The sequence below is a fragment of the Garra rufa genome, chromosome 17 (genome assembly GCF_049309525.1).
Source record: "Garra rufa chromosome 17, GarRuf1.0, whole genome shotgun sequence".
NCBI lineage: Eukaryota > Metazoa > Chordata > Actinopteri > Cypriniformes > Cyprinidae > Garra > Garra rufa.
In genome coordinates, this window is record NC_133377.1 from 16,937,052 (window position 1) to 17,009,140 (window position 72,089).

At 36.0% G+C, this 72,089-nt stretch overlaps 1 protein-coding gene across 1 annotated transcript; it reads right to left on the reverse strand.

The window, feature by feature from the left end:
* Positions 1-23,652: 23,652 nt before the first annotated feature.
* serinc2 (serine incorporator 2) lies at positions 23,653-52,993 on the reverse strand. Its single transcript, XM_073822506.1, has 10 exons — positions 52,911-52,993; positions 52,281-52,442; positions 47,830-48,017; positions 47,550-47,629; positions 44,320-44,457; positions 39,182-39,351; positions 38,924-39,014; positions 28,349-28,499; positions 25,693-25,905; positions 23,653-24,319 (listed from the first exon to the last, which is right to left on the reverse strand). The coding sequence occupies exons 1-10, from the start codon at positions 52,947-52,949 to the stop codon at positions 24,181-24,183; spliced, it is 1,371 nt and encodes a 456-aa protein (XP_073678607.1). The 5' UTR covers positions 52,950-52,993; the 3' UTR covers positions 23,653-24,180.
* Positions 52,994-72,089: the final 19,096 nt, after the last annotated feature.

A 72,089-nucleotide genomic window follows, 5' to 3' on the forward strand; every position in this document is an offset into this window, starting at 1 on the left:
GTCCACTGTGTTTTTTGAAAACCAAAGTCACTGCACCCGTTTACCAAGAAATTTTAGAGCACTTCATGCTTCCTTCTGCTGACCCGTTTTTTTTAAAGATGCTGATTTCATTTTCCAGCAGGATTTGGCACCTGCCCACACTGCCAAAAGCACCAAAGGTTGGTTAAAAGACCATGGTGTTGGTGTGCTTGACTGCCCAGTAATCTTACCAGACCTGAACCCTATAGAGAATCTATGGGGTATTGTCAAGAGAAAAATGAGAAACAAGAGATCCAACAATGTAGATGAGCTGAAGGCCACTGTCAAAGAAACCTGGGCTTCCATACTACCTCAGCAGTGCCACAGACTGATCACCTCCATGCCACGCCGAACTGAGGCAGTAATTAAAACAAAAGGAGCCCCTATCAAGTATTGATTATATATACAGTAAATTAACATACTTTCCAGAAGGACAACAATTTTTATTGGTCTTGTGAAGTATTCTAATTTGTTGAGATTGAATTGGTGGGTTTTTGTAAAATGTGAGCCAAATCATCACAATTCAAAGAACCAAAGACTTAAACTACTTCAGTCTGTGTGCATTAAATTTATTTATTACACGAGTTTCACAATTTTAGTTAAATTACTGAAATAAATGAACTTTTCCACGACATTCTAATTTATTGAGATGCACCTGTATATTATTTTGACTTGCATTCCAAGTGTGCTATATTGCATATAGTTATAAATACATAGTTTAATAAATATTAAGTAGTGTATTTGTTTTCCTTTGAGATTAAAATTGGTACCAGGAATAGTGTATTCACTGGTATCAGTATTGACTGCTGACATTTTGGTATCACAGTAACCCTAAATTCAGCATATTTGGCCAACGGGGATTTACTGTAATCTCCTCAAGTTTAAAACAAAGCCAGAGCTTCATCATGGTGCACATCACCAAATATGAGTCATGTTGTCATCACTCTCATACACTTATCAAACAGCTCAAACACTAAAGCAGATTTGGCCCTTGCTTGGCACTTGTCTGGATAGAATGGGTTTAATTCCTTCTGAACTGTGCCTGTATCAGGTATCAAGAAATCAAACTCCGTATTGGCTCTGATGACACACCTTCAGAGTGCCATTTGGGCTCCGGGCCTATCAGTTTCACAATCGAGGCTTTATTCCTCTGGACTATAACGGCTGAGACTTAAAGTATGATTACAGAGGGATTGTCTTAAATAACCTCAGAGAGAAAAGACACTGTGAGCTAAATCTTACGCTGGCAGAACACATTTAGCAAAGAGGAGAGCTGAGTTACGCGAATTACGGGAAGGACAGTTAAGCATCAGGTTTGAGTTTAAGGGAATACTTGGGATTATTTGAGGTAGCCATTGAGCGATGTAAGAAGTATCTTTATATTTGGTTACATAAGCAGATACCATTCGCTTTAACACACAATTTAAGGCTGTCATTAGGAAACCAGTTTCGTTTCCACATCGTCCTCTATTACTTTAAAGTTGTAGTTTAAAGTTTACCAGTCATTTATACACTTCGGACACGACTCGCCTGGCATTTTACATGTTGATTCAAGCTGCAAACTGCAGGCCAACTGCATAGAAAGAAGCATCTCAGTGCTGTAGACAGAAAGTAGGCTGTTTGAGGTAAGATCCCGGTCGTTCTTAAAGAACATTGCGCTTATGTGCTCTTGGGACTGCTTTTAGAAAAAGAAGTGTGAGATAAATATGCACAGGCTTTCCAGAAAGCCACTGGGGAAATTCCTTGAGAAGGTATGGCCTGTCCGACGCAGAGCAACCTGAAAAATCTCTGGCTTATCAGTGTGTCAGCATGCCAGGCATCAGAAACATGAGGAAAGGTGCCTTTGTGGGCCCTGCAGAGAAGAACTGATTCCATCAAGCTCATGATAGTGGTTCAGTCAGGTGTACTGGGTTTAATTAATAATTGGAATTTACTGGATGATCCATGAATGATTAATTTATTATAATATGATATTAATTGCTCATATGATACATGAATTCCTTATTAATTGAGCAAAGAGGCATATGGCAGCAGCCAATGGTGCATCTCGCACACAAATTTACTTTAAAATGGATCGTCGGCCCAAAATTCTGTCATCATCTACTTTTGGAACACATGCATTTGAAACGTTTATTTATTTAGTCTGATCAATAAAAGGCAGTGAGGTCCAATGTTGTTTAGACCCTACTAACTTTTATTATATAGGAAAAATCAGTAAAAATGTCCTTCAAAAGCTCCACAGAATAAAACAAAATCTATAGTTGAAACTTGGATATATTTTAGAGTAGTCAATGTGCAGCTTGTATAGCAGTATAGATTTACTGTCCTCTGAAAATAACTCAACATACAGCCATTACTGTCAAAATAGCTGGAAACAAAAGTGAATACACCCTAAGTGATAACAGCAGTATGTTGTTTAGCCATGCAAAGCCACATGTCCTATTCATCATGTTTTAGTTTTTGTCTGCTTGACAGGACCATACAAAGTTGTGTATCTTGTATTAGAGCAGTTAAAATTAGATGCTTTAAGTACATTTATCTCATACTGACCACTGGATGTTCAACATGGCATCTCATGGCAAAGAACTCTCTGAGGATTTGAAAATTAGAATTGTTGCTCTCCACAAAGATGACCAAGGCTATTAGAGGTTCAGTAACACCCTGAAACCGAGTTACATTACAGTGGTCAGGGTCATACAGAGGTTTTTCCAAGATGGTTCCATTCGGAACATGCCTTGCAAGTATTGATCATCGAAGTTGAGCACTCATTCTGTGCATCAGGTGCAGATCCTGGCTTCAAACAACAGATGCATGAGTGCTGCCAGCATTGCTTTAAAGGTCGCAGAAGTAGAAGGTCAGCTTGTCAGTGCTCAGACCATACGCCTCACACTGCAACAAGTCGGTTTGCATAGGCGTCGTCCCAGAAGGAAGCCTCATCTGAAGCTGGCTCACAAGAAAGCCTGCAAACAGTTTGCTGAAGACAACCTGTCCAAGAGCATGAATTACAGGAACCATGTCCTGTGGTCTGATAAGACTAAGATAAACTTGTTTGGCTCAGATGGTGTCCAGTATGTGTGGCGATGCCCTGGTGAGGAGTACCAAGAAAAATATGCCTTGTCTACAGTCAAGCATGGTGGTGGTAGCATCATGGTCTGGGGCTGTATGAGTGCTGCTGGTACTGAGGAGCTGCAGTTCATTGAGGGAAACATGGATTACATTATGTACTGTACATTCTGAAGCAGAACATGATGCCTTTCCTCCAGAAACTAGGCTGAACGACAATTTTCCAACATGATAATGACCCCAAACACACCACCAAGATGACAACTGCCTTGCTGAGGAAGCTGAAGGTGAAGGTGATGGGGTGGCCAAGTATGTCTCTAGACATGAACCCTATTAAGCACCTGTGGGTCATCCTCAAGCATAAGGTGGAGAAGCACCATGTGTCTAACGTCCAGCAGCTCCGTGAGGAGTGGAAGAGGATCCCATCAACAACCTGCACATGTCATGACTCTGGGCTGCGGGTTTTCCCTCAGCCACCTGAGGTCGCTGTTTCCCTTCATCTTGCACTGCACTTCCCTGATTGTCTACACCTGTCTTGTTGTCTTGATTATGACACTCGTTTCCTCCACAGCTGTTCACTATCACCACAGACTTTATAATCTCCACTCTCCCACCACTCTTGTGAGTCTGCATTGTATCCTGTATCCTGTATCCTGTCTCTCGTGCCTGACGTGGCGGTGTCCGCTATCTCCGTTCCTGACGTGGCGGTGTCCGCTATCTCCGTGCCTGACGCGGCGGTGTCCGCTATCTCCGTGCCTGACGCGCCGGAGACCGCTATCTCTGTTCCTGACGCGGCGGTGTCCGCTATCTCCGTGCCTGACGCGCCGGAGACCGCGCTCTCTGTTCCGGACGCGGCGGTGACCGCGCTCTCTGTTCCTGACGCGGCGGTGACCACGCTCTCTGTGCCTGACGCGGCGGTGACTGCTGGCGTTCCTCTGGCGGCTATGCCAGCTCACATTCCTCTGGCGGCTATGCCGGCTCGTGTTCCTCTGGCAGCGGTGCCCGCTGACGTTCCTCTGGCGACTGACGTTCCTCTGGCGGCTAAGCCAACTCACGTTCCTCCACTGCACGGGCCTGGCCCGCCATCCCTCCCCCTGTTTCACCAGTCCCCTGTTCCACCTCCCTCCAGACTTGTTTCGGCCTCAGGGAACGTCTGGAAGCCGTTCCGTAGGGGAGGGGTACTGTCATGACTCTGGGCTGCGGGTTTTCCCTCAGCCACCTGAGGTCGCTGTTTCCCTTCATCTTGCACTGCACTTCCCTGATTGTCTACACCTGTCTTGTTGTCTTGATTATGACACTCGTTTCCTCCACAGCTGTTCACTATCACCACAGACTTTATAATCTCCACTCTCCCACCACTCTTGTGAGTCTGCATTGTATCCTGTATCCTGTCTCTAGTCCTGTTTGTATTCTGTGTTCCGAGTTTCTTGACCTTTGATTTTGTTCCTGATATTGTTTATTTTATATTTCAGTTTATGTCTAGTTGTGCCATGTTGGCCTTTTTGTTTGTTTAGTTTGTTTTCATTTCATTAAAAATACTCACCTGCATTTGGACCCAGATCTCCTCTTTCCCTTACTCACCCGTGACAGCACAGCCAGATAACAATGGTGCTAAAACAATATATGGACACTTTGGACAAGTTCACTTAGGGTGTACTCACATTTGTTGCCAGCTATTTTGACAATAATGGCTGTATGTTGAGTTATTTTCAGAGGACAGTAAATCTATACTGCTATACAAGCTGCACATTGACTATCAAAGTTTCATTTCTATATCATTGTCCCTTAAGAAGATATACTAAAATGGTTGCTGAAATGTGAGGAGTGAATTCACTTTTGACATACTGTATATACAGTATGTAACACTTTACAATAAGGTGTCATATGCAAGGTTATTATAGTTAACGAAAACTAACGAAAAAACTAAAACTAGAATTGAAAAAGCATTTTCGTTAACTGAAATAAAAATAAAAACGAGAGTTTTAAAAAAAACGAAAACTAACTGAAACTGTTTTGTGTGTATACAAAACGAACTTAAACTAACTAATATTATAGCAAAAACGTCCTTCGTTTTCGTCTTTGTAAATACATTGTGGCGATATGGATCCAAATCTATGGCCGGCTTTTTCACCTTGCCCACTAATTAAAACGGAAGTCTGGGAGTGAGCGGAAGGAAAAAAACGTGAAGGAAACGGAACCTGAAAGAAACTGTGACCAAAGGTGTTGGATTGTTTGCTTGCGCAGACCGAGTGTGAACGCCAAAACATCTGAGAAAATTGGTGGTGCATTAATACCGGTTGCAACTTAAGTCCAGCCTGGTTCGCCTGCCGCAGGTGCTATAGTTTCTCTTCTTCTGATAAACTCCGCTGAAGCTCCAAAGATTTGTGTCCCAGCCTGTAAATTGGTTGGCCGCCCAGACGCTGCCTGCTTCACGCATCAGATGCGCACACAAACAATCACACTGCACGAAAACTCACGCTCTCGCACTCAAACAACACACACTGCAAACTGATCGAACCTAAATTTATTTTCTCATTTTTGATTTTTGTGTTGTGATGTGTGAAAACGGTGAACTTTAAGACAGTTTCCAGTTGAGTTAAAAACGAAACAGACACTTTTTGTCTTTTTTAGTAGGAGGACACTTCTTTTTTATGGTTTCACTTTCTATTGGACTTTTTGAATTGAGCAAGTGAAAAGCCTTTTTCTCAATGAATTAATGTTTTTTTTTTTTTATTAATGCTGTGGAAATGAAAAAAAGTAAATATATTGTTTTCCACTTCATTCTTTCCTTCTGATGTTTGTGTTGTGTTTTATTTATTTTTTATTTGGCAAAATTTGGAATCTTTGCCTTGTCTGGTGCCCGAACAGCACTATTAAGTACAACAATTTGAAAACAAAAAGTCAAAACGAAATAAAAACTAAAACTAATGAAAAATCCAAAACTATTATAACCTTGGTCATATGTTAACATTAGTTCATTTGTTAACTAACATAACAAACAATAACCAGTTATTATAGTTTTTATTAATTACAGTAACATTTATTACAGTATTTATTACTTTATTATTTGTTTTAGTTAGCTCACAGTGCATTAACTAATGTTAACAACACAACTTTTGATTTTAATAATGCATTAGTAAATGTTGAAATTAATATTAACTAAGATTAATAAAAGCTGTATTTTTAAGTTAATAAACGTAAGTATTTTGCATTCTTAGTTCATGTTAACTAACTAATGTTAACTAACTAATGAAACCTTATTGTGAAGTGTTTTCAAAATATTTGTTCAAATTGTTACTGCCTTTAGTCATTATTCTGGAATTAATGTAAAAATGCAGAAAAACAATATGAAATGTATAATTAGTATTAAAAATATTAAATAAAAATAATAATAATTACAAAATATAAAATAGATTTATATTTGTTATCTCGTTTTTATGCAATGTGCAAACATAAAGTGTAACAGGTACATCAATGTTTATATCTTATAAATATAAAACTGCCTCCTCATTTTAAGACCGCACACCACTGATATCTATTTGAATTTTTATAATTACTTCTACTGTCTTCGAAATATGGTTAACATAATCTAAAATATACTTCAAAGCCATTTCTACTTAAATTTGTTCAGACAAGTAATAACTGTAATACTTAAATTTAATAAAGCCTGCCTCTCTCTTACAATGGAGTAATCCTTCAGTGGATATTGTACTACATATATTATAATAAATGTTACAAATGAAAAATAAACAATTCATGATACTGTGACACGGTACAGTTCTAAGACATTTCGCCTGTTACATGCCTTGGTCACTTTTTAAAGTGTAACATAATTAAATATCGTACAATGTGCTGTATAGATCTTTCAAGGCTCCTTAAAGTGTAAAACTCATCCATTTCCCTGTCAGATGTCTTTGGGACACTGTGTGATTTTGTGGTGCCATCAGCCAATCAGTGCTGTCATGACATCACTTTTCTGCGGCTCCAGAGTTATTACTCACATGACATTTTATTAAAACCCAATATGCATTTATCACAAGCCAAAAGCTCAGTGTTATGAATACAGCACAGAAATGCCAGCTAACAACTAGGTCAAATGCAGCAGGTACAATATCAGAAATACAGTGCATTTGTCCTGAAATGCTCTCTGCCTAACACTGACATCTAGGTTTATGAATGATGGGCAATACCAATTTTACAGTAACGATGGGTCTCTCATTTGCGCACATTGTCATCATTTTTAATAATGTGCCTTTGGGATATTCAGACAGAATGTGACTGGAAATGACAAAAAGGTAGGCTATAATTAGGCCACATTAGCATAAATCACATGAGCTACAGACTAGCGTCATCTTCAACCCTCATGCACAGTGCGAGCGACGCGACACGACGCGACAAAAACGCTCCCTTGTAACCAGCGAAGCGTAGACTGTTTAGGGGGCGTTCACATAGAACGCTGCGTTCGGAAACAACAGAGCCGTTTTAAAAGCGGAATGTTCACATTATACGCACAAAACGCATACAGAGAATTAAACTAGCGCGGCGTGAACGCTCTTTTAGCATCGACGCTTCAGTCGCGTACTGTCGTGTATTGTACTGTTAGGGTGCTCGAATTATCCCACAATAAAGATAAACACAATTACCGCTTTCTATAATGTGATACGCTTGCGCGTACTGCACTACAGCGCGGATGTCGATGTAACAAAGGCGATGAACAAACGACCCGATGGACTGATTGACTGATCGACATTATGAGGTGACATTTCGCATCTTTCTAGGATCGACAGGATCGCATTGACCCCCGTTTAACCCAATCCCGCATTCTGCGATTATGTAACGTTATTGATGATTTCATCGCGCTCTGGACAATGCCGGGAATTCTGCGCGCTTCACTCCGGTGACAAAACCGCACGCTATTCAGATCAACGCTTACTAGGCATTATATTAATTCTGGTATTTGTATATCAAACGCGGTAATGCTGTATTAGCGCTTCCCAAAATAGTGTGGCTTTCCTGGAGACGCTAATCTGCACAAACGGTAGGAAAAGAGCGATGATGTAATGTCACTTCAGTTCCACTATATTAAGGTTTACTCCGGCTAACAAAGACCTTGCATGTTAAAATGGCTATCAACAAGAGGCCAGCTGGGAAACACATGAGTGTAGTCTTGCAGAAGCCACTGAACATGTTTAGTGACCCCCTTTACACCACTGACAATGCAACATATACCCACCCTGTGCCTTGGCACCTAGAGTGATGTTCCCGAAGAGCGCATGTCACTTCGCTGTAGAAACACTGGCTTATAAAGCTCTGGCGCACTGAACGTTCCATTTAGAATTCTTTAAAGGATATTTACACACCGCTTGGGGCAGACTTGGTTTCTTCAGATGTACTGCTCTGTTACTGTACCCCGCAGGACAGATGTGTGTACACAATAAAGCATCTGAAAAGACGTTTACCTCACAGCGTGGCCGTTCCCTCTCCATCTATTAGTCCAGGACGACTCGGGCACCCGATTGCCTTGTAGCATTTAGGTCCAGAGAGGCAGGGCTGTCGGATGCTGGGACATGTCTTTCCTCTCGTCCAGCGGCTGGCACTGGCAGAGCTGCAATCTCGCAGCACAGCGGAACACGCTGCTTCGATGAGCGCAAGCGCCGCGCGCCACGCTATCCCGCACGAGACCATTGAGCTGCCCGCGCCACGCCCCCTTCAGTGAGCTGTCAATGGCAGTGCAGTCTGCCCCACTGCATGCTTTACAGTCGTTTACAGTATGGTCAGAGCCGGATTAACGCAAAGGCAAACTAGGCACGTGCCTAGGGCCCAATTGGCGGGATGGGGCCCAGACAGAGGGCAAAAATAAAAAAATAAATAAAATAAAATGTACAAATGTCCTATCTACAATTAATTTCGATATTTATTAATTACCAAAAAAAGCGACGATGTTTATCTTAACCATAGACTGTTACATTAGGCTATGTCACATTAACGCCAGCCCATGACTGTATATATACAAAGTATAGTCTTTGATATATAGCAGTGACCCACGGTTATGAATCAAAAAAATATTTTTAATGATATTCAGGTCGCGGACGGTCGGGTCGTTTGAAATAAAGATGCCAATTAAACGTTTGTAATTTATATAGTACTAGACACGATTTTCTATGAAATATATACTTATTGGCTGAATAATATTTACCTTTTGAATGTTAAGCGTTATTAACTGTATAAATGCTGAGGCGGGACAAAATGCCTGATTTCCCAGGTTGAACTGAGCAATGTCATTGTACTATTTTTATAGGCTACTATTTATATAGAATTATTAGACACATTTCACTATGTCTTTTCAAATGCCTATGTCTGTTTAATTTCCTTAACTATAAAATTTCTAGCACTATTTTTAAACGTTTATTCAAGCAATAATATATAAATTACCTCATATGCTTGTTTAAAACCAGGGATTAATAACGAAATCCATGTAAAAACGGTATGTTTTCTTTACATTTCCACAGAGCGAAACGAACGAAATTAAACATTACGTAATAAATTCAAAGCACTATAATTTCCTTTTTCATTTGAGAAAACTATTAATATAAAATAATATTATTTTGTCATATTCGTGATTCCTGAATTTATATATGAAAACTTCGTTTTGAAGTTCATTCGTTATGTTTGTATAAGAAAATTCGTTAACCAAGCCTATTAAGTTGATTTAAATATTCTTGATAATTTTTAGAAAAAAGGAATTAGCTTGTAGTCTATATATTTTAGGGCTACAGGCTAATATTTTTCTTAACTTTTATTACACTTTAGATCGAAATAAAATAATTCTTGATCATATTTACTGTAACATTGCAGAGTCACTGACATAATTTAGAGTATTTCGAAAACGAAACTAATCTGTATAGCCTAATGGAAAGACAAAATAAATCACAAGAACAATCTGTATTTTTCTTTTAATCAAGAACATTTCTTTTGACAAAATTACCTAATAAATGCCGAATGATGTTTGACAGTGAATGCATCTCCACCGCAGCCGCATATAATCGCTGCTGTCAGTCGCAAATATTAAACATGCGGGTCAGGAAGTGGGTAGGGTACAATTTACTTTTTTTTTTTTATGCGGTCCGAGTTGCGGGCGGGTTAGTTGAAAACGTCGGTCGGGTTCGAGTTGTATGTACATTGACCCACGCATCACTGATATATATATATATAGGCGCCAGCTAAACCAGATAAAGTTATTTGCTCTGTTTACATAGTTTACTGACACCTTTTGGTTATTTACTGGTACTACTGCCTTAACAATGACACTCCCAATGGATAAGATGATGAGGATAATTTAATAGCATTTAATAGAGCCGTGTGATGACAATAATGAATATAAAAAATAATAGTCTGATAGACTGTTTAATATACAACACATGACTTATTTTGGCATACAAACAACCAATTTGTAACCAAAGATGTAAAATGTGAATTAACTTTTATTAGTAACTTTGGTAAGTTTCAGATTTCAATTCATAAATAACATCGATGGAGGGGGGGCCCAAAAAATGCAGCCTGCCTAGTGTAGTCTATTTATTTAATCCGGCTCTGAGTATGGTTCTCCATGCAGACATACAGTGGCCCTAAAACGTGTTTGGATACTTACATCACACTTAATTCTGAATGTTATTCATTTGATTTCATAATGGAGGACAAAAGCATCTGCAAAAAATTTAGAGCATTCATTTTACTTTTTTGAGCTGTTACTTTTAATCAACTTGGTTTTAGTGGATGTATGCGATCCAGTGGTGTATAAAGTACCTGAAAGCCATATTTAAATTAGTAGTTCACCTTCAGAACAAAAATGTACAGATAATTTACTCACCCTCTTGTCATCCAAGGTGTTCATGTCTGTCTTTCTTTCTTCAGTCGTAAAGAAATTATGTTTCCTGAGGAAAACATTTCAGGATTTCTCTCCATATAATTGACTTCTATGGTGCCCCCAAGTTTGAACTTCCTAGATGCAGTTTAAATGCAGCTTCAAATGGCTCTAAACGATCACAGCCGAGGAAAAAGGGTAGAGATTAAATAGTATATAAATTGTAAAAGTTAACCAATAACCAATCGTTTCGCTAGATAAGATTGTTCCTTGGCTGGGATTGTTTAGAGCCATTTGAAGCTGCATTTAAACTGCATTTTGGAAGTTCCAACTCGGGGGAACCATAGAGAAATCCTGAAATGTTTTCCTCAAAAAAACATAATTTCCTTACGAATTAAGAAAGAAAGACATAAACATCTTGGATGACAAGGGGTTGAGTTATCTGTAAATTTTTGTTCTGAAAGTGAACTACTCCTTTAAGTAAAAGTACAGATATCTTACCAGAAAACAACAAGTCACTGTTTAGACTATTACTTGAGTAAAAGTCTTAAAGTATGTGATATTTATTGTACTTAAGCACATTTAAGATTTTAAAAATATTTTTAGTACTTAAGGATTAAAAGTAAAAGTACAAGTAAATGCACTTTTTCGCAAATGCGAGTTTATATCACCCATTTCGGGGGAAAAAAAGGGTCAGAATTGAAAGATACAAACTTGCATTTGTGAGGAAAATGATTTCTCACAATGGCGAGTTTATATCATCAATTTCTAAAAAAAAAAAAAAAAAAAAAAAAAAAAGCTGAGTTTTTATCTCACAATTCTGGGGAAAAAAAGCCAGAATTTCCTGAAAAGAAGTCAGAACTGCGAGATACAAACTTGTATTTGTGAGGAGAATTATTTCTCACAATCGCGAGTTTATATCATCAATTTTTGAGAAAAAAAGTCAGAATTCTGAGTTTTTATCTCACAGTACTGGGAAAAAAAAGCTAGAATTTTCTGAAAAGTAGTAAGAATGGTAAGATACAAAGAATTGCATTTGTGAGGAAAATGATTTCTCACAATGGCGAGTTTATATCATCAATTTCTAAGAAAAAATCCAGAATATCCTGAAAAGTCAGAATTGCGAGATACAAACTACAAATTATTTCTCACAATGGCAAGTTCATATCATCATTTTCTGAGAAAAAAAAATCTGAATTCTGAGTTTTTACCTCGCAATTCTGAGAAAAAAAGCCAGCATTTCCTGAAAAGAAGTCAGAATTGCTGTCACAACTGTCGCAGAGTGGAGCCAGGAGAAACTTGCAGGAAACCGAAGTAACAATAAAACGGATATTTATTGAAAACAAAAAAAAAACATGGCACAAAAACCAGAATGAAAAGACACGAAGTAACATTAATCACAGACAAGGGGAGTGAGGAACTGAGGACTATAAATACACAGAAACAGGGGCGTGGCAACATAACGAGATAACAATGGGAAGTACAAATATGGGCATGACCAAACCAAACTATACTGAACAAAAGGGGGAGACAAAGGAACAAACCAAAAAAACTAGAAACACAGGGGGAAAAACACTAGGAAAAACAGAACAAAACAGGACACAACACTGACAATTGCGAGATACAAACTTGCATTTGTGAGGAAAATTATTTCTCACAATGGCAAGTTTATATCATCAATTTCTGAGAAAAAAAAGTCAGTAAAAAGAAAAAAAAAAGTCAAAATTGTAAGATACAAACTCACATTTGTGAGAAAAAAAACTGAATTGCGAGTTTTATCTTTAACTTTATTCTGAGATTTAAAAAAAAGTCAGAATTATGAGTTCATATACTTTGTGTTTGCTCACAAAAACTTTTGTGACAGAAATAAAGAGGTGAAAAAGAAAACTAAATTTCAATGCAAATGCTAATTTTTTTGAGGGAAAGGCAATATTTTTGTGAGCAAACACTTTCGAGATAGTTTTGTGAGATTTTCATACAGTTTTTTCATTGTGGTTTTTTATACAGTTTTGCAAAATTAAGAAAAAAAACTTTACTATACTTTAAGTATTCAGTAGTAAACTTTGAGTAGTGTACATCTATGTTTTCAGTTTGTACTGAAGGTATACTGAAAGTTAACATGTAGGTGTACTGACACTTTACTAATTAAATACTTTTTATGCATTTTTAGTACACTTTGAAGTATAGTCTCAATTAACTAGTTTACGAAGCCAATTTCTTTCAGATTTCTCAGAGACTCAATCAGGCTCACAGAGTTTTGTTGCGATCGGGCTCCTGAATTTTGTCTAATAGGTGCTCAAACTTCATCAGCCAATGGCGGCCATGTTTTTTTGAGATAGCAAATGTCCTTTTAGACACCTGTGGCACTTTGGACCAATACCTTGCACATTTCCATGCTAATAGGATAAATAGTTGCGTAGGTTTAGCCATTTTTTATGTTTTTTTTTTTCTTTTTTCTCTTATATTGCCACCAAGCCAAGCTCAATGATTTTTGTCCTGTGACCTCAGATTGAGCTCTTACAGAAATGTCCTGAGTTTGGCGAAGGTATCTCATTCTGTTCAGGAGTTACAGGCACTTTACTAAAAGTGGCCATGCTCCTTTTGAACGTTTGGTGTTTCTTTGAGGCGGTCAGTCGAAAGTTAAACTTTTTTTGATAATTATTAATATTGACTCTCCAGAGAATCTTTCTGCACTGGTTTGGTTCCGACTGGGCAAAAAAAAAAAAAAAAAAAAAAAACAAGACCTAGGTCGCAAAAGTAGGTTTAAAAAAAAAAAATCCAAAATACTCATGGTACTGTCATGCTAGTAGCTTGCTAATTATGCTAGAAACATGATAACAACTTGTTAATCATGCAAGAAACATGCTAGTAACTTGCTACTGTCATGCTAGTAACTTGCTAATTATGCTAGCAACTTGCTAATCATGCTAGAAACATGATAACAACTTGTTAATCATGTTAAAACATGCTAGTAACTTGCTAATAATGCTAGAAACATGATAACAACTTGTTAATCATGCAAAACATGCTAGCAATTTGTTCATAATGTTAGAAACATGCTAGCAACTTGCTAATCATGCTAAAACATGCTAGTAACTTGCTAATCATGCTAGTAACTTGTTAATCATACTAGAAACATGATAGCAACTTGTTAATCATGCAAGAAACATGCTAGTAACTTGCTAATCATGCTAGAAACATGCTAGTAACTTAACAGTCATGGTACTGTCATGCTAGTAACTTGCTAATTATGCTAGAAACATGATAACAACTTGTTAATCATGCAAAACATGCTAGTAACTTGACAGTCATGGTACTGTCATGCTAGTAGCTTGCTAATTATGCTAGTAACTTGCTAATAATGCTAGAAACTTGTTAATCATGCAAAACATGCTAGCAATTTGCTAATAATGTTAGAAACATGCTAGTAACTTGCTAATCATGGTAGAAACATGATAGCAACTTGTTAATCATGCTAGTAACTTGCTAATCATGCTAGTAACTTGTTAATCATGCTAAAACATGCTAGTAACTTGCTAATCATGCTAGAAACTTGTTAATCATGCTAAAACATGCTAGTAACTTGTTAATCATGATAAAACATGCTACTAACTTGCTAATCATGCTAGTAACTTGTTAATCATGCTAAAACATGCTAGTAACTTGCTAATCATGCTAGAAACTTGTTAATCATGCTAAAACATGCTAGTAACTTGTTAATCATGCTAAAACATGCTAGTAACTTGCTAATCATGCTTGAAACTTGTTAATCATGCTAAAACATGCTAGTAACTTGTTAATCATGCTAAAACATGCTAGTAACTTGCTAATCATGCTAGAAACTTGTTAATCATACTAAAACCTGCTAGTAACTTGTTAATCATGCTAAAACATGCTAGTAACTTGCTAATCATGCTTGAAACTTGTTAATCATACTAAAACATGCTAGTAACTTGTTAATCATGCTAAAACATGCTAGTAACTTGCTAATCATGCTAGAAACTTGTTAATCATGCTAAAACCTGCTAGTAACTTGCTAATCATGCTAGTAACTTGTTAATCATGCTAAAACATGCTAGTAACTTGTTAATCATGCTAGAAACTTGTTAATCATGCTAAAACATGCTAGTAACTTGCTAATCATGCTAGAAACTTGTTAATCATGCTAAAACATGCTAGTAACTTGTTAATCATGCTAAAACATGCTAGTAACTTGCTAATCATGCTAGTAACTTGTTAATCATGCTAAAACATGCTAGTAACTTGCTAATCATGCTAGAAACGTGTTAATCATGCTAAAACATGCTAGTAACTTGTTAATCATGCTAAAACATGCTAGTAACTTGCTAATCATGCTATTAACTTGTTAATCATGCTAAAACATGCTAGTAACTTGCTAATCATGCTAGTAACCTGCTAATCATGCTAGAAACATGTTAATAACTTGACAGTCATGCTGCTGTAACTTGCTAATTATGCCACTAACTTGCTAATAATGCTAGAAGCATGCTAGTAACGTGACAGTCATTCTACTGTCATGCTAGTAACTTGCTAATTATGCCACTTGCTAATAATACTATAAACATGCTAGCAGATTGCTAATTATGCTAAAACATTCTAGCAACTTGCTAATCATGCTAGAAATATGATAGCAATTTGTGCAAGAAACATGCTAGTAACTTGCTAATTATGCTAGTAACTTGCTAATAATGCTAGAAACATGCTAGTAACGTGACAGTCATGCTACTGTCATGCTAGTAACTTGCTAATTATGCCACTTGCTAATAATACTAGAAACATGCTAGCAGATTGCTAATTATGCTAAAACATGCTAGCAACTTGCTAATCATGCTAGAAACATGATAGCAACTTGTGCAAGAAACATGCTAGTAACTTGCTAATTATGCTAGTAACTTGCTAATAATGCTAGAAACATGATAACTTGTTAATCATGCAAAACATGCTAGCAACTTGACAGCCATGCTACTGTTATGCTAGTAATTTGCTAATAATGTTAGAAACATGCTAGCAACTTGCTAATCATGCTAGAAACATAATAGCAACTTGTTAATCATGCAAGAAACATGCTAGTAATTTGACAGTCATGGTACTGTCATGCTAACAACTTGCTAATCACGCTAGAAACATACTAAACATGCTAGAAAAATGTTAGAATAATGCTAACTACATTTTAATCATGGTAGCAACGTGCTAATCATCTAATCTATCAATATAAAGTTCAAAACTTTAAGCTTTCACAGCTGCTTTAAACTTTCAAGCTAGGCTTTCTCAAACCAGCCTAAAGTTTGTCTTGACAATCTTTTTTTTTTTATCTAGTTCTAAATGAAACTGCTTAAAACCATTTTATTCTGTTGTGTAGGTGTCATGGGTCAACATTTGAGATTTATAATTCAGTAAAAACATAGTGTATCAGTATTGTTATGAGGCTCAAGGGTTCATTACATTTCATTGAAGATAATTTAGCTTGTGTTGTTGTATTTGGAGGTTCAAGGCTTATACTTACTTTTTTCTAAAATGTGAAAAATGTGATAACTGTCAGTACTGTCAAACACAAGATCAAAAGTTAAGACCAGAGGTGCCCAAACATTTTATGAAGAGCTAGAAATTATTGATTGAGCACCTGAGGCCAAAAGTTGCATTCTATCCATCTATGACACGGAAACATGCATTTCAAAGCAAAATGTATTTTCTTTTAAAAATGGCTCAAACAAATAGATAAATGAAACATGCTTCAATTGCATGTGTATTATTTATTTATTTATTTATTTTCTGCAGGCCAAATCAACGGGTCCTGGTTTGAGCATATCAGGTATTAATTTATACTAAAATCTACTTTAAGATTGACCAAGGCAAAAATATTTGTTTATTCACTGAAATGGTTTGTGGACACTGTATTAATGTTTAGTATAAGAAATAACAAAAAAAAAAATGACTTAGAACATCACATGTCTACAGCTGCGACCAAATGTTGTCCATCTTTTAAATATGCATAAACATGGAAGAATTATCCACAGTAACATTTACATTTAATAGATAAGGCGAAGTTTCATTTCATGATGAATTTTAATTGCTGGGGAAGCATGTGTCACCAGATGATCAAGTAATGACATTTTGCTTTACAAGGCCAAAAAAAAAAAAAAAAAAAAAAAAAAACATATGCATGAATGCATCATTCTCAATAACAGTAATCACAATTATTTTGAAATAATATAGGCAAAATTACATTTCATGGTGAATTTAAAGGTTGGGGAAGCAGATGTCACCAGATTTAAGTCTATGATCAAATAATGACATTTTGCTTTAAAAATTAAACGGTCAAAAACAACAACAAGAGATGCATGAATGAGCAATTCTCAATAACAACTGCCGCAATTATTTAGCAAAAATATATAGTGAACTTTTATTTCAACATTAATTTAATGGTTAGGGAAGCATATGTCGCCAGATGAAAGTCTATGATCAAGTAATGACATTTTGCATTAAAAATGACAAGGTAAAAAAAAAAAAAAAACAACATATGCACGAATGAATCATTCTCAATAACAATAAAAAGCGAGCCAATAAACAGCATTTATACAACAATTTTCATTATAAATGCTTTTTCGCCTCTCTCCCCTGCTGTACTAACCCGACTCCTAAAATGAGCTCCAATGGCCAACACAATGAACACCATTAGGAGCAATTACTGTTGTTATGGAGCAGGTGTAAACGGTTGCTGTTTTTCCCGCGACATAACCATGGCAGCCTCCCTACACACCACATTGGAGTCTCAGAGGAGGCAGCTGAAGCTTTATTTACCCTGACAGCAAACACACATATCTGGAGAGTGCTGTACAGGGTCCCTAACCAGTGCATCATCCTCTATTTGAGTCAGTCCCTTAAGAGGGACTTTGATGTTGTGAAAAGCCTGTTTCGGGCCTTCAGCTTCTCGTGCCGACACGATGGCAGCCGCCGAACTCAAGCAGACAGACAGTCCCACTTTAGACTATGTTGTGGTGTAGTTAGTGGTTATACAACAGAATTAGATTTGCCTACTGCTCCCTGGAGAGAGTGTGTGTGTGCTGCACTGACATTAATCCATCAGGAGTAAGGAGGAGACAGACAGGGAGATACCCGCAGTGGGACAGTCAGCGGGTGCACAATTAGTGAGGTCACCGCAAAGGGATGCGTAACGGGAAAGGACTCCTTAGTGTTGCTCCTCATCCACGTCACACATTCAAGGATCTCACTGTTACATAACTGACCAATTACATTTGTAATGGATAACAGCATATTATGACTTTTCAATAGACGCTAGTTGATTTTTTTTTTTGTCTGTCATTTATTATATACTTATCTATAAATAGTCAAATTAAAAGCACAGGTGACCAAGTCATGCAGCACATGCAAGGATGCATAACAAAGACTGCTGAATGAACAGTTATACACATTCAGTGCATTCAGCATGTACAGTTGAAGTCAAATGTTTATATACACCTTGCAGAATCTGCTAGATGTTAATTATTTGACCAAAATAAGAGGGATCATACAAAATGCATGTTACTTTTTATTTAGTACTGACTTGAATAAGATATTTTATATAAAAGATGAGAAAATACACCGCGTTCCAAATTATTATGCAATTTGGATGTAAGTGTCATAAACACAGTTTTTTGTTTTTCAATTAAACTCATGGATGGTATTGTGTCTCATGGCTCTTTGGATCACTGAAATGAATCTCAGACACCTGTGATAAATAGTTTGCCAAATGAGCCCAATTAAAGGAAAAGTACTTAAGAAGGATGTTCCACATTATTAAGCAGGCCACAGGTTTCAAGCAATATGGGAAAGAAAAAGGTCTCTCTGCTGCCGAAAAGCGCCAAATAGTGCAATGCTTTGGACAAGGTATGAAAACATTAGATATTTCACGAAAACGTAAGCGTGATCATTGTACTGTGAAGAGATTTGAGGCTGATTCAGAGCACAGACAGGTTTGTGAAGGTAAAGGCAGAATGAGGAAGGTTTCTGCCAGACAAATTCATCAGATTAAGAGAGCAGCTGCTAAAATGCCATTACAAAGCAGCAAACGGGTTTTTGAAGCTGCCGGTGCCTCTGGAGTCCCGCGAACATCAAGGTGTTGGATCCTCCAGAGGCTTGCAGTTGTGCATAAACCTACTATTTGGCCACTCCTAACCAATGCTCACAAGCAGAAACGGTTGCAGTGGGCACAGACATACATGAAGACTCATTTTCAAACAGTCTTGTTTACTGATGAGTGTCGTGCATCTTTGGATGGTCCAGATAGATGGAGTAGTGGATGGAACATGTCCCAACAAGGCTGCGACCACAACAAGGAGGTGGCGTTTTTGGCCGGAATCATAGGGAGAGAGCTGGTTGGCCCCTTTAGGATCCCTAAAGGTATTAAAATGACCTCGGCAAAGTATGTCGAGTTTTTGACTTACCACTTTCTTTCATGGTACAAAAAGAAGAACTGTGCCTTCCGTAGCAAAATCATCTTCATGCATGACAATGCACCATCTCATGCTGCAAATAATACCTCTGTGTCATTGGCTGCTATCTGCATAAAAGATGAGAAACTCATGGTGTGGCCACCATCCTCCCCTGACCTCAACCAGATTGAGAACCTTTGGAGCATCCTCAAGCAAAAGATCTATGAGGGTGGGAGGCAGTTCACATCAAAACAGCAGCTCTGGGAGGCTATTCTGGCATCCTGCAAACAAATTCAATCAGAAACTCTCCAAAAACTCACAAATTCAATGGATGCAAGAATTGTGATAGCGATATCAAAGAAGGGGTCCTATGGTAAGATGTAACTTGCCCAGTTAGGATGTTTTTGATTGAAATAGCTTTTGATTTCAGTAAATATGACCACCTAATGCTGCAAATTCAGCAAATGCCCATTTTCAGTTCTTTACAACCTATACAATGTTTTAACTCTGTTGTGCATAATAATGTGGAACAGTGCATTTTCAGTTTTTTTATTTTTGAAATAAATACTGTTATCATTAGGAGGTTTGTTCAATAAAATTCGAATTATACCCTAATGGTTGATGACTTAAAAATTATACTGACTGTCATTTGCATTGACTAATTATGAAAACCAGAGAAAGATATCATTTGCATAATAATTTGGAACGCGGTGTAATAGCTGATTTTATGAAAATGACCCCATTCAAAAGTTTACAAACACTTGATTCTTAATCCTGTGTTGTTACCTGAATGATCCACAGCTGTGTTTTAGTTTTTTTTTTTGTTTGTTTTGTTTAGTGATAGTTATTTAAAGTCCCTTGTTTGTCCTATTCTTCAGAAAAATCCTTCAGGTCCCACAAATTCTTTGGTTTTTCAGCATTTTTGTGTATTTGAACCCTTTCCAACAATGACTGTATGATTTTGAGATCCATCTTTTGACACTGAGGACAACTGAGGGAATCATATGCAACTATTACAGAAGGTTAAAACACTCACTGATGCTCCAGAAGGACAAAAAAAAAAAAAAAAAAAAAACATGCAACATGAGCTGGGGGTGAAAACTTTTGAACTTGAAATATTAGCTGATTTTATGAAAATGACCCCATTCAAATGTTTACAAACACTTGATTTTTAATACTGTGTTGTTACCTGAATGATCCACAGCTGTGTTTTTGACACTGAGGACAACTGAGGGACTCATATGCAACTATTACAGAAGGTTCTCTGTCTCTGAAGGTCACTCACTGATGCTCCAGAAGGAAAACGGTGCATTAAGAGCCGGGGGTGAAAACTTTTTAAATTTGAAGATCAGGGTAAATTTAGTCATTTTGTCTTCTGGCAATGTATCTTATGTAGCCTGTGAAAGGCAGTACTAAATAAATATAAAAGTCAAAAAAAGAAAAATTTACACATCTTCATTTTGTTCAAAAGTTTTCACACCTTAGCTCTTAATGCATATTTTTTTCCTTCTGGAGCATCAGTGAGTGTTTGAACCTTCTGTAATAGTTGCATATGAGTTCCTCAGTTGTCCTCAGTGTGAAAAGATGGATCTGAAAATCATACAGTCATTGTTGGGTTCAAATAAACAAAAATTTGTGGGACCTGACAGATTTTTCTGAAGAACAGCAGGCAGTTTAAGTGTTCAGGACAAACAAGGGACTCATGAACAACTATCACTAAACAAACAAACACAGCTGTGGATCATTCAGGTAACAACACAGTATTAAAAAGCAAGTGTATATAAACTTTTGAACAGGGTCATTTTTATAAATTCAACTATTATTTTCTCTTGTCGACTAAAAACGTCTTTTATGTGAAATATCTTATTCAGGTTGGTACTAAATATAAAATAACAAGCATTTTGTATGATCCCTCTTATTTTCGTAAAACAATTAACATTTTGCAGATTCTGCAAGGTGTATCTAAACTTTTGGCTTCAAAGGTGCTTCAGTGAATCAGTCATTTTGACCTGCTAAGTATTCCTGTTTGCAATCAAGGAGTTCAGTCTCCTGTTGTCACTCTAGGTTGGGGATTCACAAATAAACTGTTTTAAAAAGTTACAATATAAATATAAAGTACAAATAAGCATATACATTTACTCATCCATATCTTTCTAGCAATTGTGAAGTTTTGGGTAACTAGTTCCAAAGCAACTAGCTAGTGTAAAATAAATAAATAAATACATAAACGAATGAATAAATAAATAAATAAATAGATAGTAAATATATATATATATATATATATATATATATAAATACAAATTTTAAAAACACCTAACCTCCTCAATTTTTTAATTTACTTTTTTGTTTTAGTTTTTATTCTTTTAAATTTGTGTTCTCATGTATTAGCCTGTTCTAATTGTATTTATTTATTTAGTACTGTATGTAATTGGATGGAGGTCTGTTAATTGGAGTCATCATTTTGCAAAAAAAAAATTGACAAATGGCTCTGTTATGTGAGTACTTGTTATATCATGGATAAAAATCCATTACAGAAATTGCAAGTCAGAAGTTGGTTTTCATAAGCAGAGTCGGGTAAATTTGTCTGTGAATGCCTTTGAGCTAACACTTTATTTTATAGTGTGGTTTTACACCTTACAATCCTAAGTAATAACAGTAAATTATTTATAATTACATGCAACCGTAAACCAAACCCTAATCCTAACCCTATAGTAAGTACATATTGTTAAAGTGATAAAAATGAAAATTTGATGTTTATCTGCTTACCCCCAGGGCATCCAAGATGTAGGTGACTTTGTTTCTTCAGCAGAACACAAACAAAGATTTTTAGCTCAAACCGTTGCAGTCTGTCAGCCACATAATGACAGTCAGTGGGCACCAAATCTTTAAGAGTAAAAACAACATACACAGACAAAACCAAATTACACCCTGCGGCTCGTGACGATACATTGATGTCTTAAGACACAAAACGATCAGTCTGCGCAAGAACCTGAACAGCATTTCCATCATTATTTCCATCTGATCCACCGCACCATTTAGCTGCCCTGAGCGTGTTCGCTACAGTCGGCATGTGACGCGTCAACATGAGCTGCCATATAGACCCCGTTTACACTGTCAGTTAAATGCGACCTTATTCAGATTTTTTGCTCATGTGAGATCTGTTCTACGACAGTGTAAACGGGTCAAAAAAACGCATGAATTCGGATATTTCGAAATCGGTTTCAGGCCTCATTCTTATGTGGAAATAAATCATACATAAATCGGATATGTGCCAATGTGACTGTCATGTAAACAGGCAGATCGGATTTTCTGAGGCGTTGCGTTCTGTACGTCATTGAAATTGCTACTATTTGTACTTCTCCAAGGTTTAATAACGTCTTATGTCACCCTTGCTGGCAGAATGAGTGTGAATGCGCACAGGATATTTTGAGCTACAGGCAAAATGGTGAAAAAGCGAAAAATGTCGGTTGAGGTTTTCACAAAAATGAGTTTATTAAAGGAACATTCAACTTTTTTTTTGGAAATAGGCTCATTCTCCAACCCCCCCCCCCCAACCCGAGTTAATAAGTTGAGTTTTACCGTTTTGAAATCCATTCAGCCGTTCTCCTGTTCTGGCGATATCACTCTGAGAACCATAATCCTATGAGACCAATAGCATCGAGTTCAAAAATGACCAACGAGTTTCGTTATTTGTCCTGTTTAAAACTTGACTCTTCTGTAGTTATATCGTGTACTAAGACCGGTGGAAAATGTAAAGCTGTGATTTTCTAGGCCGATAAGATTAGGAACTACACTTTCATTCCGGCGTAATAGTCAAGGAAGTTTGCTGCCGTAATATGGACGCAGCAGGTGCAGTAATATCACAGCGCCTGAAATTAGTTAGCTAGGTAACTTCCAATGTGACCGGCTTTTTGAAATTGTGACCGAATTCCAGGCGCTGCATGATATTACGGCAGCAAACTTCCTTCTTATAGATAACCTTAGGGCTAACATATTCATACTAAAAGCCAAAAAACTTTAATTTTGATTTCATGGGGACTTTAAGTTACCTTTCTCTAGTCAAAATTGTATAGGCTTGTTCAAATCTGTAACCACAGAGTAAGAGCAATATGACTCCATTAACTAAAAGCACTCTCTTCAAGTATGGGAAATGTACTATATAACACTCCCACCTCCTATAATAACAACACTTCCACCTAGAGGAAACACTTCCTGTAGTAGAGAAGCAGGACATGAATAGCTGGAATAAAGAACAACCTCTTGTGTACAATTTGTAATAATCAGTTTTATAAGAATGAATAAAAGTACAAATACAAAAGATCAACTGATCCGAACAGAACAAAAAACCTTTGGCCAGGATGAGTGTCATCAAAAAGTTTATGAAACAAAGCTTTAAAATTAAATGGACACAGCTCTAGATAAACGTATCTTTATCAAAATAAACATCTTGATACGTGTGAGGCAATCGTCTGAACATTCAACTTTGATTTGATCAAACGTAGTGCAATTTGTAACAAACCTGGACCCAAGACAGATATAAAAGACTAAAATATCTAGAAACTGGTAAACAGTGTGAATGTATGTATACATAAAAGTCAAACAAACTCAAGATCAACAGATTATAATTACGTAACAACAAAAACATGGAGGTTTACAAGTGTGCATAGTTCAAGAGCTCAGAGCATCTTAAAGATTAACATTAACTTCTGCGATCTACTAAATAATTGACTCTGCATATGGTTTGGTATAAGGGGTATTGCTTCAGTATAAGGCCACTTTTTGAAACTTTTAGATGAATTCTCGGTCAGGCAGGATTAGTGGAGCCACCAGTGTCCAGAGATACAGTGCCAGCCCCAGCCAACTCGAGCAGATCTTCACCCACACAGATGGCATGGTGGTTTTCATGGCTGTGTAGTCTGTCTCAGGTCTGAGAAGGAAAGAAAAAAAAGAGAACATTTTCAGAAAATTTAGCGTTTAATCCTACAGGGTTTCTGCAGGTTTTATGAGGGTACATTTAAGACTTTTTAAGACCAACTAAAGAAAATAAGGCGAGATTAGGGTTAAAAAAAAAACAAAAAAAAAAAAACACAACTAATAGCTATCGCCTTACCTAGCTGATTGATTACATTTATAATTGCAAACATTTTTTGGTATTTCAAGTTTTCTGAAATGTTACATTTAAATATGCAAATGAGCATTATTTAATTAAATATGCACTGATTAGCATACATTTCTAGTACAAAATTCTAAACACTACATGAAGTCAGTTTCAAAAGTTTAATTTTTTTGACAGAGTCAAATGGTTTTACAGAGGGGATTTTGGGTATCTAATTTTGTCGCTCCATAATTCATAAAAAACTTAGAACCATGAAAACCATGGTTCTAAGTTTTTTTTTTACAGTTTTGGGGGAATAAAATGTATAAAATCAAGCAAATTATATATAAACAAATCCCTCTGTAAAAACCTTCAGGATTTAGACAGGAATCAAAATGTAAAGTTTGGTGTGTGTCAGTGCTACTGAAGTGGAGATGTTTGGCTCAGTGTAAGAGAAAAAAAAAAACTCATTTTGAGAAAATGGCCTTTAAAAATATGTACTGTAATTGAAATCTATTGACACAAATAGATAAAGTGCTATAAAAGAAACACTTAACAGTGTTTTTGGGGTGTTTTCTTTCCACTAGTCTATAAAAACACTTTATGAAACACCAAAAAACCCAAAATCTCAAACTTGACAGATGCATAAAAAAACATGAAAGTTTTTTATTTTTGCCTGCAGTGTCCCCCCTAAAGGAAAAAAAAAAAAAAATCAAAGGGAAAACAATACAGCAATATTTTCTCTAAGTATAATGTCTATGTAACATTAACACAGTAAACTGATCTAACTTACTTTTTTAAAAGTATGTTAGGGTTGAATAATTTAGAAGGGAATTTTGGTTTTTTTTATTAAAAGTATGTCATCTTTTATGTTAATTGTTTTTATTATTTTCATAAGCTTTTAATAAGCTACCAATCAAATGAAATCAGTATTAACAAAATTCATTTGTACTACAGAGGTGGCACAGAAGTATTTTCAGTAGGTATTTTCATGAATATTGCGCTACCTAAGCAATTCAGCACAGAAATTACGCTTTCGCTTCACTTTAAAATGAAACATAAGGAAACCCTGTCCTAAAAGTTTTAAAATATGTTGAACATCCAATTTCCAAACCATTTTTCATTGGAGAAAATTAATAGGAAAACATATAAAATGAAAAAGTGGGCTGTCAGAGTTGTGTCAGGATACTCTGTAGGACACTCACTGGTACCAGTTGGTCAGGGTCATCATGATGTAGAGAGAGGCCAGGAAAAGAGAGAAATGGAAGAAGGAGTAGCTGTATGTGACGTTTTCCTCTTCGTTATCCACAGCGCGTCTCACGCCGTCCTCAGAGACGTCCTCGCTGTCGGCCGCCAGCCCCTGAACTTCCTCTGTCTGCATCAGCTTATTCACCTGACTGTTGTTTGAGGAACGAATGCTGGAAGAAGACGATAAGCATTTCAGATATATTGATTAGAAATTTGATGCTACTATACACTACAATTCAAAAGTTTGTGGTCAGAAAGATTTTTGGTAACACTTTCTATGAAGCCTGTATTTATAATACATTATAAAGGTATCCGTAAGGCATTATAATGAACGCATAATGCATTATAAAAAACCTTACAATATGATATATCATCTCATGAGTATTCATAAGAACAGTTAACGTATTATAATTTTTACTTATTTGTGGTTATAGCTTTTAAGGGTTTGATCACCTCCTCATATTTATAATGTATTATCAGTCTCATATCTTGCCATGTTACTCGGTCACTTTATTTAAGTGCATACAAAGACCAAAGATAATTAAAGATAATTATACTAATATTTCCCAAAGAACCCTAAGATCAGGCATCAGATCAGATGAATGTGTAATATGAAACATCTGTATTATCAATTTGATTATTTTGATGGTAGGCAGCTTTTGATAAGTAACTCTGCAACTGCATGTCAGCTAGCAGTAATTATTATTAGTAGTATGCTAAATATATGCTAACACTCAATGTTTCCTCAAAAGACAAACTATTATATAAGTAACTTTGCAAGTACGTGAACCTTCTACCTAGCCTAACCTTAACCTAAGTCTACTAATACTCTAAGGAGTGTTAGTTGACATGTAGTTGGAAAGTTTAAGCTTGTAGTAAACAAAATCAAACATAATATAATGTAAAAAAATAAATGTAATTTGATATAGTCCATTTTAAATCAAGTCGATTTAATAAGGCGTCCATTGTGTGTTACAAATAATCATAATCTTAAAAGTTATAACTTCAAAAACTCAAGTATTATAATGTATTATAATTGTTGTTATGATTATTCATGAGATGATACAACATATAAGTTTTTTTATAATGCATTATGCTTTCATTATAATGCCTTAAAATATCCTTATAATGTATTATAAATAGGGGCTATAGAAAGTGTTACCAGATTTTTCTTTGAAAAAAAATGAATGCTTTTGTTCAGCAAGGAGGAATTAAATTGATCAAAAGTGACAGCAACGGCATTTGTGACCCTGGATCACAAAACTAGTCATACGATTTATATCTTAATAATCTGAATAAATAAGCTTTCCATTGATGTATGGTTTGTTGGATACAACTATTTAAAAATCAGAAATATGAGAATGCAAAAAAAGAAAAAAAAAGAAAATCGCCTTCAAAGTTGTCCAAATGAAGTTTAGCAATGCATATTAAGTTTTTTATATATAATCACGGTAGGAAATTTACTAAATATCTTCAACAAATATGATCTTTACTTTATATCCTAATGATTTTTGGCATAAAATAAAAATGAATCATTCTGACCCATACAACGTATTTTTGGCTATTGCTACTTACACTATTGCCAAAAGTATTGGGACAACCCCTCCTAATCAACAGGTTTGACTACTGTAGAAATGTCCATGGGTTCAAATCCTAAAGTTTAAGCATATAATGCTATTCTAGGGGATTGTGTTCTTCTAATTTGATAGCAACAGCTTTGTCAGGACCCTTTTATATTTTAACATGACAATGCCTCTGTGTATAAGGCAAGGTAAAAAAAAATTGATTAAGTCAGCGTGGAAGAACTTGACTGGTCTGCCAGAAAGCAAAGTCCTAATCCTAGCTGAACATCTTTAAATGCAGACCTTGAGCCAAAAACTCATCACCAAACACCAATGACTTATACATATGGTACAGTCATTTTTGACACTTCCAAAACGGTTGCAACAGATTTGGAAATACATTTTATAAATACATTATTTATGTTTCCATCTTTGTTGCCACAGTTTTGGAAGTTCTTTTTTCTTTTCTAAAGAAGGGGTGTACCAATACTTTTGTCCATAGTAGCGATTGGTGTTTGGTGATGAGTTTTTAGCTCAAGGTCTGCATTTAAAGTCACATCAGAGGTGTTCAGCTCAGATTAGGATTTGGATTTCTGCAGACCAGTCAAGTTCATCACTGACTGAATCAATTTCTATTTGAACCTTGCCTTATACACAAAACCATTGCCATGTTAGAATTGAAGAGGGTTCTGTCAAAACTGTTGCTGTAAAATTAAAAGCACACAATTCCCTGGCATACCATTACATGCTTAAACATTGAGATTTGTACTCATGGAAATTACTAAATTAGTCAAACCTGTTCATTAGAAGGGGGCATCCCAATACTTTTGGCAACATAGTATACTTTGTAGTGTATAGTGTATTTTGTGGGCTAGGGTCACATTTATAATGTTACAAAGGATTTCTATTTTTAATAAATGTTGTTCTCTTGAACTTTCTATTATATCAAAATATCTTGAGAAAAATTCACAAAAATATGAACACAACTATTTTAAGTTGTATTCCTCAGCATCGCTTCTGACAGCAGTAAGGATGATAGTGACCAGCTCACCTGGCATACAGTGTGCACAAGAGGAAGATAACCAGCCCCACAATGCTTTGGGCATCCCACCACTGTGTAGTGATGCCAGGAGCGACGGTGGGAGTGGCTGCTGTCGGCCCACCGTTGACCAGACTCAACAGACTCGGGTTACACTTACGATCTGTGCACAGACAAAAGAGCAATGCATCAAATGAGCAATAAAATGCATACAGTAACACACTCTAAAACAGACAGTGATTCCGGTATTAATTTTACACAAGCTACCGGGCTATTAAGCGACTAAGCAGGGCCTAATAATGAGATTCCTACACATAAATTCCATACTGTGCTCCGCAGCAAAAAATATCCTTTAAAAGTTTAATTGCATTACATCCCATTACATTCGGCCTGGAGGTTGCTGAGGTTTGTCAATTTTTCCATTCAAGCAGCTCCACGTGTTTGTGCATGTCTTATTTCCCAGAATCCAATTATGTCAACAAACAACCTGCATCTGGAATTTTTCCCATGTCTTTCCGAGAATTCCTTTGTTTTGGAATAACTTTATCAAGCACGTGATTTCTCAATCTTGGTAACGAAATGTGGTTTGAGACAATTATTCATTGCATACAGATTATTAAAGGGGTCATCGGATGCAAAATTCACTTGTACATGTTGTTTGAACATAAACGCGTGTTGGCAGTGTGCGTACACATCCACCCTATAATGATAAAAATCCACCCAGTGCTTTTTCTTTTAAATCCCTAATAATAATAATAATCACTTTCTTAGATCATGCTGTTCTGAGATTCTTGGCAGAGTGACGCAGCACAGACCTAGCCGTTTTAGCATAGATCCACCCTGAGTGAGCTGTAAACTGTCCCCCATTGTTTCGACACCTGAGCAGATGTATTGTTGATAAGAGGTCTATTGCTGTTGGATGTAATACTGAACATAGCAGTCACCATTTAAGGACAAGTCCGGTGTGATATTGACCTAAAGTGTAATGAATCATGATACCGAGTGTGAACTTACCCTTCATAGTTCATCTCGGCTTGTCCACTGCAGTCCGAAATCTGGCGTTAGTTAGCCGATGCTAACAACAGGTCGTCAATGAGGGTGAATAGGGCATCGGACTAGCCATGTAAAATAAATCACTGTTTTACACCATTTACGAGACACAAAGTAGCGCCACACTTCACTGGAACTTATCAGGTTATCAACTTATCAGGTTGTAGTTTCCTTCCTGCTCGTCACTCGACTTATCGTGACTAAATTCAAGATGGCGGCGACTGGTAAATTTACTAAGGGGAATGTCTGTATCAGGGCCAGATTAACACTTTGTTGTACCCTGGGCAACAATATTCAAGGGCCCCATCATCACGACCCCAGGATCACCATAATATGGTCATATATAGAATATATTACTGTAATATACAGTAAATATACTCAATACTTCAAATCCTAACTGTCATCATATTTTGATTTACAAATATTTAAATGCTCATAGAACTACAAATGCACTACTATGTCCCCTATCAAAGACATTCACTCACATATGATGCTATGAAAACAAAACACATCAGCATCTGTATAATATGGTAATTGACCCACTACATTGAGAGGGAGGAAAGTATCCTACATTTTCACAAAAAATGAATAGGTAAGCAACCACTTTCAAACCATTTGCCAGTAGCCAACGTTACTTTTTTCCCCGGTACTTTAGCCTACTTTGTGTAAAAACAAAAACATTTATTTCAGTGAAAAATAAGTCCAAACTCTCTATTTTAACATTTTGAACAATCTTTTGCTTTTTTTTTTTTTTTTTTTTTTTTAATTCTTATGTGTTTTAATTTTTCTGATAATCAAATGAAAGCATAAACATTTATTTATTTTTAATCAAATGAAAAATAAACCCTTTTAATTTTTGGCAAACAAACAGAGGTTTACTGTTAAAATTAATACATTGAAGAAAAATAATATTCAGTTTAAAACGTTTAAATAATAATTATAGTATTTTTTCTACAATTAAGTGTTTAATCTTGATGTAATATTTATTTTTTATCATATATATTGTTTTATGTAAATTATTTAAATAGGAATATATAAACACCTACATTATACTGTACAAAAGGAATACAAGACTAATATTGTTGTTACATGTTAAACCGTACTTTTATTTTGACAGGTTGCCGTGAAGTTTCTGTGTGTATAGTATGATATGATGCTAGTTTTCTGAAATTAAACGGTAAAAGTGACACACACAGCAGTTTTGGAGATTGAGTTAATCTGTTCATGTGAGATGCAAATGCAAAAAAAAATTAGCGGGAGCATCATGCGTGCTTCAGTAACGTTATGCCTGTAGTCAAAACGCGTATCCACCATTCATACATCCAGAGGCAAACGGAACAAACCGGATTCATATTAAAACGGTCTTTTTGCATTTCAGTTTTCACATTCACTAGTCCATATCGCGATTTGAATTAAGTGACAGACCAACTTTTGATTTATTAATCCAAAAATCAACGAATTCCGTGGCATTCCGACTTCCGAGCTATATAGTAAATTCCGTTTTTATGAATGGAGCGCGCGATCCCGTCCGTGTTTTCGCAGAGGAGACATTGTAAACGCGCGACTATGTAGAGACAGAAATGACATGCCTTCGTGTAAATAAGATAACATAAGGCAATTTATTTTGCTCGTGCCCTTGCTGTCCTGGGCCCTTTAGATGTCGTGGGCCCCTGGGCAATTGCCCAGTTGCCCGTATGGTTAATCCGGGCTTGGTCTGTATAAATCTTCTTGTAAATAAACTACCGGTGCTTTTTCAAAGTTCTCAATGTCTCGTTTTAAATGCCAGGGCCCTTGGAAGTCTACCAATGAAGTGTGGCGCTACTTTGTGCCTCGTAAATGGCGTAAAACAGTGATTTATTTTACATGGCTAGTCCGATGCCCTATTCACCCTCATTGACGACCTGTTGTTAGCATCGGCTAACTAACGCCAGATTTCGGACTGCAGTGGACAAGCCGAGATGAGCTATGAAGGGTAAGTTCACACTCGGTATCATGATTCAACACACTTTAGGTCAATATCACACCGGACTTGTCCTTTAATCCAGACATCTGAGCCACTTAAGAAGCAGAGGATGCGCCCCTCAATCTGCCCAAATGTGTCCACGTTTGTACAAATCATTCATGATCCAGCTTCACCTACAGAAGTACTGAGTATAAGAGTTTTTTTTAATGAATCTTTGCAAACAGCCTTTCCTGAAGGTCTCTCAGAGAATCGTTCATCACCTACGGAAGAGAGGGGCTGGGTGAGCAGAGCTTATTAGCATTTAAAGGGACATGCACCGAAATGGGTCGCAGTAAACGGAGCTGTTTTTGACAAGGAAAAAGGGTGTTGTTTTTCACTACCATTGAGAAGTTTTGACCAAAGTATGTTCTAGACTTTTCATTAAGGCCCTAAAGAATAATTTCATTTGATGACCCCTTTAAGAGACTATCACACAACGAGATAAACTTAACCTTAACTTAAACCTTAAAAAGGGTTTGGGGTCTGCAGGGCTCTACAGTGCGACCATTTCAGTCGCTTTTGTGACTGAAAACTACTGCATACGACTATGAAAAAATATTTAGGAGCAGCATGTGCGACTGACCCAATCAGCATATTTGTGTTTGATTGTGCAGTGTAGAGAGCTTCGCTGATTATAATAGAACTAAGATGAGTGACAGCTTTTAATGATTTTTAAGGAAGTTTGTAAATGAGATGTTGATTTAATACAACAGTTCAATAAACAAGAAGGTAATATTAAGTGACTTTTATTGTCTGACTATAACACTATTGCCTGATTTTGCTCTATTTCGTCTTAAAAAATAGCCTGAAACAAGTCACAACTGATCATCTCCATTCAAACACAGCAGTGTTTTGTTTATTTTCCATTCATTAAGACAGTCACTTGATTTATTCCTGAATGAATCAGATGTTCAAATGAATCAAATGAACGATATGATTCAGTAATTAAATCAGTGACTTGCCACCACCTACTGGCAGACTTAGTATATTTTCAGTTATTTAAAGGGGTCATCGGGTGCAAAACTAACTTTTACATGTTGTTTGAACATTAATGTGTGTTGGTAGTTTGTGTACACAACCACCCTATAATGATAAAAATCCACCCAGTGGTATTTTTTTTATCTTTAAAAGTAATATCCCCTTTTTAAAATCAGTTCATTCTCAGCTTCTTGTCGGTGTGACGACACATTTGATTGACATTAGCGTCTTACCCTAGACCCGCCCTCACCGAGCTGAAACAGTCCGAATACGATCTAATTGAGTGATTGAGCTGTTTTGTTGTTGGATGTAATAATGAACATAGTTGTAGTCATTTACTCCCGACATCTGAGCCGCTGAAGATGCAGAGGATTAACTTTACTTTTGTTTTTAAATGGAAAGCGCCGATCCCGATCTACATATGCATCTATCTATCGTGTGAATAATTCGTGATGCAGCTTCACCCACAGCAGAAGTGAGTATAAGGGTTTTTTTATACATCTTTGCAAATGGCCTTTCTTAATAACGTGATTGTTGGCAAGTTTTGCCGATAAACGCAGTTAAATGCAGCTAAAATAAACATAATCCCAGAGAGGGGCGGGGCGAGCAGAGCTCGGTGGCATTTAAAGGGGCCATGTCTTAAAATGAGCTGAAATTTTGCAGAGCTGATTTTGACAAGGTAAAAGGGTGATTTTTTTACACTACTATTGGGAATTGTTAACCGAAGTATATTAGAGACTTTTCATTAAGACCCTAAAGAATCATATGAACTTGTGGAAAATGGCATCCGATGACCTCTTTAAATCATTTAATATTTCTATATTAAAAATGTTATATTTAAAACATTAATCTTAACATGAATTTATGAATTTGATTGCACTCATGCCACCTCTGAGCCTCATTAAACATGAAAATACACCTACAAGCCTTTTGTGTTCTTCTGTGCCACTTCTGTAGTACAAATACATTTTGTTAATGCTGATTTAATTTGATTAGCAACTAATTCTTATTTTACTTGTTCTTAGAAGTTTTAAAAAAGCATAAAAATATCATTTTTAAATTGTTTTATTTTTTACTTTTAATAAAGTTGGCAAAAATGCTATTAAAAAGGTAAAAACAAAAGCACACGAGTGCTCCTATAAAGAAAAGTAAGTGTAGAGCCCTTGTCTGCAAGCTTTTTTTAAATGTATTTAGCTAGGATGCATTCAATTGATCAAAATAACTGCATGGACATTTATAATATTACAAAAGACGTTTAAAATAAATGCTGTTCTTTTAAACAACAACAAAAACACTGTTTTGTTGTGAGAAATATGTCACATGTTTCTGTGATGGCCTCCCAGACCTTTTCTCTCCTTGCTTGTCAATTATTTTGCACATTCAAGTTTGTTGACATGCCTTTAAAGGGTGAGGTTTTGAAGTTGCTTCCTGTCCACTTTATACTGTACTATTTACATGTCACTTCATATAACTTGCAACTGCACTGTGTGTTAATCACCTTAAAGGAGTAGTTCACTTTCAGAACAAAAATGTACAGATAATGTACTCTCCCCCTTGTCATCCAAGACGTTCATGTCTTTCTTTCTTCAGTCATAAAGAAAACAATGTTTTTGGAGGAAAATATTTCAGGATTTCTCTCCATATAATGGACTTCTATGGTGCCCCTGAGTTTGAACTTCCAAAATGCAGCTTCAAAGGGCTCTTAACCATCACAGCTGAGGAAAGAAGGGTCTTATCTAGCAAAACGATTGGTTATTTTCTAAAAAAATAAAATAAAATCTATTTACTTTTTTAACCTCAAATGCTCATCCTGTCTAGCTCTGTGTGTACTGTGTGTAGAGATTAAAAAGTATATGAATTGTAAATGTTTTTAGAAAATAATCGATCGTTTCGCTAAATAAGATCCTTCTTTCTCAGCTGGGATTATTTAGAGCCCTTTGAAGCTGCATTTAAACTGCATTTTGGACGTTCAAACTCCGTGGCACCATAGAAGTCTATTATATGGAAAGAAAAAACATCAAAAAACATAATTTCTTTACGACTGAAGAAAGAAAGACATGAACATCTTGGATGACAAGGTGGTGAGTACATTATAGTGTTTAGTATAGTATAGATATTTTCATATCGTCCTATCGTCAGCCTGTGAGATCGCCGATACACGATAGTATCATTCTAATTTAATGATATGTAAATGTCAATATGTAATAAATTCCTTATTCGTTTTGTAAGGGTAGTGCATGTGACTAAGTTGTGCGTGTACAGAGCGCTGACGGTAGTTCTGTTGGATAGGTTTAAGTTTACTTTCAGTTTCATTCTCTGCTATCTCAGGGATCGATAAATGTGCGTGCGTGAATGTAAATGAATGTATCTTTCTATACCCATCATATTTCGATAATGTTACCGCTGTATGTCTGATCTTTGTCATCAGTTCATGTTGTAGCTCAGTTCATATAGAATGAGGAGAAACGGTGCCCGTGTAGTTCACATGCGTATGTTTAGCGCCATTTTATTGTAATTCTAGTTAACGCATACAGATGTTACTGAGATGAATGTTTATGTTTCCTATAGGCTTGGGCGGTATTACGGTAATATGGTATACCGCGGGATCTAAAAATAGCAACGGTATCAGTTTCAATACCGTTATACCGTCATAAAACAATGCACTTATATAGAAGACAAGGATTAAATATATAAAAATTAGGGGTGGGCATAGATACATTTTTTTAATCTAGATTAATCTAGATTAAAATGGCTAATTTGAATTCTGCTGAAGGCATTCAGAATATGTGTGCTACCCAAATAATGACTTAAAGTCTTTGAGAATGGATCATAAAGCTCATAAAGCTGTTCTATGATAATTTGTTGATGAAAATAAATTATGTTCAATTAGATGTACTTGTGTTTACTAACTAACTAACACTGAAATTATTTTTTCTCCCTATTAGATTGTGTTTTTTTAACGTCAACACCTACCCAGCCCATTACATGTTACACCGTACTTTTATTTTGACAGGTTGCCGTGAAGTTTCTGTGTCATACAGTATGATATGATGCTAGTTTTCTCAAATGAAACGGTAAAAGTGACACTCACAGCAGTTTGGGAGATTGAGTTTATCTGTTCATGTGAGATGAAAATGCCAAAAATTAGCGGGAGCGTCACGTGTGTTTCAGTATGCGTGTAGTAAAAGCTCGTCTCCGCAATGCATACATACAGCTAGGCAAACGGAACATATCGGATTCATATTAAAACGGTCTTTTTGCATTTCAGTTTTCACATACACTAGTCCATATGGCGATTTGAATTAAGTGACTGACCAACATTAGATTTATGAATCCAAAAAACGACGAATTTACGTGGCATTTCGCTATAGTAGATTCGGTTTTTATGAATGGAGGACGACGTGATCCCGTCTGTGTTTTGGCGGAGGAGACTTAAACGCGCGACCATATTCTATAGTCTTCGGTATACATCCGCGTTAAACTATCAAGGTGAAAGTCATCATAGCTTGCGTAGTTTAGACCCAGCTCCCAACCCAAATTTGAGAATAGATTAACGGCGATATTTTTTTTATCGCGCGATAAGAATTTTCACGTTAACGCAGCACGTTAACGCCGATAACGGCCCACCACTAATAAAAATATAAAAATATAATTTATTTAATGTCTAAAAATGCGAAGTGATGCGCGGATGGTGGTTTTATCCGCGGGTCGGGTAATAAAAAAAAATGCATTCTTATTATTTGCGGTTGGATGAGATAAATCAATAATGATGCTAATATTAACTACATTTTCTAAAACATGAACGTGTTTATGTACTTTTTTCATCAGGCAGACAATTTCATTTGTGTGTAGTTTTTGGTGACAGAAACGGTGACATTCCCTACAAAGTTTGAAGGGAGTTATGCCTGTGCTAATGCTATTGAGCACGGTAATGCAGTGGTCGGCTTTGCGTTTACCCACTTCTCTGATGCGCATCATTCGGTAGTGTCCTGCATTATCCAAAATCACGACAGTCCACCGCATGAATAGCGAATTCAATCGCATGTTAATAAATTGAAATATTCCCTAAAAACACTCAGTAAAGACAGCAATGTGGTCAGGGCCGCGGCGGCTTCTTTTGAAATAGCCTATATTTGACGATATGTGCCTAATGCGCCTGCGTTTATTTGAAGCTGCGGATTGAGCCCGTTCGCGCATCTCTGCGTGGTTGTAATCACGTGACAGCGTGGAGAAGAAAGAGAGAGATGGGGAGTCGCGCACCAAGTGACCGGGCGCGCGTTTCCCAAAAGCATCGTTAGTCAACTATGGTCGCAAGTTCCGTCGTTTACAAACATAGTTCAACGCTTCGGTGTTTCCCGACAACAGGTCAATAAAACATTCACAAACAGCGTCACAATCTATATCTTCCATTTAAACTAAATATAAATGCATTTTAATCTATGTATTTTTGTGCGTCCTCTATAAGCACCGTTTATGAGTAGTGCGTAGTGTTGGGCGATATGCTCAATTTTCAAATCGCCCTATCGTCAGCCTGAGAGATCGCCGATACACGATACTATCGTGCTAATTTAATTAATTATCTCTGTACTAAATTCCTTATTCGTTTTGTAAAGGTAGACTTTCTTTTGGCATATGATTAAGTTGTGCGTGTACAGAGCGTTGACTATAGTTCTGCCGGAGTTGTTCAAGTTACTTTCGGTTTCATTCTCTGCTATCAGAGTGAGCTGTAAATGTGCGTGCCAGAATGTAAATGAATGATTCTTTCTTTACCCGTCATATTGCGACAATGTTACCGCTGTATGTCTGAACGTTGTCATCAGGTGATTTTGTAGTTAAGTTCATATTGAATGCGGAGAAGTGACGCGCGTGTTATTCACGTGTGTATGTTTAGCGCCATCTGATCGCATCGTAATTCTAATTGACGCCTATAGACGTTACTGAGATGAATGTTTGTTTACTGTATACAGACTGATTATGATACATCGTAATTAATTCAGCCTAAACCAGGTTTTACTACCTCTGTTATCCTAATGACTGCAATGCTAATATAATATAACACCACCGTACTGGATGATGAAAATCTCCCATTTTCACTGCACGAGGTGCGTTAAGGCGCGGTGGCCTCTCTATGCGTGTGTTTATACCGCGGCAAGTTTCTGAAGCATCCTAGAACAGACTCTCTGTGCTGCATTGCTAAAGTTAAGTTCTTTGTTGACGGATAATAATAATAATAATCGTCTAACTATCGTCAAAGGCATCAGCAACAGGCGATATCTCTGACTATCGTCGATACACGATACTATTGTCTATCGGCACAACCCTAGTAGTGCATGTGCACAAATGCCTGAGGGAACCCCGGTGTATGACGTAAGAGGGAACCAGTGATGAATCAAACATCAAATAAAGCGTAATGACAGGGGGGAAAAGAAAATGAGTCATTAGGTGCCATGTTCCATTTAGCTGCATTTTTGAGATCCCTAATCAGTTAAATAGCCGAAGTTATCACTCGGTTACGTCATTAACAACGGCCCTACATTGTTGAACTAATGTGGTTCAAACTACGGAGATGCGACTATGTTTGGGAAACACTCGTGAGCTAGTTCGTTTCCACAACAATGCATCGTACTATGGAGGTTAACCAGCGAGTTATGCCGTTCTACGGGAAACGCACCCCAGGATGTTTGTTCATTTTATTCTGTTTGACTGTTGTATTTGCACTTTTTTTTATAAACTGCTATTTGTTGTTAATTAAAGTTGTTAACATTGTTGTAGTGTTTGGTATTCAGTTTCTGAATGGTTTAGGCACAAGCTGACAGTTTGGTGACGCTGTCTGAGCCTTACGTCATAATTTTTTTTTATTATTCACGGTAATACCGGATACCGGGGTAAAATAGGGAGGAGGTTTGACGGTATCAAAATTTGGATACCGCCCAAGCCTAGTTTCCTATATACAGACGGATTCTCATATATCGTATTTAATTCAGCCTAAACCACATTTTACTACCTCTGTTATCCTAATGACTGTCTACACTTAATCTATGTACACTGTATGATGAATAAATCTCTTACCCATTTTCACTGCACACATCTGCAGCGCTATCTACTCTATGCTTGTGTTTATACCGCGGCAAGTTTCTGAGGCATCCTAGAACCGACTCTCCGCGCTGCATCGCTAAAGTTAGGTGCCTTTTTGACGCATAATAATAATAATAATCGTCTTACTATCGTCAAAGGCATCAGCAACAGGCGATATCTTTGACTATCGTCGATACACGATACTATCATCTATCGGCACAACCCTAGTACATTATCTGTAAATTTTTGTTCTGAAAGTGAACTACTCCTTTAAATGTCAATTTTCTTAAAAGTTTTCAACCTTTTATTGCTCATATAAGCACCGTTTCATCTGACAGTATTTATCTGATGTGTCTTTCAGAGATGAGGGTACACATGAACTAAATTCTCATCTATTAAAATCAAATAAGAAAGTTCAGAGGTACAAAAAGCATTAAAGAAGGTAATGTCGTATGGAGATGTGATCGGATTGTGAGACTCACTGGGGTTGTTGCTCATGGCAGACCATGTGAGATACATGGTGTAGAGAGAGATGAGAGAGGCCTGGAGCAGACCAGAGCTCGGTTGAGCTTCCTGTAACACATTCACCAACAATGCAAATCATTCTGTCAGCTTATTTGATGTGTGCAGATATGATGTTCATATTCAGACTTGATTATCAATAACACGTTTTATCTTGTTTAAACCCATTCAGAGAGAACAGCAGGAAAACAAGTGGAGCAAATGAGTGCTGCAATGACCTGCACTTTTGGAAGAATGGCCACCACAGACACAATGAAGCAGAAGATGAGGTTGAGGCTGATGAAGGCTTTGTGCTCGGCGCAGTCATCCGGCTGCGTGTAGAATATATAGAACAAAACCACAGCAGCAAAGGCACAGATATAGTGCACCAGTGTGAACGACAGCAGGGCTGTGGAGAAAACACACACATCTGTCAATACTCAAGTGGAAAAAGCTGTGCAAAGGAATAGATTTGTAGCCAATCAGCTCATATTTGATATTTAGTATACAGCTATGTGGATTTTGGGTCAGAAAAGACACCGAGCGACCAACGAATATTCCTCGGGTTCACAAAAGTGGAAGCTAATTATGATTTAAAACAGCTGAAAGAAAACCCACAACTTGATTAACTTGATAAACCCACAACAGAGAAAATGTGACACTGGACCACAAAACCAGTCTTAAAGGAGTAGTTCACTTTCAGAACAAAAAAGTACAGATAATGTACTCACCCCCTTCTCATCCAAGATGTTCATGTCATTCTTTCTTCAGTCGTAAGAAAATTATGTTTTTTGAGGAAAACATTTCAGAATTTCTCACTATATAATGGACTTCTATGGTGCCCCGAGTTTGAACTTCCAAAATGCAGCTTCAAAGTGCTCTAAAGGATCACAGCCAAGGAAAAAATGGTCTTATCTAGCAAAATGATCAGTTATTTTCTAAAAAAAAAAGAAAAAATTACAATTTATATACTTTTTAACCTCAAATGCTCATCTTGTCTAGCTCTGTGTTCCTCGGCTGGGATCATTTAGAGCCCCTTGAAGCTGCATTTAAACTGCATTTTGGAAGTTCAAACTCGAGGGCACCACAGTAGTCCACTATAAGGAGAGAAATCCTGAAATTTCTCCACAAAAAACACCATTTCTTTGGAAGAGATTCCACCAAAAAAGGATGAATGGATAGCAATTGTGGATAATTTGTTTGAAATGGAGAAACTCACCTTCTCCTTGAGACTAAACATGGATACATTTTATAAAAATTGGTCAAAATGGTTTACATATAAGAAAACAGATAATAAAATAATTTGCTAGGAGATGCTTTGCAATGAGTTTGAACCCCCTCCCCTTATTTATATTTACTTATATTTTTTACTATATATATTTTTTAATTTTATATTTATATATTTTATATTTTATAATTTGTTTATTTATTTATTTTCATTTTTCTTCTCAATATATGTATATTATATGTGTGAAATATTTTGTTTGGACCGCCCATTGCAGATTTTGAAGGACTAAATCATATGGACTTGAGGGAACCTCTGTTGGTGTTTAAGCTCATAATACAGTACTGCTTGCGTGCGGGGTGGGGGGCTGATGGGAGAGTAACCTGTACTATAAAAGGCGACTGTATAAGAAGAATGTAAGAGTTGTATGTGATGCCTCTGGAGATCTGTTTGTTCCGTTTTGTTGAAACGAATAAAAAAAAAAAAAAAAGTTTGAAAAAAAAAAAAAAAACACCATTTCTTTGAGACTTAAGAAAGAAAGACATGAACATCTTGGATGAGAAGGGGGTGAGTACATTATCTGTAATTTTTTGTTCTGAAAGTAAACTCATTATGATACATGCTTTTGTGGTCCAGGGAATGATTCTCAGGACAATATACATCAATCCCATTGACACATTAGGATTTATTAGTAATATACAAAAAAGTGAACACTTTAAATTAGGAACATGCATTCACTATTAACGAAGACTTTGAACTTCGAGACTTCAAGAAACTGCTAATTTGCTGCTTATTAGTTTAGGTATGGGGTAGATTAAGGGATCTAAAATATGTTCATGCAGAATAAGGCATTAACATGTGCTGTATAAGTAGTAATAAACAGCCAATATGCAAGTAAAATGCATGATAGTAAGCAACTAGTTCAGGGGTTGGCAACCTTGTGGGCATTAAGTGCCATTTTTAATTTTGCTGGTTAACCACAGTACCTTGTACACACAAATGGTTTGTGGGAGCCACATGCATCTGTAGACTAGTGCAAGTTAATTCTCACATTTTAACAGTATTTATAGCTCCTAAAAGGCTGTGAGACTATGAGGAATGATTACTTTAAAATGTACATCGATTTGTAGTTTTCTCTGTTGCTCACATGCTAGTGATCATCCCTTTGCATGCCTTAACCCCTGAACTAGTTCAAAATGAGAACTAAAATTAGTGCTGTCAATCGATTAAGAAAATAAAAACATAATTTTTTTTTCTGAAATTAATTGCGATTACAGTTTTTCTCAATTGCTAAAACACTATAACCAGTCTTTTGAACTAAAATTTCAAAACTATAACGTTATTTCTCAAAAAGCACACCCATTTCCCTAAACTATAAACACTATTCCCTGCTTTGACACATGAGTTATATTTGGTGAACTGTTACTGCAAAACTCTACACACAAATCCCTACATTTCTCAGTGCTTACACCATGTGGTCATTTAGAAAGCACAAGCATTCAATATTGTTCACTCAAGTCTGCGAAGTCTGAGCTCAATTAGCACACAATTACCCAAGTGGAAACACTAGGAGTCAAAATTTAGCACACACCAATCAGAAGCTTCGGTGGAGATAAAAGAGCCAAAGTCAGCTTACAGTGTTTCTCAGTCACTTTGGTGCATTTCTCAGATCAGAAATGAAATTGCCAAAACTACTTGTTCAACATCCACATCATCTAGTCTCTTGTGCACATCATAAAAAGCTTCTCTTTCTTCTGATCAAGTTGTGATTGCTTTGGCACATTCATACAACTGATTATATACATTTGTCTGCGGTTTCCTACATTATCAGTTGCTATTGTCATGTTGCTCAAAATGTATTATATAGTTCTCTGTACAATAGTCTTACCCCTCAAAACATCAAATCATTAGCTCATCGTATAAGTCATTACCTAAATGCAAAATTTTTGACCTAGTTTTCATAAACTGTCAATCATATATTCTACACATTTCTATTAGACTTTTTGTAAATTTGCCATGAATTATTCAAGTGAATCTTGACTTTCACTAATGAAGATAATATAGATCAACCAATGATAAAGCAGTTCTCTGAAATAGATCAAAGGTACATCTCATGAACCTTCAATTGGAAAGCATATATAGACAGAGGACAACGCAGGAGTTAAAAATGAGAAAGCCCACTGTCAGAATTTGTATTTTCACCTTTGTGCCCATATTTCCTTTTCTTTTCTGTTTCACAATGACGTTGTAATGCATTTTTTTTTTTTTTTTTTTTTGTCAGACCACTAGTACAAGTGTAACTTTGAATCCTATTCAGTCTTTTTCAATCAATATCCCACCTATAGTAATGTGTAATTTTGAAAAGGAAGAGTAGGAGGTGAAAGAGGAAGAGGAGGAGAAGAAGGAGAAGGATGATGACGACAACGACAACATGGAAGAGACAGGAAGGGCAAGGGAAAGAAGACAAGCAGTCTCATATATTTTAGTTGATGGGTGCCAGGGTTGGATTAGGCATGCAAGAGGATTTGACCCCTGCTGCTTGGCCAGGTCTAATTTAGCCTGTGATGCTGAAGAGGTTCTTTGGCCTGTTCCAGACCAAACACAGGATGTTGGGCAGAATAATTATTTTGTTGTTGTTTGCTGTTTTGTTCTGTTTTCTACAGTACATTACTGTAAATTAAGAAATAAAACACTTGCAAATGCATACATTTGTTGTGTTCATCATGTGAAAAGTTTTTTATTTTTATTGTTGTTGTAGTATTGTTTTGAATTTATCTCATCAGTGTGTAAAACTGTGTTGTAGTGTGTTTGTTTTTGAGGATTTGTGTGTCATGTCTGAAAGCAAAGTTTGGTTTTTCAGCAAGATTGAATTGTTTTGAGTGGAGAGCTTCATTTTGACCTCAGTATAGGAAGTTTGGGGAAATGAGTTAGGAGTTGTGGATTTGTGTTTAGAGTTTCACAAATAAGAGGCATAATTTCAAGAAATGTGTTTAAGCAATTGAGAAAAACTGTAATCTCTATCAACCACGCATTAAAGTTTTTAAATATACTTTTAAATTGGAATAATTTTACATTTTACATATTCTTAAACAATCTTTAATTTAATGTAGAAGCAACATTAAGTCTGTACATTTTTAATATCTGTTAATTTTTTTAGGTGAGTATCTGATACTAATATTACTGATGTCTTTGGGCAATTGTTCTTTTTTTCTTAATATTTAACCACTGACTATAGAGATTCAACATTACAGTATAATTGAGAGCTATAAATTTACTTATTAAAACATTTATAAGACTTCTAATTTAAGTTAACTTAAACAATCTTCACATAAACCCATTATTTATCTGTGCCCTTCAGTAAATACGAAATATACAGAAATGGAATAAAAATATCAAATACTATACTAAATTAAATACAGATCAATACTTAAAGCAACAAATGTTGTTAATTTCTTCTTTTTCACGGGAAAAAATGCTTTTCTTACTTAGATTTTTTGTCTTGTTTCTAGCCAAAATATCTAAAAATTCTTAAATCAAGAAGGATTTTCTAGAAGAGTAAAAATTATTTACTTGTTTTTAGAAAAAACAAGTTAAAATTAAGTGAGTTTTTGCTTAGAACAAGGAAAATAATCATCCAGTGGGGCAAGATTTTTTTTCTTATTTCAAACAGAAAACAAGACTGCTTGAATAGCTTGTTTCAAGCAAAACCGCATTTTATTTTGACTTGTTTTTTCTAAAAGCAAGACAATATTTTTACTTTGTAGTTTTTAGATATCTTGACTGAAAAGACAAAAAATCTAAGAAAAGCATTGTTTTGCAGTGTTCTTTTCTTCTTTGATTAATAGACATCACAGCATGTGGCCAACCCTTGCCCTGTCTCTGCGTTAAATATTTTTAATGTTAAACTGGAAAAATTAATTGCCTGCCTTAACGTGCTAATTTTGACTGCAACAGTAAAACTTAAAAATGAAAATAAAGTGACAGTCTGTAAAAAGGGTCCATTGCTTGTCAAAGCTGTGGCTGGATAGAAGAAAATGTGATATTCAAATGACACCTTTTAATGTTTGTGACTTCAACATGACACCTATTTTCACCTCTTACCTTTATTAGTTTAACAGCTTAGTCATGCAGAAACAATGTTGCTGAACATACCTGCATACCAGCATTTACTGTTCCCGTTCTCTGCGTTCTCCACCCACTTCTGGTTCCAGGTGTGAGCAAAATCCACCAGCAGAATGAGCTGGATCAGAATGAAGATGAAGGACCCAACCACACCGAAGTAGTACCACACTGCAATAGACAAAATGATAAAATGTAGGGTAAGTTAGACATCCATTCCTGACCAAAGAACTGGCATGACTAAGGATTCCTCATTATATAAGAGACTGGACTCACAAAGAGCCTTTTCTAGTCAAGGAAATACATAAAACCTGGGCATAAAAATTTCTACGAAAACTTCACATGACTTCAAGTTTCTTTCTTTGTTTTATTTTTAGTAGTGGTGGGCATAGATTATTTTTTTTTAATCTAGATTAATCTCACTGTAATCTTGGAATTAATCTAGATTAAAATGGCTAATTTGAATTCTGCCGAAGGCATTCAGAATATGTGTGCTACCCAAATAATGACTAAAAGTAAGTCTTTGAGAACGGGTTTCTCAAGCCAGGTGGCGCATTAGAACAGGGGCTAATCTGTTTCCAAAATGCATCACAAACTGCTTGACAATTGCATCTACAACACAATTAACTATACAAACTTGTGTAACCAATTATTCCTACACTGCATGTACTTCTGCGTAAAAGGCTGCGCGACGTGTGCGTTGCAGTTAAATACACAGACGCACACGGGCATGGATATCTGCGTGCATAGTCTTCGGTTAAACTGCGTTTCTTTTAGAAGCGTCAATTCAGTTGTTACATGTAGTTTAATGTCTTTATTTCGGGATTATCAAAGTAAATTATAACTCACGCACGTGCCCCAGTAAAAAGGGTCTAGCAACGCCCCTGCCCTGAAGCAAACCCGGCGGCTTCATAGCTGCATCCATGTTAGCACATCTCATTTGATGTGGTAATTTCACAGTAGGCATACACACAGGTTTGAAGACTCGTTCTTACCCCCTACAGTGCAATTCGGCTAGGTATACATCCGCGCTAAAATATCAAGGTGAAAGTCATCATAGCTTGCATAGTATAGACCCAGCTCCCAACCCAACTTTGAGAATAGATTAGCGGCGATATATTATTTTATCGCCCGATAAGAGTCTCACGTTAACGCAGCACGTTAATGCCGATAACGGCCCACCACTAGTTTTTAGGATTAAGATAATACCAGTCTCTTTTTCAAGTATGGAAATCCCAAGTTTAGTATTTCCTGAAATTACTATATTTTCGATGACAGTGGGAATCCTGGTGTACGCATGGGATTATCAGCATTTTTAAACATTCACGTAACCAGAGAAATGCAATATCATTCATTGCAGTCTGCGATGCATCAGGAAGCGTTAGTGTTTACCCTACAAATGTGATGTGGTCACATGGATATCAGGCCTAACAGGGCCTACAAATGTAATTTGCTTGCATTCCCATCTGGTTATACATGAGAAAGTGCTATTCCTCCTGGGAATTACAGCGTATTGAAAAACAACCTATCTAGTTTTAAATGTCAATAAAGAATGATTAATATTAGGGATGCACCGGATGGATGGCAACCGAAATTATTCGGCTGAAAATAGCAAAATAAGCAAAAAGGCAGAATAAATGATACCGAACAATGATGTGACGTGATCTAATAGAGGCTTGCACTAATGCAGCAAACATGTGGGCAGTGTGGAAGCATTTAAAACTGTCCGAGAAAGACACAAAAATCATTACAAGCACCGACAGTGAGAGACTATTTAGCATCGCATGTCTTCCATGAGAAAAGAAAGGGTTGGTTGTTGCTGGTTACTGTATGATGACTGAAATCACCAAATGGCCTTAAACCATTAGTAAATAAACTACAGAAAATTGGAAATCTGCATAATGAGAATCATTCATAAATCTGCTGCTGTCAGCCAAAAGTAGTACTGAGGTCTTCCTGCGGGTTTCCACCAAAATAAAAGTCAACATTCATACATGTTAGTGTTGTAATTGTACTGTTGTTCTGTAAAATAAAATAAAAAAGCAAAAATAACAATCATTACAACAGCTCTATTAATACATTTATTATAACATTCTCCTTTGCTCAGCAAGGCTGCATTTATTTGTGCATTAAAAGCACATCCCTGATTCAAGAAGGGGGTCTTAAAAATGGCCAAAGAATATTATTTTACAAACTTATTAATTTGAAGTTGAATTATGGTTTGTTGGTAGGCTATAATGTCTACTAGAATGTTACAAATGCTCAGTGTTTTATTGATATTATTTAGTAATATTTTTAAATTGTTGTTTTGTAATTGATTTTTTTCTTTGAAAAGCAAGACAAAAATGTAAAAAAAAATTTAATTTATGCAATGGTGAAAAAAAATGGCAAAATACAAAAAACACGAAAAACCATGTTTAGTAATCGGCCTTCAGCCCAGTGTGTAATTTTGCTCGTCTTCGACCAAGAATTTATTTCGGTGCATCCATGATTAGTATTTAAAGAGTAAAAACGCTACAAATCCATTTTAAATAATTTGAGTAAAAACGTGTTTTCTTTATCAAGTAAGTGGTTTCAAACTTTCACATAGCATCTTTAGGTTATAATAACATTAAAAATTCAAATCCAGATTTTGATTTTCAAAGATTTATTCTAAAAACTTTTTTGTTGGCAAAATGCAATAAATCATGCAAATGCAATAAAATGAGTGCCTCACGTAAATGATTACATTTTGATGGTTTACATTTCTTCCCCACTGCAGAAACCACCACAGGTTCATCAATGGCATCAACATTTTTCATTTTTGTTGTTTGTTTGTTGATCACAATGTACAAAGTAGATTAGGAAAACTAGAATGCCGGGTTTATTCAAAGTGTCACCTTCATTGTTTACAATGCGTGAAATGGTTGAGCAGATGTATCGCATTCTGCAGAGAAGGGAGACTGGCGTTTGTCGCAGTTTGGAAAGATAGGGAGAAAACATGACAGAATAACACGGTGGATATTGCATTTTGTGTACCGTTTTCAATACCAACCAGATACAATGAATTTGGCAGGAACTCTTTTTTTTTTTTTTTTTTTTTTTTAAATGGCGTTTATAGCGCTTTGAAACCAAACTCTTCATTTAATATAGCCACATACTTAGTGTGTCATTTACCATAACTTCAAAGGAGTTGAAAATACTTCCAACAAAAAGAAACACTTAAAATAAAACCCCTAAAAATGATCAAGCTATTATTAGTTCTTATTTATCAGCTGATGTACCTGTGTTGAACATTCCATCTGGAATGAAGAAAGCTCCCACCGTAAGAGCGACCAGAATCAAGAACTTGAAGAACCAGAAACTGAAAAACAATGCACACAGTCACAGGTCATTACGTCAGACTTCCCGGACAAAGTAAAACTATTGTGCAAAAAGGAATTTTCCATATTTCAAAAACCCCAGCTTTCACCAGCAGAGGGCAACACCGTTAGAAACATTAGCTGAGAACGTCTTGTCCGTGGTTTCAGTGAAAAAGATTACAGCTGGTAAATAAAACTATACCCGTTTTGAATCGCGGCTCGTGGATCCTTGCTGCTTCTCACACGGATCATGATGATGGAGAAGAGGAAGAAGAAACAGGCCATGGCAAAGCACATCCTGTAGACCGACTTATAACCAACAATGATTTCACAGTTCACCTTCCCATGTAATCCAGGTATAGAAGATTCTCCTTCACAAAAACCAGGAATCTGAGAAAAAAAAAAAAAAAGGTCAAACTAATATAATATTTTGATCACATTCAAAATCCTTCTTTACATCTTGATAACATACAAACAGTACTCTCAAAATAAAGACATACATAATTACATGAAGTAATCAAATTAAATATATATATATATTAGGGCCGGGACTTTAACGCGTTAATTTAGATTAATTAATTACACAAAAATAACGCGTTAAAATTTTTTAACGCATTTTAATCGCACTAAGTTTTGCACCGCGGAACGTTTCTCACTGGATGAGATTAGGCGGACCGATTATACTGGAGCACAAACTAGAGTTCAGACAAGCCAAAGACGTCCGTCCTAAATAGTATTGTATGTCCCAAATCGTAGTATGTTTAAAAAGTATTCCAAAGATTCCCGGATGGTCTACTACTTAACGATCAATGCACACTTTTAACTGCTAATATTGCCCGCAACACACTGCGCCGTGAACGAGGATTCGATTAGAACTACAAACACGCATAAAAAGTGTTAAAAAACTACAAACATGGAGGATATACGCGACCAACGGACAGGTAGAGAAAGGGGTTTGAGTGATAAATAATCAGTGTGTAACCTGATAAAAACTATTTTTTAAATGTTATCCGCATTATATTCCATGTGCAGCAACTTTTATAATGATAGGTTTGGTCATTAACGTTTAAATGCATAATTAAGCAAACACAAGAGCAGAGTTCTCGGAATGAAAGACTCGTTAAAGAACGTGCCTCTTGCTACATTTAATGGCAATATTGTACTGGTCTGGTGGACTTGGTTGAACAAAAATAAGCAATATTTTGTTGCTTAAGCTTATGTATTCAGTCATTATTCAATGGTATACTAAAAATCCATGTAAAATTCTTAATTCTCACTGTTCTCAGGTCAAATATTTACATGCGATTAAAATGCGATTAATTTCGATTAATTAATTACAAAGCCTCTAATTAATTAGATTAAATTTTTTAATCGAGTCCCGGCCCTAATAAATATATATATATATATATATATATATATATATATATATATATATATATATTCTAGGGCTGTGCAATTAATCGCAATCGCAAAAAAATCGCGATTTTAGCACATGCGATTTCTAAACCGCGTAAGGCTGCGATTTTATCTATCCCCCCAACGGCACCCCCGCCCCCCTTGAACGTCAAGTTCATTTTATTTTCGATATAGCGCCAGATCACAATAGAAGTCATTTAAGGTTATCTTTCCTATAGAACAGTTCTATACATTGTTCTCTTATTAAACAAACTAAATTGGCTTATGTTATTTATCTTATTTACACTAAGGCATGTAATTTCTGTGTCTAGGTCGCGCGTTTACAATGTCTCCTCCAAGAAAACACGGACTGGATCGCGGACTCCATTCATAAAAACCCAATCTACTATGGCGCGGAATGCCACGTAATTCGTCGATTTTTGGATTAATAAATCAAGAGTTGGTCTGTCACTTAATTCAAAACGCGATATGGACTAGTGTCTGTGAAAACTGAAATGCAAAAAGACCGTTTTAATATGAATCCTGAGTGAGTTTCACTTTTACCGTTTCATTTGAGAAAACTAGCATCATATCATATTGTACACACAGAAACTTCAAGACAACCTGTCAAAATAAAAGTACGGTTTAACATGAAACAGAATATTAGTCTTGTATTACTTTTGTACAGTATAATGTAGATGTTTATATATTCCTATTTAAATAATTTACATAGAACAATATATATGATAAGAAATATATATTACAACAAGATTAACCACTTAATTATTATTTAAACTGAATATAATTTTTCTTCCATGTATTGATTTTAACAGTAAACCTCTGTTTGTTTGCCAAAAATTAAAAGGGTTTATTTTTCATTTGATTAAAAATAAATAAATGTTTATGCTTTTTGATTATCAGAAAAATTAAAAAAATAAGAATTTCTAAATAAAAAAATAAAAATAAAAAAAAGATTGTAGAGCCCTCAAAATGTTAAAAAAGAGAGTTTTGGACTTATTTTTCCACTGAAATGAATGTTTTCGTTATTACACAAAGTAGGCTAAAGTACCGGGGGGAAAAAAGTAACATGGCTAATTTATTTTATGTTGTCTGTTTTAAAGACAATTTTACTACAGTTTTGTTTATTAAACTTAATACTATGTTATTTCATTGTGAAATGTTTTGTTATGCACTTTTTGTGCACTGAATACATTTAGAATGTATGTATGTAGCTTGTTTGAAAAAGCAAAAAAACAAAAAATAAAAAAATCGCAAATAAAATCGCAATCGCAACATTTGTTCAAAAAATCGCAATATAATTATTTTGTCCATATTGCACAGCCCTAATATATTCTAATTTCACTTAATTAGAAATAGAAATCGTGCAGAAATAAATATTTACACTACCTGTCAAAAGTTTGGAGTAATTCAGATTTAAGATGTTAAATATTATTACACTTTAAAATAACTGCTTTCTTTTTTAATATGCTGAAAAAAAAAATCTGAATTGTTTCGATGAACAGCATTTATTGTTTAAAAGAAAAGCATTTATTTAAAGTAGAAATATTTTTCTAATACATTTTATCAAATGTACTGCGACTTTTCTGATTTTTTTTTTCACTTTTTTTTAAACCTTACCCTAAATTTGCAGATGTAATGTCAGAAATTAACTTACATTTAATTAGAAATATCTAGAAATAGAAATTGTGCAGAAATATATATTTACACTAGCTGTCAAAAGTTTAGAATAATTCAGATTAAAGATTGTATCAAAAATAATGGTTAAATATTATTACAAAAATACTGTAAAAGCAGTAAATACTGTTAAATATTATTGCAATTTAAAATAACTGCTTCTTATTTTAATATACTGTGAAAATCTAATTTACCATGACACGTTTTTTTCTGAATTGTTTGATGAATAGCATTTATTGTTTAGGAGAACAGCATTTATTTAAAGTAGAAAAAATTTTTAATAAATTTTTTAATCAATTTGCTGCAACCTTTCTGGGTTTTTTCTTCACACTTTTTTTTTTAAACCTTACCCTAATTTTTTTAATTGTTTCCACAAAAAATTAAGCAGCACAAATGCTTTCAACATTGACAGTAATAATGTTTCATGGGCATAGTACAATGATTTCTGAAGGATCGTGACACTGAAGACTGGAGTAATGATGCTGAAAATCCAACTTTGATCACAGCAATCAATTACATTTTACAATATATTAACGTAGAAAACAGTTCTTTTAAATTGTAATTATATTTCAGAATATTACTGTTATGCTTTATTTTAATCACATAAATACAGCCTGAGCTGTAGAGACTTGATTAAAACATAAAAAAAGCATTACATTAACATTTTGAAAAGTACATTAACCTCCGTCTACATCTGAATGTTTGATTTAGTATTGTACCGTGATATCAGATATTTTTATGAATTCGGCAAAATTGAAGTGATTTAAATATACATGACTTTGACAAAACCAATCCATATGATAAGATTTTAATATATATTTAAATACAAAACAGGCATTTTAAACTGTAATAACATTTCATGTTATTACTGTTTTTACGGCATTGCATAAAATAAATGCACATTTAGAAATATAAATTGTGCAGAAATAAATATTTACACTACCTGTCAAAAATTCGGAATAATTCAGATTTAAGATCAGTCGAAAGAATTTATCAAAAACTGTTAAATATTATTAGAATTTAAAATAACCGCTTACTATTTTAATACACTGTAATCTAATTTATCTAATTAAGAGAACATCATTTATTTAAAGTAGAAATATTTTTCTAATACAATTTTTTTAATCAATTTACTGCAACACTTTTTTAAATCCCACATTTTTGAATGGTTTACACAAAAAAAATACGAAGCAGACCTACATCTGAATGTTTGAATTAGTATTGTAAAATATCAGATATTTTTATGAATTCTGCAAAGTTTAAGTGATTTAAATATAAATGAATTTGACAAAATCTTATCATATGGATATGATAAGATTTTAATATATATTTAAATACAAAACAGGCATTTAAACTGTAATAATATTTCATGTTATTACTGTTTTCATGGCATTGCATCAAATAAATGCACATGATGAAAAATAAGATCTAAATTATTTTAATGCTTGGTCTTAGAAGGCAAATCTTTTTTTAGGTTAGAAAGCAAGTGAGAGAAAATGAGATTAGGACATTTTCAAACTTCAAGCTCTGTTCTGATCCCATAGAGACCAATGGTCTGTATACCTTCTTCAGTTGTGTCTCCATGCCTGGCAGGATCATGATGATGGACACTATAGTGCCCAGCAGCAGGAAGAAGGAGAAGGCCAGGCGGGTGACAGTGGAGTTGTATGTAGAAGGACAACATCCCGACAAAAGACAAGGGGCAGAGCCGCACAGACAGGACGCCTATAGTCACGGGAAACGCATAAAAACACTCAACACAGCGTACACACACATTTTTTTTCTGGAAAACAGATGAAACAACCTACTATATGTGTATCCTGGAGCTGTATGTTAAACATTTATATCAAATAGTTCTGGTAAAAATGGTAATGTTTGGAAATGCGTGTGCGTAATCGGATGCGCGTGATCGTTTAAGTGTTTTAAAAGTAGACATTGTTTCACAGATATGACACTATTGAGAGGAAACAAAGTATGAAAACATAAATAAATCCCATGAGTCATGTATTTGTTTTCTCAAATGTTTATAGTTTATGTACGTAAACAAAACGAGGAAACAACCTCTCAAACTAATCTATGAGCAAGTCGGTTAAAAAGCTTTTGAACAAAAAATACGTTGCTGACTTTGGCAGATGAAATCTGAAAACATAAAGATAAAAACTGATTTAAGTTAAAATAGTTGTTTAGACTTACACAGCTCGCCAGCGAACACAAGGCCATACACGCTCCCATTTTGACGGAAAACCAGAAAGCAGAAACGCGGAAGTTAATCTTTCCGTCTCATTCGACTTTCTTAATAAACTCTAAAAAGTGAGCAATGATTGGCTGGGAGACGCATCGCAGGACTAACGGACCAATCAGAGGGCGTTACAGAATAATCGCTGAGGCAACAAACCAATCAGATGACAGCATAGCAACTGTGCAATGAGTTAGGTTTGGTTTGGAAAGATAACTTTATAGCTTTGTGTACAGCTCAGTTTACTGCACTGCATTACATTCATATTTATGTTCTTGTTTAAGCGATCTTTGAGGTCAGTAATACTCTCTGACATTTAATGCACTCTAGATGGCGCAAACATCCTATAATATGGATTGGTTTTGTGGAAGTTCTTAAATCACCTAAAATATGAAAACATAATTTTGCCGGATTTATAAAAATATACCTCATGTTACGGTACAATACTAAATTAAACATGCAGATGTATACAATCCTTGTCAAAACGGAAATATTATTAATTTTAAATGTTTTAATCTAGTCTCTTCTGCTCACCAAGGTTGTCTTTGTGTACTTAAAAAAACGGTAAAACAGTATAATATTCTGAAATATTATTACAATTTGAAAGAACTGTTTTCTATGGGAATATAATTTATTCCTGTGATGAAAGCTGAAATTTTAGCATCATGTCTTCAGTGTCACATGATGTTTAAGAAATCATTCTGATATGCTGCTGATATTTGCTGCTCAAAAACATTTGTTAAAATGAATAACTGAAAACAGTGCTGCCTTTCCACCTTTTTTATAAAAGTCTAAAAAGCGAGCAATGATTGGCTGGGAGACGCATCGCAGGACTAACGGACCAATCAGTAGGCGTTACAGAATAATCGCTGAAGTAACAAACCAATCAGATGACAACCTAGCAACTGTGCGATGCGATGCGATGCGTTGAGTTTGCAAAGATAGCTTCAATAACTTTGCATAGCCATAGCCTCAGTGTTGTTTTTGGCGGCCAGTTTTAATTTTAGTTTTAGTCTGTGTGAAGCTGTCATTTTAGGTTTTATTAGTTTTAGTCACATTCATACTCTTTTTGGTCTAGTCAAGTTTTAGTCAACTAAAAGTCTGAGCATTTTAATCTTATTTTAGTCAGAATTACCCATGACTATTTTCGTCTAGTTTTAGTCGACGAAAACTGATGACATTTTAGTCTAGTTTTAGTCAACAAAAACTGATTACATTTAGTCTAATTTTAGTCAATAAAAATTGTATTTTAGTCTCTTTTTAGTAATGCAATTTTATTTAACCCAGTCAGTTTAGTATAAGTACCTTATACTACATACTACAACACTACATAGCCTACGTCTGATATCCACAGCTCACTTTACGGTACATTCTTATTCATGTTCTTATTCATGTTAAAGCGAAAACATCTATGGGGCAGGAACAGTCTCTGACGTTTGATGCACCAGATGGCGCAAAAATCCTATAATACGGATTGGTTTTAAAAGATGAGAACGTAATTTTGCCGAATTCATAAAAATGTCTGATATGGTACACTGCTAAATCAAACATTCAGATGTGGACTTATGTATACTTTTAAAAACGTCAATGTTATGATTTTTAAATGTTTTAATCCCGTCTCTTCTACTGGACATTTATATTGAATACAATACAGTGGAGTAATTGGACAATGGCAGGCAAATCAAACAGCATCCCAGGCAAGGACATACATTTAAAAGGTAAGCACATCCTCTGATTTATTTATTTATTTATTTATAAATCAAGAGATCACTTAACCTATGAACAATAATGTTGAATGTTTAAAATGTAACTGATGGAATTCTTAAATTATAACTCATAATTACAATAACTAACAAAATAAAAACATTAGCAACAATGGCCTTCTGGCCAAATTCTGAGATGGCATCTTACCTCAAGGGTTTCACTTCAACTTTTAACAAAATTAAAACAATATTTCTCATCACACAAATATAATTTGTGTCCGCAAATTGCACAATCCACAGATATAACATTTAATATCTAGCATAAAATACATTTATTCATTTAGATGTATAGTTGTGGCCAAAAGTTTTGAGAATTACATAAATATTGGAAATTAGAAAAGTTGCTGCTTAAGTTTTTATAATAGCAATTTGCATATACTCCAGAATGTTATGAAGAGTGATCAGATGAATTGTATAGTCCTTCTTTGCCATGAAAATTAACTTATTCCCGAAAAAAAAACTTTCCACTGCATTGTTAAGAAGGCTTCAGGGCATCCAAGAAAGTCCAGCAAGCACCAGGATCGTCTCCTAAAGAGGATTCAGCTGCGGGATCGGAGTGCCACCAGTGCAGAGCTTGCTCAGGAATGGCAGCAGGCAGGTGTGAGCGCATCTGAACGCACAGTGAGGCCAAGACTTTTGGAAGATGGCCTGGTGTCAAGAAGGGCAGCAAAAAAGCCACTTCTCTTCAAAAAAAAAACATCAGGGACAGATTGATCTTCTGCAAAAAGTATGGCGAAGGCGAGGACTGGGGCAAAGTCATATTCTCCGATGAAGCCTCTTTCCGATTGTTTGGGGCATCTGGACAAAGGCTTGTCCGGAGAAGAAAAGGTGAGCGCTACCATCAGTCCTGTGTCATGCCAACAGTAAAGCATCCTGAGATCATTCATGTGTGGGGTTGCTTCTCATCCAAGGGAGTGGGCTCACTCACAATTTTGCCCAAAAACACAGCCATGAATAAAGAATGGTACCAAAACACCCTCCAACAGCAACTTCTTCCAACAATCCAACAACAGTTTGGTGAAGAACAATGCATTTCCCAGCACGATGGAGCACCGTGCCATAAGGCAAAAGTGATAACTAAGTGGCTCGGGTACTAAAACGTTGACATTTTGGGTCCATGGCCTGGAAACTCCCCAGATCTTAATCCCATTGAGAACTTGTGGTCAATCCTCAAAAGGCAGGTGGACAAACAAAAACCCACAAATTCTGACAAACTCCAAGAAGTGATTATGAAAGAATGGGTTGCTATCAGTCTGGATTTGGCGCAGAAGTTGATTGAGAGCATGACCAGTCGAATTGCAGAGCTCCTGAAAAAGAAGGGCCAACACTGCAAATACTGACTCTTTGCATAAATGTCATGTAATTGTCGATAAAAGCCTTTGAAACGTATGAAGTGCTTGTAATTATATTTCAGTACATCACAGAAAGAACTGAAACAAAGATCTAAAAGCAGTTGAGCAGCAAACTTTGTGAAAATATGTCATTCTCAAAACTTTTGGCCATAACTATTTCTTACAGTCACAAATATTGATGTCACTATGTAATTTTCACATTTATTAGTTTACCTTTAAATTACAATTAATAGATTAATCTGATTATTATGATTAATGCTATTTCAGATATTATCTGTTACAAACAAGCATAAATTTAACATGTTTCATTATTTCCTGGAGCAGCTTTCATTGTTAATCCTATTCATATCCAACATGCACTCTTTTCTCAAAGTTTATAACAGTAAGAAACAAAAATATTCAGGTAAAACACTGTATAATAAAAATCCTACTTCTTACTTCAGCCAGTGTGAGAGATGTGGAGTGTCATTTTCACAGCCATTTCTAATCTTATTTCTAAGCTGACCAAAAAATCTTTCCAGAATTCATCCTGCCGACTTAAAGGTCCACTCAAGTGCCTTGAAACATGCAGCGTTATTCTATGTGGTGACGTACTTTTAACTGAAACAAAAACATATCGCCCAGCCCCGCCCACTAATTTTGAATAGCGAATAGCATTCCATTAATATCTTCTCGGGCAAGAGCCGTTGAGCTCGGTAAAGCCGCATTTGTAAGCTTATGACAGCCACAGACTAATAAATTACCGCACAGATTCAATATGAAACTTGCTAAAACGAAATAGTGATCATAATCATGCTGAGGCTGTGTAATTTAATACATGCCGTCCGTACATATGAGCGCATATGATCTGCTCCGGGTTAATGAGTCTCTTTGTAGGGGGCGGGACATTACGGACTCTAGAGAGCATTTGATTGGACAGAACGTTTGATGAGAAACTGAAGTGCACGGTGATATCATCCAAATCCTTGATTCATATTGGCGGAAGTGACGAGACTGTAAGTTTTGAATGCCCATATCTTGTAAACGCGAATTTTGTCTTTGTTTTGCAGCACACTAGCTTATAGGTAACCTTAAGGCTAATATATTCATACTAAAAGCCAAAAAACTTTAAATCTGATTTCAGGGGGACTTTAACTGTTGCATTACACAAATATGTCCTTTAAAAATCCAGTGTGTCTAGTTTGCTGAACGTTTGGAACGAGGAGACTATATCAATAAACATCACACAGTTTCAATGATGATTCATAACCAGGCAGAAGCCCAGGATAGAGTGGCTGAGTGAATGTGGTCTGGACTGTGTGGATGAGGTTCATTGTGTCAGAGACGCTGTAGAAGGACAGAGTTCCTGCACTGTGATCCACATACACTCCTATTCTACTGCTGATGGAGGGAACAGGGAGTTCAGTCTCTTTGAAATTGTGCCAGAATGAGAAACTGGAAGGAGAGCAGGACAAACTCCAGGACTGATCACTAAACCCAAATTCACACTTATAAGCAGATCCTTTCCTTCTGATGCTCATATATGAGACAGATATATAGTCACAAATCCCACACCTCTCCACCTCCCAGTAACAGCGTCCACTCACACTCTCTCTACACAACACCTGAGGATAAACATTAAATCTGTCTGGATGATCAGGATACAGCTGGCATTTGTCAGTGAATGTCACCACTCTGTTCCCCTCAGACAGACTGAGGTACTCGTTCACTGTGTTTAGATCCAGAGTGAACCGATGGAAATCTGATGAATTAGAACTTTTATGTTAGACATTTATTGTAACACTTCTTACTCATGTTCAGTAAATGTGTGTCAAAAATGTCATGTATTAAATAGTGTGCTCAATAAGGATGATATCCTTTCAGGTTTAAATGATACATTTTGGCCTAGATATTAGATTAAATAAGTTTGAAGATAGATATTATAAGCATATGTGTTATGATTTCTTTTAATCAGTGGTGAGTTTAATGTTTTTCACCAAACAAAGCATTTAAAGGTGCCATAGAATGCATTGATACAATATTTTAAATTGTTCTATGATATCTACATAGATAGTATATGGCTTAGGTAAGGGCAAAAATTCTCCAGAAACAGTTTTACAAGTTCATTTATAACCCTAGGATTTGTCCCTAGAATGAAATGCTCTGTTATTGCCTTATTTGGAAGGTTCCAAGGTTCACACAGCAGGAAGGAAACACATGTAGGAAAATATATATTTAATGACAAAGCTCTAGCCGCTGTTAATATGCGGAGCATTGAAACTGCCAAATGTGCGATAACTTTTTACTTGCACTTTTAAGATTTGTGATCGCACATGCTCTGTGTAACGTTATACTACAGCAGCAGTACTTAGCACATTTGACAACGTGGATATGGAGCCCAAGTTGCTTTGATATTGGCCTTCAGCTTGCCTGCATTTCGGGGTCTCTGTTCCCTCATCTTCCTTTTGACAATACCCCATAGATGTTCAATGGGGTTTAAGTCAGGCGAGTTTGCCGGCCAATCAAGTACAGTTATTCCATGGCTATTAAACCATGTAATGGTAGTTTTGGCTTTGTGGGCAGGTGCCAAATCCTCCTGGAAAATAAAATCATCATCTCCAAAAAGCTTGCCGGCAACAGGAAGCATGAAGTGCTCTAAAATTTGCTGGTAGACAGCTGTGTTGACTGTGGACTTGATAAAATACAATGGACCCACACCAGCAGATGACATGGCTCCCCAAACCATCACTGTCTGTGGAAACTTCACTCTGAACTTTAAGCAGCTTGACTTTTGTGCCTCTCCGGTCTTCCTCCAGACTCTGGGACCTTGATTTCCAAATGAAATGCAAAATTTGCTACGGTCATCCCTGTCACTTCTCCGGCCACATTTTTCCCTTCCTCTTAACACTCTGCACTGTTAATATACTTCGATACTGCACTCTGTGAGCATCCAGCTTCTTTTGCAATTGCCTCTTGAGACTTTTCCGTCTTATGGATGGTCTTGTGGATGGTCTTCTGCACAACCGTCAAGTCAGCAGTCTTCCCTGTGATTCTGAAGCCTACAAAACCAGACTGAGACAATTTAAAGGCTGAGGAAACCTTTGCAGGTGTTTTGCGTTAATTAGCTGACTAGATTGGGACACAGGGAGTCTACATTGTTGAACTTTGTCATGATATTCTAATTTTGTGAAATACTGGATTTTTATTTTATTTTATTTTTTTATCTTTAATCCATTATCATTAAATAAAGGCTTGAAATATTTCACTTTGTGTGTTGTGAACTAATATGACATACAAGTTTCAATTTTTGAAACAAATTATTGAAATAAATGGACTTTCTCTTGATATTCAAATTTTTTGGCACATACCTGTATAATGTAACAGGCTACCGCTGGCAAGAAGCTAACCGTGTTCCTTCAGTGGCTTCAGAATGCCTTATTTGTTTTCCGTGCCTTTCTGAGTAGACACCAACCCATCCCTGCACTTAACATCTCCTGCACAACCTGGAACATAACATTTATTCCCGTGATCTGCCATTTTCGCTGTTGTCCTCGCTTTGTTTTTCCACAATAGCCTACCCCCAGAACGTCTGATGATTGGGCGATGCAAATGTTGGGGGCGTGACAATTAATGATCGCGACTATAACATCATAGTCTGTGTTATGTTGGAATTGGCCTCTTTTTCAGCGGTCTTTTGCAAACAGCAGATTTATATAAGAAGGAGGAAATGATGGTGTTTGAGACTCATGTGCCATGTCCATGTACTGAACTGTTATTATTCAACTATGCCAAGTTAAATACAGTTGTCCATTCTATGGCACATTTAAATAATAAGATAACAAAATAAATTGTTATGGAAGCTTTGTTTCAGTTGTTTTCTATTAGCAGCAATATATTAGCGTGTTTCTCATTTAGCCCAGTTAAATAATTAATTTAACTAAATGAGGAATCTTGTTAATAATTAACATAAACATATTTTTCCACTTTCAGAAAGGAAATTGTGTGTTATTGTGTTTGCTTTCATAGTGACTTACATTGTAGAAAGTCTTCTCTGGTCCTGGGAACACTGTTACTGTGAGAGACTGTGGGAATCAACAGACATAAACAGAGTAAAACAGATGTAAATCTAAAATACTGACCTGAAGGCTGTTTGCAGAGAATCTGATTTAATAGATGTGATCGTCTGTGTGTGAAAGCTGCTCCAGCTCAGTGTTTCTCCTCTTCAGATTATCAACCTCCTGCTCCAGTTGCTTCATTTGTCCTTCAGCTCGACTCACTGCAGCCTTTTCCTGATCTCTGATCCGCTTTATCACCTCAGAGCGGCTTCTCTCAATGGAGCGGATGAGCTCAGAAAAGATCCTCTCACTGTCCTCCACTGCTGTCTGTGCAGAGCGCTGTTAGACACACATCACAATCAGCTCTTACTGCTTCAGTGGGACTGAAAGAGGAGAGTCCAAACTGAGTCTCAAACTTCTTTTCGTTAACACTTTAGAATACTGTTTCTTACTTACTGCAGAAGTAATAAGGAGTTATTGAAGAACTAACAGATAACTATCCATTAACACTTGACTCACTACTGTTAACTACTAAGGAAGATGTGTTAACTAATCAGTATGTAACACAATTTTATGAATGTGTTAAGTAAGAGGTAGCTAATCAATAACGAATGTATTCTGTCATACTTCCTGGAGAATTACTATTAATTATCTAATAGTTATGGTTCAAGAAATAATAACTAATAACTACTACTGAACAGTTATATGCAAATAGTCACCATAATAATCGAGCTGTGGCCCACAAATCAAGTACTTGAGTAAAAGTACAGATACCCTAATAAAATATTACTCCAGTAAAATCATAAAAAGGGCCAATTCATTTTCAAAATTATTTGAGTAAAAGGACAAGGACAAAGTACTACTACAGTTGTTATGGTCTACTACTACTTTTATTAGCCTATAATGGAAATGAAATATATTCTTGCGAAATTATCTGATAATTCTTTATTACTAAAGGGTTCACTATAATTTTACTTTAGAATAGGCCCACTGTTTCAGGTTCTAAGTAATTCCTGCGTAATTATCTGATAATTCTTTAGTAATTACTTAAGAGTTCACTATATTTGCGCTTAAGAATAGGCCTACTGTTGCAGGTTTGAAATAAGTCTTGCAGAATTATTTGATAATTATTAATTAATTACTAATGGGTTCCCTTTGTTTTCACTTTAGAATACTGTTCCAGTTTCTAAGTAATTCTTGCTGAACTATCTAATAATTCTTTATTAATTACTAATGGGTTCCCAGTATTTTCCTATTAGAATAGGCCTATTGTTTAGTCCTGCAGAATTATTTGATAATTCTAATTCTATTTACTAATGGGTTACCTGTATCCTACTTTCCCTCAGTCCTGGCCTTACATACAGGAACTGAATTAATGGTCATATGGTATATGCTGAGGACACACAGTACTTTATACAAAATATAAAAACTAAGGTAAGTTTTCGCATGGCACTGGAGTGGTGGTGGGGTTCCTATCGGAAGCTAAGTGAATTTCTTACAAAACTTTCACAAGACAATTCAATACACAGGCAAAACCTCTATAAAGTTTAATCCATTTATTAATATTGCATTTGCATAATGCTTCTACTGCTAATAACATTTATATATGAAAGGGTCACAACTCTTCAAATTGTGTATGACTGTTCATTAGTAGTTACTTCATAGTTATTTTTCTTGAACCTTAATTAATAGTAGTTCTCCAGAAGGTTTGACAGAATACATTAGTTATTGATTAGTTAAGTTGGCTTGGGAAAGCCAACTGAAATCCTATTTAAACTTCTTATTATGTTGGCTTGGAGAAGCCAACATATTGTTATGCTATTTAAACTTATTATGTTGGCTTGGAGAAGCCAACATATTGTTATGCTATTTAAACTTATTATTATGTTGGCTTGGAGAAGCCAACATATTGTTATGCTATTTAAACTTATTATTATTCAACCTTCTTCTGAGACTAATTTTCTATACGCTACTCCTCCTAGAGCTTTAAGGCTACAAGCCCCAAACTCGGCTGAGCCCTGGGCCCTGGTCACCAAAGTGTTGCTATATCTTTTTGGAATGATCAGACTTACAGTTGATTTAATATTAATTTTTTTACATGAAAAATTTCTATAGGATTTCAATGGGCTGAGAAAAAATGCGCCATCTAGAGGCGCAATACCTCTCCACTGAAGAGGCGGGACTCAAGCCTCTTGCTTACAGTCACTCTGAAATCGGTAGAAATACAAATAAATACGGCTTTTTAAAATGTAAATATTACAGCGATTTAACTCTAAATACCCATTAGAACACATCAACAGCTTAATTCAGTGGTTTGTGAGCAGTTCTTGTAAAAGAAAAGCTTGCACCCTTCAGCGAGTACAAGCCGTCAGCACGAACTCTCTCTGTATGTGCTCATAAACAACATAACTTGCACGAATTAGAACGCCTTTAAAATTAATATATTTCAGCGATTTATTTGTAAATACCCATTAGAACACATCAACAAATCAGCCTTTTGTGATCTGTTTTATTTCAAAGTTAAGTTAGCTCCGAGCCGTGAAGCTCATCTGTAACACACATTTGCTGAAGACTGCTTTAACGTCGTTACCCGACTGAGAATTATACATGACTGCACGTCTTTTAAAAGCATTTAAATAAAAACACTCCAGCGATCCAACACAATAAATATACAAGAATATTTTAAAGAACAACATTAGCTGCAAATGATCAATAGGTTTCACTAACGAACATGTTCCCAAGCTGTGACCCACACTTTCACTTTGACTTCGGTGGAAAATGCATATAAATAACGCCTTTAAAATTACAATATTCCAGCCATTTAATTTTAAATACCCATTAGAACACATCAAGACCTGAATTCAGCTGTTTGAGCGAATTTATTCAAAACCCTAAGCATTTCCTTCACCGCGTACAGATTGCTTTCAACGAGTATAAATGGAGACGAACGATATAATTTGGACGAATAAGAACGCCTTTAAAATTACAATATTGCAGCGATTTAATTCATTCCACCCATTAGAAAATATCAACAGCTAAATGCAGTTGTTTGTGAGTATTTTTTTTCCATACAGAGAGCGCTGTGTTCAGCAGTGTTACATGAGCTCCGAGATGTCCGACTGAGAATTATACATGACTGCACGTCTTTTAAAGGCATGTAAATACAAACACTCCAGCGATTGCACACAATAAATATAGAAGAATATTTTAAAGACCTGCATTGTGTGCAAATGACTTTTTTCATAGGCTTAACTAACTAACAGGAGATGCACGGCTGCATTTATGTGTCTGTTAACAAAGACATCATTTGCAAGTCTTTTAAAGGTATTTAAATTCAAACACTCCAGCGATTAAACACAATAATAGTAGAGTAATATTCTACACAGCTTAAATGCTTGCTTATTTCTGCTTTTAGTCTCAACCGCACAGCAAGGCGTCGTGGCTTTCAAGCACCCGCTGCACACTTGTTGTATGGCAAGCCGGATTAACCTAAAATACACATAAATCCTCTATGGCAAGATGTTTAGCCTAAAATATACTAAGCATTACTTATCGTAATAGCATTTTTACTAGCAACAATTCAATCAGAGAGCTCTAAGTGTTCTGGGCTGGACCTTTTGCCCGAAGGCTGCCCGGTTTGCTTCTCCAAGCCAACATTTAAAGTTTGTCATCGAACTTTATCTTCTAGTTATGTTGGCTTGGAGAGCCAACATACTGTTATGCTATTTAAACTTATTATTATTATTATTCTTATGACCTACAGAAATTTCTGACAGCTACTCCTCCGAGACCTTTGAAGCCACAAGGCCCAAACTTGGCAGAGACCTGGGCCCTTGTCCCGAAAGAGTTGCTATATCTATTTGGACTGATCAGATGTACAGTTGATTTATTATTAATTTTTGAATATGACAAATTTCCCAATGAATTACATGGGCTGAGAAAAAATGCGCCCTCTAACAGTAATACCTCTCGACTGAAGAGGCGGGACTCAAACCTCTCACTTACAGTCACTCTGAAATCCGTGGAAATACAAATAAATATCGCCTTAAAAATGTCATTATTACAGCGATTTAACTCTAAATACCCATTAGAACATATCAACAGCTAAATTCAGTGGTTTGTGAGTAGTTCTTGTAAAAGAAAAGCTCGCACCCTTCAGCGCTTATACAAGCCGTCAGCACTAGGCTACTCTCTCTCTACATGTGCTCACAAACAACATAAATTGCACGAATTAGAACGCCTTTAAAATTAATATATTTCAGCGATTTATTTGTAAATACCCATTAGAACACATCAACAAATCAGCCTTTTGTGATCTGTTTTATTTCAAAGTTAAAGCACTGTCTTCAGCAAATGTGTTATACAGACGAGCTTTCAGGCTCGGAGCTAACTTACCCGACTGAGAATTAAACATGACTGCACGTCTTTTAAAAGCATTTAAATAAAAACACTCCAGCGATCCAACACAATAAATATACAAGAATATTTTAAAGAACTACATTAGCTGCAAATGAGCTTTCCAATACGTTTCACTAACGAACATGTTACCGAGCTGTGACTTACTTTCACTTTGAATTTGGTGGAAAATGCATATAAATAATGCCTTTAAAATTACAATATTCCAGCCATTTAATTTTAAATACCCATTAGAACACATCAAGACCTCAATTCAGCTGTTTGAGCGAATTTATTGAAAACCCTAAGCATTTCCTTCACCGCGCACAGATTGCTTTCAACGAGTATACATGGAGACGAACGACATAATTTGCACGAATTAGAACGCCTTTAAAATTACAATATTGCAGCGATTTAATTCAGTCCACCCATTAGAAAATATCAACAGCTAAATGCAGTTGTTTGTGAGCATTTTGTTTTCATACAGAGAGCGATGTGTTCAGCAGTGTGTTAGACATGAGCTCCGAGATGTCCGTCTGAGAATTATACATGACTGCACGTCTTTTAAAGGCATTTAAATAAAAACACTCCAGCGATTCAACACAATAAATATAGAAGAATATTTTTAAAGACCTGCATTGGGTGCAAATTACGTTTTTCATAGGCTTAACAAACTAACATGAGATGCACGGCTGCATTTATGTGTCTGTTAACAAAGACATCATTTGCACGTCTTTTAAAGGTATTTTAATACAAACACTCCAGCGATTCAACACAATAATTGTTTAGTCATATAATAAAAAGTTTAAATGCTTGCTTATTTCTGCTTTTCGGCTCAACCGCACGGCAAGGCGACGCGGCTTTGAAGCAGGCGCTCATCACTTATTCCAGTATGGCAAGCCGTTTTAACCTAAAATACACATATTAATCCACTAAGGTGTTCTGGGCTGGCCCTTTTGCCCGAAGGCTGCCCAATTTGGCTCTCCAAGCCAACATTTAAAGTTTGTTATCGAACTTTAGCTTCTAGTTATATTTTATTATTCTTATGACCTAAAGGAATTTCTGACAGCTACTCCTCCGAGGCCTTTGAAGCCACAAGGCCCAAACTTGGCAGAGACCTGGGCCCTTGTCCCGAAAGAGTTGCTATATCTATTTGGACTGATCAGATGTACAGTTGATTTATTATTAATTTTTGAATATGACAAATTTCCCAATGAATTACATGGGCTGAGAAAAAATGCGCCCTCTAACAGTAATACCTCTTGACTGAAGAGGCGGGACTCAAAGCTCTTACTTACAGTCACTCTGAAAACGGTGGAAATACAAATAAATACCGCCTTAAAAATGTAAATATTACAGCGATTTAACTCTAAATACCCATTAGAACATATCAACAGCTAAATTCAGTGGTTTGTGAGTAGTTCTTGTAAAAGAAAAGATCGCACCCTTCAGCACTTATACAAGCCGTAAGCACTCTCTCTCTCTCGACATGTGCTCACAAACAACATAAATTGCACGAATTAGAACGCCTTTAATATAAATATATTTCAGCGATTTGTTTGTAAATACCCATTAGAACACATCAACAAATCAGCCTTTTGTGATCTGTTTTATTTCAAAGTTAAAGCACTGTCTTCAGCAAATGTGTTATACAGACAAGCTTTCACGGATCGGAGCTAACCTGACTGAGAATTATACATGACTGCACGTCTTTTAAAAGCATTTAAATAAAAACACTCCAGCGATCCAACACAATAAATATACAAGAATATTTTAAAGAACTACATTAGCTGCAAATGAGCTGTTCAATAGGTTTCACTAACGAACATGTTACCGAGCTGAGACTTACTTTCACTTTGATTTCGGTGGAAAATGCATATAAATAACGCCTTTAAAATTACAATACTCCAGCCATTTAATTGTAAATACCCATTAGAAACACATCAAGACCTGAATTCAGCTGTTTGAGCGAATTTATTGAAACCCCTAAGCATTTCCTTCACCGCGTACAGATTGCTTTCAACGAGTTTACATGGAGAGGAACGACATAATTTGCACAAATTTGACCGCCTTTAAAATTATAATATTGCAGCGATTTAATTCAGTCCACCCATTACAAAATATCAACAGCTAAATGCAGTTGTTTGTGACTATTTTTTTTTTTTTTCATACAGAAAGCGCTGCATTCAGCAGTGTGTTAGACATGATGAGCTCCGAGATGTCCGACTGAGAATTATAAATGACTGCACGTCTTTTAAAGGCATTTAAATAAAAACACTCCAGCGATTCAACACAATAAATATAGAAGAATATTTTAAAGACCTGCATTGGGTGAAAATGACGTTTTTCATAGGCTTAACTAACATGAGATGCACGGCTGCATTTATGTGTCTGTTAACAAAGACATCATTTGCACGTCTTTTAAAGGTATTTTAATACAAACACTCCGGCGATTCAACACAATAATAGTTCAGTCATATAATAAAAAGTTTAAATGCTTGCTTATTTCTGCTTTTCGGCTCAACCGCACGGCAACGCGACGCGGCTTTGAAGCAGGCGCTCATCACTTATTCCAGTATGGCAAGCCGTTTTAACCTAAAATACACATATTAATCCACTATGGTGTTCTGGGCTGGCCCTTTTACCCGAAGGCTGCCAGGTTTGCTTCTCCAAGCCAACATTTAAAGTTTGTCATCGAACTTTAGCTTCTAGTTATTATGTTGGCTTGGAGAGCCAACATACTGTTATGCTATTTAAACTTATTATGTTGGCTTGGAGAGCCAACATACTGTTATGCTATTTAAACTTATTATGTTGGCTTGGAGAGCCAACATACTGTTATGCTATTTAAACTTATTATTATTATTATGTTGGCTTGGAGAGCCAACATACTGTTATGCTATTTAAACTTATTATGTTGGCTTGGAGAGCCAACATACTGTTATGCTATTTAAACTTATTATTATTATTATTCTTATGACCTACAGAAATTTCTGACAGCTACTCCTCCGAGACCTTTGAAGCCACAAGGCCCAAACTTGGCAGAGACCTGGGCCCTTGTCCCGAAAGAGTTGCTATATCTATTTGGACTGATCAGATGTACAGTTGATTTATTATTAATTTTTGAATATGACAAATTTCCCAATGAATTACATGGGCTGAGAAAAAATGCGCCCTCTAACAGTAATACCTCTCGACTGAAGAGGCGGGACTCAAACCTCTCACTTACAGTCACTCTGAAATCCGTGGAAATACAAATAAATATCGCCTTAAAAATGTCATTATTACAGCGATTTAACTCTAAATACCCATTAGAACATATCAACAGCTAAATTCAGTGGTTTGTGAGTAGTTCTTGTAAAAGAAAAGCTCGCACCCTTCAGCGCTTATACAAGCCGTCAGCACTAGGCTACTCTCTCTCTACATGTGCTCACAAACAACATAAATTGCACGAATTAGAACGCCTTTAAAATTAATATATTTCAGCGATTTATTTGTAAATACCCATTAGAACACATCAACAAATCAGCCTTTTGTGATCTGTTTTATTTCAAAGTTAAAGCACTGTCTTCAGCAAATGTGTTATACAGACGAGCTTTCAGGCTCGGAGCTAACTTACCCGACTGAGAATTAAACATGACTGCACGTCTTTTAAAAGCATTTAAATAAAAACACTCCAGCGATCCAACACAATAAATATACAAGAATATTTTAAAGAACTACATTAGCTGCAAATGAGCTTTCCAATACGTTTCACTAACGAACATGTTACCGAGCTGTGACTTACTTTCACTTTGAATTTGGTGGAAAATGCATATAAATAATGCCTTTAAAATTACAATATTCCAGCCATTTAATTTTAAATACCCATTAGAACACATCAAGACCTCAATTCAGCTGTTTGAGCGAATTTATTGAAAACCCTAAGCATTTCCTTCACCGCGCACAGATTGCTTTCAACGAGTATACATGGAGACGAACGACATAATTTGCACGAATTAGAACGCCTTTAAAATTACAATATTGCAGCGATTTAATTCAGTCCACCCATTAGAAAATATCAACAGCTAAATGCAGTTGTTTGTGAGCATTTTGTTTTCATACAGAGAGCGATGTGTTCAGCAGTGTGTTAGACATGAGCTCCGAGATGTCCGTCTGAGAATTATACATGACTGCACGTCTTTTAAAGGCATTTAAATAAAAACACTCCAGCGATTCAACACAATAAATATAGAAGAATATTTTTAAAGACCTGCATTGGGTGCAAATTACGTTTTTCATAGGCTTAACAAACTAACATGAGATGCACGGCTGCATTTATGTGTCTGTTAACAAAGACATCATTTGCACGTCTTTTAAAGGTATTTTAATACAAACACTCCAGCGATTCAACACAATAATTGTTTAGTCATATAATAAAAAGTTTAAATGCTTGCTTATTTCTGCTTTTCGGCTCAACCGCACGGCAAGGCGACGCGGCTTTGAAGCAGGCGCTCATCACTTATTCCAGTATGGCAAGCCGTTTTAACCTAAAATACACATATTAATCCACTAAGGTGTTCTGGGCTGGCCCTTTTGCCCGAAGGCTGCCCAATTTGGCTCTCCAAGCCAACATTTAAAGTTTGTTATCGAACTTTAGCTTCTAGTTATTATTATTATTCTTATGAGCTACAGAAATTTCTGACAGCTACTCCTCCGAGGCCTTTGAAGCCACAAGGCCCAAACTTGGCAGAGACCTGGGCCCTTGTCCCGAAAGAGTTGCTATATCTATTTGGACTGATCAGATGTACAGTTGATTTATCATTAATTTTTGAATATGACAAATTTCCCAATGAATTACATGGGCTGAGAAAAAATGCGCCCTCTAACAGTAATACCTCTCGACTAAAGAGGCGGGACTCAAACCTCTTACTTACAGTCACTCTGAAATCGGTGGAAATACAAATAAATACCGCCTTAAAAATGTAAATATTACAGCGATTTAACTCTAAAAACCCATTAGAACATATCAACAGCTAAGTTCAGTGGTTTGTGAGTAGTTCTTGTAAAAGAAAAGCTCGCACCCTTCAGCGAGTATACAAGCCGTCAGCACGAACTCTCTCCGTATGTGCTCATAAACAACATAACTTGCACGAATTAGAACGCCTTTAAAATTAATATATTTCAGCGATTTATTTGTAAATACCCATTAGAACACATCAACAAATCAGCCTTTTGTGATCTGTTTTATTTCAAAGTTAAAGCACTGTCTTCAGCAAATGTGTGTTATACAGATGAGCTTTCACGGCTCGGAGCTAACTTACCCGACTGAGAATTAAACATGACTGCACGTCTTTTAAAAGCATTTAAATAAAAACACTCCAGCGATCCAACACAATCAATATACAAGAATATTTTAAAGAACTACATTAGCTGCAAATGAGCTTTTCAATACGTTTCACTAACGAACATGTTACCGAGCTGTGACTTACTTTCACTTTGAATTTGGTGGAAAATGCATATAAATAATGCCTTTAAAATTACAATATTCCAGCCATTTAATTGTAAATACCCATTAGAACACATCAAGACCTGAATTCAGCTGTTTGAGCGAATTTATTGAAAACCCTAAGCATTTCCTTCACCGCATACAGATTGCTTTCAACGAGTATACATGGAGACGAACGACATAATTTGCACGAATTAGAACGCCTTTAAAATTACAATATTGCAGCGATTTAATTCAGTCCACCCATTAGAAAATATCAACAGCTAAATGCAGTTGTTTGTGAGCATTTTGTTTTCAGAGAGCGCTGCGTTCAGCAGTGTGTTTAGACATGAGCTCCGAGATGTCCGTCTGAGAATTATACATGACTGCACGTCTTTTAAAGGCATTTAAATAAAAACACTCCAGCGATTCAACACAATAAATATAGAAGAATATTTTTAAAGACCTGCATTGGGTGCAAATTACGTTTTTCATAGGCTTAACTTTAACATGAGATGCAAGGCTGCATTTATGTGTCTGTTAATAAAGACATCATTTGCACGTCTTTTAAAGGTATTTTAATACAAACACTCCAGCGATTCAACACAATAATAGTTCAGTCATATAATAAAAAGTTTAAATGCTTGCTTATTTCTGCTTTTCGGCTCAACCGCACGGCAACGCGACGCGGCTTTGAAGCAGGCGCTCATCACTTATTCCAGTATGGCAAGCCGTTTTAACCTAAAATACACATATTAATCCACTATGGTGTTCTGGGCTGGCCCTTTTGCCCGAAGGCTGCCCAATTTGGCTCTCCAAGCCAACATTTAAAGTTTGTCATCGAACTTTAGCTTCTAGTTATATTTTATTATTCTTATGACCTAAGAAAATTTCTGACAGCTACTCCTCCGAGGCCTTTGAAGCCACAAGGCCCAAACTTGGCAGAGACCTGGGCCCTTGTCCCGAAAGAGTTGCTATATCTATTTGGACTGATCAGATGTACAGTTGATTTATTATTAATTTTTGAATATGACAAATTTCCCAATGAATTACATGGGGTGAGAAAAAATGCGCCCTCTAACAGTAATACCTCTCGACTGAAGAGGCGGGACTCAAAACTCTTACTTACAGTCACTCTGAAATCGGTGGAAATACAAATAAATATCGCCTTAAAAATTTAATTATTACAGCGATTTAACTCTAAATACCCATTAGAACATATCAACAGCAAAATTCAGTGGTTTGTGAGCAGTTCTTGTAAAAGAAAAGCTCGCACCCTTCAGCGCTTATACAAGCCGTCAGCACGAACTCTCTCTGTATGTGCTCATAAACAACATAAAGTGCACGAATTAGAACGCCTTTAAAATAAATATATTTCAGCGATTTATTTGTAAATACCCATTAGAACACATCAACAAATCAGCCTTTTGTGATCTGTTTTATTTCAAAGTTAAAGCACTGTCTTCAGCAAATGTGTGTTATACAGACGAGCTTTCACGGCTCGGAGCTAACTTACCCGACTGAGAATTATGACTGCACGCCTTTTAAAAGCATTTAAATAAAAACACTCCAGCGATCCAACACAATAAATATACAAGAATATTTTAAAGAACTACATTAGCTGCAAATGAGCTTTTCAATACGTTTCACTAACGAACATGTTACCGAGCTGTGACTTACTTTCACTTTGAATTTGGTGGAAAATGCATATAAATAATAATGCCTTTAAAATTATAATATTCCAGCCATTTAATTGTAAATACCCATTAGAACACATCAAGACCTGAATTCAGCTGTTTGAGCGAATTTATTGAAAACCCTAAGCATTTCCTTCACCGCGCACAGATTGCTTTCAACGAGTATACATGGAGACGAACCACATAATTTGCACGAATTAGAACGCCTTTAAAATTACAATATTGCAGCGATTTAATTCAGTCCACCCATTAGAAAATATCAACAGCTAAATGCAGTTGTTTGTGAGCATTTTGTTTTCATACAGAGAGCGCTGCGTTCAGCAGTGTGCACATGAGCTCCTAGATGTCCGTCTGAGAATTATACATGACTGCACGTCTTTTAAAGGCATTTAAATAAAAACACTCCAGCGATTCAACACAATAAATAT

Bases quoted from the DNA above. Each gene is read 5' to 3' on its own strand.
- serinc2 (XM_073822506.1), bottom strand. From the start codon at position 52,949: ATGGGAGCGTGTATGGCCTTGTGTTCGCTGGCGAGCTGT. The intron at 48,018-52,280 runs GTATACAGACCA...TTTTTTTCTCAG, and splicing joins TGGAGACACAACTGAAGAAG to ATTCCTGGTTTTTGTGAAGG. The intron at 25,906-28,348 runs GTGAGCTGGTCA...GTCTTCTTCCAG, and splicing joins TTGTGCACACTGTATGCCAG to CATTCGTTCCTCAAACAACA.